Source organism: Excalfactoria chinensis, chromosome 1, assembly GCF_039878825.1.
Source record: "Excalfactoria chinensis isolate bCotChi1 chromosome 1, bCotChi1.hap2, whole genome shotgun sequence".
NCBI lineage: Eukaryota > Metazoa > Chordata > Aves > Galliformes > Phasianidae > Excalfactoria > Excalfactoria chinensis.
This window is the reverse complement of record NC_092825.1, coordinates 18,211,135-18,279,180: the sequence shown is the minus strand read 5'-3', so window position 1 is coordinate 18,279,180 and position 68,046 is coordinate 18,211,135. Positions and strand designations below refer to the sequence as shown.

Below are 68,046 nucleotides of genomic sequence, written 5' to 3'. Positions count from 1 at the left end.
TTCTCCAAAAGAGTGGTCAGGCACTGAAATGGGCTGCCCAGGGAGGTGGTGGAGACCCTGTCCCTGGATCAAGAAACATTTAGATGTGGCACTGAGGGCCATTGTTAGTCAGCATGATGAGGATGGGTTGATGGTTGGACTTGATTATTATAGTGGTCTTTTCCAACATTTATGATTCTGTGATTCTATAAAATGATTGCAATTCGAATTTATTGTCATCACAGCTGCTTATACATCTCTAGACATTTATGTATAACGATTACATTATCATTTCAGTGACATACAGAGAACTGTAAGGGTGAATGCAGATGTATCTGGAAACCGTAGTTAGGATCCTAAATTCCTACTGTAATTCAAATCTCTTCTGAATCAAAAAGGTTGACTGAGTTTAATTGTCTAGTGCATCTATTCCATTCTTTTGCAATCATTGGGTGACTTTCCCGAGGAGTGAAGACAAGTGTTAAGGAAACAATATCCCACTTACCTCCTGCTGGCATGTGCTGGTGTAATACATATTGCTTTATCATGTGATCTAATTGCACAAGTTGCCCTTGGCCTAATTCTGCTCTTTCCTTTTGTGTGGCTTTTATTTTTCTTAAAAGCTTATATAAAAAATGATTTCTATCTAAGCAAAGAATGATTTAGAAAAAACTTAAGGAATTAAGCTTGCTTCCATTGACACATTGGCTCAGATCATTACTGTGAGCTCCATTTCAGTTAGATCAGAGATGATGGCTGGATATTTCAGAGCTGGATAGGTATAGAAACTCAGTGTTTATGTATTTAATCAGTGGTACACAGTATTGGTTTGTGATCCATATTACACATGCTTGGGTACTGTGAAATATACTTTGTATATAATCAGGACATAACTGTGCTGTTCAAGGATTTTTTCAAATCTGCTGGGAAATGTGGATTGGTGGCAAGTAGCTGAGAGAGTATCTGGGGAACAGCAGAAATAAATCAAAAATTCACTCAAGAGAGAAAAACACTGATCCAATAAAGGGCAGAACAAGGCATGTGTATCTAAGGAGGTATTTATCAGGATGGAAGTATGAAAAGGAGAATTTTAAATTGAGTCCTGCCATAATCAGGTGAATCTTCACACAATCAGGGGAGGGTCAGGTTGAATATCAGAAGATCCTTCACAAGAGAGTGATTGGACACTGGTACACCTGCCCAGGGCAGCAGTCATGGCACCATGCAGCTTGTGTTCAAGGAGCGCTTGGACTACACTCTCAGACATATAGTCTGATTTTTGATTGATCCTGCACGGAATCAGGAATTGGAATCAGTGCTCCTTATGGGTCCCTTCCAAATCAGGATATGACTGTACGATATTGAAATCTTCACTGTAGGATTGCCAGGGCAAAGGGCAAAATTGTGTCAGCACTCTCCTAGCACTAGGCAATCCTGTCTTTCAGTGGGTGCTCAGGAAAGGCTTAATGACTGTGAATAATGTCTTAAACCTGCAGACTTAGGAATGAGCACAGAGAATTGTTCATCTAAACGTACTTCACTGGTTCACAAAGAGTGGAATTGATTTCTCACTATTCTCAAATTGTCTTTATATTCTCTTGACATGAAGCTTCAAGATATTCAGTGTGTGAGGAATGGTAAACTTTTGTCTTAAGCTGGTGTCATTGTCCAGGGTGAAGGATAGAAGTAGGAGTGTATTCTAAGGATGTGACTTTTCTCTCAAATTTGATGTTGGTCTGCTTTGTATAAGCAAGTCTCCACATGACTTTCTCTGCATGGACATTATGAACACCACTGAATGTCTTTTTTTCTTTAAAAAACAAACAAACAAACAACACCAAAACAACTCAATTTCTTTTCTACAAAAGAAAGCATCCCAATCTAAGCAAAGGAACTATTCTCCAGCCAAAACCCATTTCCCTCTTCCGTGTCAATACAGCTGTCAGATATATCTTACAGTTACAAAGTCCTTAAGCTGTGGAATGTTTCCTATTGTAATTATATATGTGCTTAGACAAAGTGTTGAGAGATGCCACAAATACCTCTTTTTAATTTATGTTATTTATTTTATTTATTTTTTTTAAGGTTCTGAGTGTTGTAGTCAGATGAAAGTCAAACAGATTCTTGGAACACTAACAGACATTGCTTGCCTCAAGAGTGACACCTACCTTGAGCAGATGGTGCCAACATTTCTGTGCAGCATTTGCCACAATTCTGTGTGCTCAGAAATGCACAAAGAGGCCCTCTGGCAAAATGTTTCCTTTTTTTTTTTCTGTATTGAAGACATTTACAGAGTAGCTGACTGTCCTGCCATACTCAGTGAAAAGGAATGAATTACTTTATCATTACTACTCTATTGTTCAGTACATTTCTGCTACTGCAATTAGCTGCTTTAAATCTCAGCCTAAAAATTAGATTAGGACAATGAATAAGTCTTTACATTGAGAAATTTTAAAAGAAAGGAAAAAGATATGAAGAGATTCAGATTGTTTTTAAAGTATGTTGAAACTGCTGGAATACAAACATATTAAAATTGTATTGCTGCCGTTATTCCCTTTGGATTCACAGGAGATATCTTCTTTCGAAGTATAGTGTCAAGTACAGCATAAAAATGTGTCTTTTTCAGGTAGTTTGCCAGGAAGAAATGAGACAATCTGTTACTACCTAAAATCTTACAGAGGGTTCGTGTGCTTCTTGAGGCTTTCAGAACGACATGCAAGACATGTAGTATTTGCATAGCAAATGTGTTATGTTAGGGGTTTGTGCATGTAGCTGAGGCACACAGAGAAAGAAGTTAAATGAGGAAAGAACCCATTCACAAGGGGTAGATTAAAATAAGAAGCTTATGCTTCTGTTAGAAATATCCCTCTTGGGATATTGTGCTTCTCCAGATAAAAAAATAATTGTAGCATCCGTAACTCAGCCTGCGTTTCAAAGGTTTACATAGATTCAAATTAACAACAGTGTTCCTCAAGAGTCTAAGAAGAAGGGGGTGGTGTTCTGCTAAAAAACCTTGTTTCAGGAACTTGTTTAATGTACTGGTTTGGTCAGGTTCTGTTTAAAAAGTACCCGTGGCTTCTTTACATGTAATGCTGATGTCCGTGTTTTGTGTATAAATCTGGGGATGAGAGCACGCGTCTGAGAGGATGAACCCTTGGGGCCAGAGTGATTCTCAGCTTGGAGGGGTTTTCAAACTGCAGTCTGCAGTCCCTGAACTGTCAGTTCGTAGGTGAATGGCTGAATCATCTTCTAGTGGAATGTTTCATCTTCAGGCATCTTCAAGTGCATGTTTCTAGTCATTATTTTGTTATTATTTGTGTGAATTTGTGTTTATCCAGCCACTATTAATGCAAAATGCTTGTCTCTGTTTTTCTTCTTGATATTTAAGTGTGTGAAGAGGAGATATCATTGCCTTTTAAGAGAAGAACCATGGGAACAAAGTATATCTTTGCAGTTATCAGTCAGCTCTTAAGGAGGCACATGGTTTAAGTGCACTCTCTCAGTGTTTGTTGATAGCCACACACCAGGCAGCTGGCCAAGTTGCTTGCAGTCATGGGCACTCGTCTCAACCTCTGCACACCTCATGTACTACAAAGAGAGACTGATATCTAACTCACCTTCAGATTCCTTTCTGAGGAAGAAGTGCCTAAATTGCAGCTTAAGCAGCTACAATCACTGAAAGTCTAAAAGTGCTTGCTACGTGTAGGCTGCTGTAATCTAAGTATACTACGCATCTCTCTAACAGTTATTTTCAAGCTGTAGGATTCAGCTGAAATTAGGTTTCATGGCTTTTTCCTCTCTGAAAGCACACAGAATAATAAGCAGAAGATGGCATTCTTTGTCTGTGGAAACACTTTCAAGTGGGAGAAAGCATGCAAATGCTGCAGCTCGTTTTGTGCAGCTCTACTACAGAAGCATTCATACCTATTTCTGAACTGCTCCAATCCTGGAAGTTGGACAAAGTGATAACTGATAGCTGTGTTTTATGTCCGTATGTCTGAAGTCATTCAGAGCTTATACCAGCGGCAGTATCCGTGGGAGAATGACTGTGGGTTCCTTTGGATCATGTAGACGAAGTAAGAGGTGATTGGTTTTCAACAGTGAAACAATATCATGTTGAATACAGGATCACTTAGGCAACACCTATGTCACCAACTAGTCTGCGACACTTCAGTGCCCCTGCTTAGTACCTAGGTGTCCAACCTTTTAGCTTTTCTGGGCCGCAGTGAGTGAAGAGAAATTCCCTTGGGCCCCACATACAGTGATGACTCCAAAAGTAATGCCTCTTATTTATTCTCATGGAAACTACAATAGATACAAAGGGCACAATGACACTATTTGATGGAGCAAATTCTCAGCTACAGAACACACTTATTCAACGTAGTCACCACCATTAGCTGTGCATTTTTGCCAGCAATGAACAAGAGCCTGCATGCTGCACTCGTAAAAATCTGCATCAGTGAAGGTGACCCACTGTGGCTGGTGCCACTGCTGAACCACACCATGCACCGCCTCAATGTGCATGGGTGTGTGGGCTCACTCAGCCCAGGAGATGTAGGCAAACTTCTATAAAACTGCAGCTCCTAAGTGGCTCTGAATCATTCTGAATATTTTGTTCTAATGTCTGTAGTACCCCACATGGATCTCCTCCAAAGCTTGCCTAGCATGACAAGAAGCTGTTGAGTTATAAACACTCAGCTGTCTTTTGGTTAATGTGAGAGGCCCTGGAGCAAGATGTCTGCTCCGTGGTACAGGCAGTGTGACAGCACACTGAGTTCAAAGAGAAGGCATGAAGCTGTGCTGGCTATGGCCCTTCATCTCAAGACAGCTGTAATAATAATATGTGTGCCTGTGTTGGTGAGACATGAAAGTATGTAGTGCTGTACCACAGGATACTCTTGCAAAATGTAGTGTGCATATGGCTATTGTGGAACAAAGAAGGCTGGGACTTCTCCGGTCTGAATGTGACAGGGTCATGCCTACCAGCCTAGGCAGTGATGTCGTTATCTCAACAAAGTCGGTATGTGTGTAGCCAGGTTGAAATTTATATAGATTTCTGCACTTAAACTCCTACAAAAGAAGACACAATATCTGACTACTTGGGTATATCTAGCAATATGCTTATCCTAACTTTTGTTTCCAGATAGTACTCCTTGTACATACTTGAGAATGGTGATATCTCTTGAGCTATCAGGATACAAATCATATGAGAGTGGAAATATAAATTGCACTGGTTGAGACATAATTTTACAAGAGTTTGCTGTCAAAAAATGTATAAAACAACAAGGGTATTAGCAACTCACGGAACCTAGTAGCAGCTATTATGGGAACTTTCAGGACTGAAAGAGTGTACTGTTGGAGCAGTGCTGCTGACCAGCACATTTGTCTGGTGACAGAAATGTGCTAAGAAACAACAAAGAGAGTGAGAAAGAAGAAAATGCAATAATAGTGAGTGACACCAGTTACTTTCATGGAAATGGAGGAGTGTTACCCCATGGGTTGATAGAGAAACTTAATCAGTATAAGCACTATAAATGACTTAAGCACATTAAATGACTGTTGCTTAGAGCAAGTCATCATAGACCCCATAGGAAGAAAAGAGCTCTTGGTTCTTTTCCAAGCAGACACTTAAAAATCCACTCTTCAATAGTGGCACAAGTTCAACATCTAAAAACTGTGCAACGCTGAAGTACGTATAAAAAGATAACTAGATAAAATGAACAAGTGTTCAAAAGGCATTTAAAAGAAGCAACTGAAAGGGTGGAACTAGATAAAATGAACAAGTGTCCAAAAGGAAATTAAAAGGAGCAGCTTGAAGCGTAGAAGCTTTCCAGGCTCATAGATTTGTTTTAAAGTAATATAGTGAAAGCTCAGAAGAGAACATACTTAAGATATCTCCCAAAACTTCTCCAGTAAGTCATCATTAGCAGATTTAATTGAATGAGTAGTTTTAAGAAAGGTGAAATACTATCTTTTTTTTTTTTTACCAAAGATGAGAATGAGGACCCATAAGGAGTCTACAGAGCTGGCAAGAAATGGAGATGTGAAAGGACACCTTATGCTTAAAGCATATGATGACACAATAAAGTTCTTGCTTGCAGTAGAGTTCATTACAGGGAAGCATACTAAAGGGTAAGCTGGTGGAAATGTCTCAGAGTCAGTGTTCTACAGGGTCCCATAAATTGCAATTGAAGCTGAAGTTGCAAAACGACTAACAGTGGTGTATGCTGAACTGGCTTTTCTGCAGTAAATATACTGGTAAATGTGATACACCAAGGGAGAGGCACAATGCCTTTTTGTTGGAAGCAAATCATGCCACTGATGATTCGGCCAACATCACTGTACTATTGTATTAATGGTCTTTGGTCTGATTGCTCCTGAACAGTCCTGAGTAGGACCTCCTGTTATAAAAGGGTATCGTGAAAATAAAGAGATATATTCTTAATTTTAAAAATAATATTATTAATAATAATAAGGCAATGCTCAACTTTCTAATGCAAGAACAAGAAAAGAACCCTACTGACTCATTTAGAAGCAGTTTAAACTCAAAACAAAGCAAGTAAACATAGTTCAATAGTGTAACTCATTGCCACAGGGTAGCTAGAAGGATAAATAGATGCCATTTGTACTAATGTTGTTACAGAGGTTATTGTACAAATTCATGTAAGAAAGGTCCAGAAATAGCTATTAAAAATAGTGACATTCACATGGCTTTCAGTTCAAGAAATTCATAAGCTATGGATCACTGGAACTTGGAAGTATTTATGTAAAAAATATCCATAAAAGTAGCACATTATATTTAATTACTTTCTTCTTTTGTCCAAGTATGTGCTATGGATCTTGCTTGCCATGGGAGAGTAGACTGGGTGGATTTCATGTGTGGATCTGATGAAGTGCATTTTTATGTTTACAATGATGACATTTACTTGTTGTTTTTTAGCCAAAATAATCTAATGACAATTTGGGCAGTAATGTGACTGTTACCACTTTTCATCTTAAAAAAAAATAAGAATATAAAAATTGGAAAACTGACAAACTGGACTCGTGACAGTGTCGAAAGTACTGAAATATAAATGCAGTAGATACACTGGCAGATTAGACATCATCTCTAACCAAAAGAAATATTGGTAATGCTTCATCCTATCAGATGGAGTTAAATGTGATTCTCCTACTGTTATTAATGTGAACAATTTAATTAGAGCATGGAAGGTGTGGGTTCTAGCCCTGTCCTGCTGGAAGGTATCCCTAAGTTGTCAGCAAACCCTCTTTGGAGTAATACTTCTCTGTTCCACCTCAGGCATAACATACCACATATCCACCATATGAACCAGAAGCATGTTTTATTGAATACATATTCCCTGTGGTTGATTCTTTGTTAAGATAGCACCAAGAAATGCATTCCTAAGCTATGTATTATTGAGGTGTTGTAGCTCTTTCATACACAGCTTTCAGAGCTGGAGGTGGTCAGCTTCCTCAGCAAAGCCTACTTCCCAAATGCGATGAAAATCCAAAAACTGGAGGTAGGCCAATAGGACAAGAGTCTTCTGAAGATACAAAAGTACAATATGCAAAATAATTCCAAGACACAGATTCCTAGGAAAAAGAAGCTGTTTTTCTTCTTGATGACAAGCAGGAAATCAGTCTTCCAAGACTAATTATCCCAACATAAATGTTCTTTTTTTTTTTTTTTTCCTTTTTTTTTTTCTTTTTTTAAAGATACATTTTTATTTGGTGCCTTAGAAAACCAAGAAAGACAGTAGACATAATAGCAGACAATAATGCATTTTGATTTCAGTGAAGTTGCCTGCTAGAAACAAAATTCCCATAAATATACAAAATTACAGAAAAGAAACACACTAAACTTCATTCAAATCTGACATGGTGAAATCCAGAAGAAAAAGGCTTTTACTGCGATTGTCAGAAATTCAAGTTTCCCATTTTTCAGTAAGGCACACAATAAATGAACTGAGCATGCTTTATATTTCCCACAACCAGCAATTTTCTGTCTTTGGAAACTTTTAGTGGGAGGAGTTGAAAGGTGCTGTGGGAGGGACTAAAATTCATACTGAAGTTTTGGCTCAAGAGAGAGAGAGAACTGTCAGAGTAGAAGATTTCTTCTGACGTTTTTCTTTTTCCTTTTCCCTTTTTCTTTTTTTTTTTTTTTTCTTTTTGTTTTCAGTTTAGGATGATAAGTGTTCATGTTCTGATTCTTCTTATAATTCTATTTTGGAATTATGATTGTCATATTATTCCCAGGATTGAAGAATGTGGACTTTCATGTTCTCAGGTAACCTCTTGTTCTTTGCTACCTCTTAAATTAAGTTGTATGCTGATATAATAATTGTAAACAAAGCAATAAAGGAAAAACCAAAACATATTTCAACTGTCCTGACCATTCACTTTATATTCCTGTCATTCTGCATTAAGTATCTGAAGTGGCAATGATGACTTTTATAAGAAAATAAGGAATTGCTCTCTTTTCAGCTCTTGTTTTTGTTATTACCTTAAAAAAAAAAAAAAAGACTTTTATGTTTGGAGAGCAGTAATGAAACTGATTTAATTTATATTAATTACTTTGGAGATTCGATTTTTACAAGAGCAGTGGTGTCAAAGAGGTGACAGGAGGAGGAATGGGAGGTTGCAGAAATTGCTAATTATGTTAGGCATATAGGAAACATGGATTTTCCTGTGAATAAATGGATTCAACTTGAGGAACAGTAAAACCTGTTTTTCATTTTGTGGAATGAATGTGACTGGATTATTGCATTTAATGACTTATGTATGTACGAAAAATTGGAGTGTGGATTATACCATCACTTCAAAAGCTTTGAATTCTGAATGCTTCCAAATATCCCCACAAAGGGGCAGCATAGGGACATTCTGCTTCTGTTGGCTTTCAGAAAGTTCAAGAATATGGAAAGACATATCAGAAAATAAAAGAATAGAGCATAAATAACAGGCTATCTGATATTTTCGGTCTGAGTATGCAAGGATAGCTGTGTAGTTGCTATGAAGAAGTGGAATTAATTGCATAAAACAATTTGGCTGAATGTGGACTTCTGCTTGAAAATATCACAGTACTTTGCAGTCCCTGAGACAGACAGCTGGGACATACTAAGCACTGTCTAAATGTGATAGTGCTATCTAGGTATTGTCAGTATGTTACAGCAGTTAAGTCTGTATTTTATATGTGTATTCTAGGATATATCTGGAATGAAGATGCTTATAAAACACTGGAGCTGAGAGGAAATAAACTCTAGTTCAAATACTGCTTTATATTCCTGAATTTAAATTCTGTGCAGTCTCACCACATTTAGACATTGTTTTTAAAACAATAAAATGTAGTCATCAGAGATCCATTTCTGGAAGTACCTGAGTACTTTCCAGCAAATTATGTACTTTTGAATGTAAAGGTGCAGGCATTTAAAAGTATCTATTCTCCCTGGTCTACAACAATGAGTATTTAAAAAAAATCTAACTTTCTGATTTATTTCTCCAGAGTGGTTTGCTCTCAGACTCAGAATGTGAAAAACAACAATGATTTTTAATCTGAAGCCCTGGGGAGGCATCCTTCTCTGTCCTATCATAGGTATCTATTTTAGGAAGGCTGGTTTACTAGCTGCCTAAGGTGTTGACGTAAAGAAAGGATCCCTTTCTTTGCCTTCCAGATATTGTATTGCAACTTTCCAGTGCTCAAGGTTGGATAAATGAGAAAGGTCTCTCTATATTTTTTTTTGTTTTCAGCTTACAAGGAAAACACATTCTTTCCAGTGTAACAGAATCAAGTATAAATACCATCTGTGATGTTAAAAGATAGAATTTCAGTTCATGTTCTGTATGTTATGTTTCTGCTAGTTGTATTCAGTAGAATCTTGAATGCATTAATGACTTTTTAAGACAAAAATGTTGCCTTACTGGAAACAATAATGATCTCAACAGGACAAATTACTGCCAGCTTAGCATTTGCAATCCAGTGCAAAGCGTTTTGAGCATTTCGAACTCAAGAGTCTCATGACTAGGTTCTTAGAGAAAACTCCCTCTTCCTTTTCCAATGGAAATAACATCAGTTTTTCAACATAAGCCATTTCAATTCCATGGCTTCAATCTTATTTCTACTTGAGTTACTTTAAGAAGCTGTGCTTTATGTTCTCTGTAATTCAGAACTCGATGGTCTTTGTCAGAGAACTAGCCAGGGGTTACCATTAGTCTTTCAGTGAATGTCCAGTACGTGCCTGTTGTCTTCTGCTGTAGCACACAGGTCTTAAGGTAGGTAATTTGTAGAAGTTAATTGAATTAACTTCACCATCAATTTACTTGAAAATTTAAGTAAATTGAAAATCAATTTACTTAAAATAATGAGAAATTGTGATTTTACAGGTATAAGATGCTTTCTGTTGCTGTTATAAATGTATACTATAGGCATTTTTCGTCCTTCACAGAATCTTCCCATGTCTGTATAGTGATTTTCTCTTCTGCAGAGTCAGCCTTGCGGTCGTATGGTTCCTCATAAAGCAATAGGGAAACAGAAAGCTTTTTCATCTTTCTTCTGCATTTTTCAAGCTGTGGGTATTGTCAGAGGGATTTTGAGCAGGTTCAGGAGCTAAAAATGTTGAGTTTGACCACCAGACTTGACTTTAGTGTCTTCTAAGTATTTGTAAGCAGTTTTTACTTCCTTGGATACTCGTTAGCAAAGCAGGGCTTTGGTTACACTTAGGAGGGAAATAGCAACCTAGCTGTTTTTTAGGTATGTTACCTAATAAAACCTTTATACTCAACTGTTTAGAATTTGGATCCTATTGCAACTTAACAAATCATTCTTAGCTTATCAGGTGTATTTCAGCAAGGCATTTTTGCCTTATACAATATCCAGGTACCATTACTGTAGCACAAATTATCCAGTGTAGGAAAGAGGAAACAAAAGATCACTTCATATTTATGCAAGTATTATGCAAGCATGAAAATATACAATTGTGGTTGAATGATGGCAAAGGAACATACAAGTTTTTATTATGTATTGTGATTTTTTTTTTCTTCTTCCTTATTTTAATGTCTTTAAAGCGAAGGTTAACTACCATGGGTTTGATCTTCCAACCTCACCCAAAAGCAAATACAACTACCAACCAAGATTCCCTGTAAAAGCACAGGGGAATCCCAGCCTGCAATTGATACTGTGTTTGTGCTCTACTTGCTTTATAATCCACATTGTTTGCAGGCTGTACACAAAGAAACAAGCTTACGCCAAGTTTGACTCAACAGCTGGTAAAGATCATGAGCACTACATTTAAAAAAACTTTCCAGAAAACAATGAAATAATATGTGTATTGTCCGCCTTTAAATGTAGCAACATTTCCGAAGTTCACAAATAAAGAAGAAATGAATGAAGAAAAGAAACTGAATGTGGGATTTTCCTGCAACTGTAAAGGCTATTGGCAAAAATTTTTTAATACAGCTGTTGCCTGTTCATGCTACTCATAGTACAAATGTGTAGTGTTTCTTGTCTGCATATTTATTTCATGGATCAGACTGTTCTGACTGAATACTACACACTACAAAGCCAGTGATATAATACAGCTCGCAGGCTACCAACTCAGCTGACATAAGTTGATAGTTTTATGTCAAGGTAAGCAATTTGGATTTTAAAAGTAATCTTAAGACTCTCAACAACGTACATGAATAGCTCGTATCTGGTTTTCTTAGTCTGAGATATATCAGCATGAAGACAAAGAATGGAAGAATTGCCACAGGTGCTTTTGTGTGTGAAGGTATATCAGTGACTGGAGGACACATGTAAAAAATATGAAAAATATCCTCTGCTAACATCTGCTGTTGTGCAGTGCAATCCGTGAGAGCACGCCATTAATGGGAAGCCTGGGTTTTACATCCCTGACTTGTTTGTGTGGGCCTAGTCAAGTAGTTTTGCATCTACAGTTTTCACAAGTACAAAATAGTGCTGACTTTCCTGTGTGATGTGTCTTAATTACATTTTTAAAATTTGCTGCTTTGAATACTATAATTAAATATTAAGTTTTCATTAGTCAAAACAGTCATACTTAAGAAGCTCTTAATTCACTGTATTAGAGTGATATTAACCTATTTTCTTGCCTGCTCTGCTTGTAGTCAGGAGAGCTGCTATTTAGCAAGGTTATGTGTCTGTGTTTTGCAGGATCAAAAATAGCTTGGCAATGACAGGGGACTATTTGCTTTTAAGTTTCCTTCTGTTTTCCATGCTATTGATTGGTTATCATCCCATTTCTTCACCCTAGAAAAGGAGAGAGTCAGATACACATACAAACAGAGACTTAAACTTTCAAATGTTCCTCATAGTTAAAGGATCTGTTACCACTTCTTTCAGGAGAGGTGAAGATGGAGAAAGGTCTGCAGTTCAGAACTTGCAAAAAATGCAGCAGTAGCTCTTATTTTTTTTTTCTCACTTCTCCTTCTTCAAGAACTCTGAGAAGAGATTACAAGGTCGGGAAGGAGATGAGCCACTGGAGTAGCAAAAGCAAAGGCACTACAGACAGTCATGAAAGTTTGGGACACAAAACTAGCTGATTTTGAAAATGGACGTGACAAGGTGTCCTGAACTTCAAATACAAGGCACTGCTATATCTAATTTGGTCTGAATTGTGACTTCTGATCTTAAAATCATGGAATGGTTGAAGTCGGAAGGGACCTCTAGAGGTCATCTTGTCCGACCGATGTGACACTGAAAGGAGATTGCCAGGCTTGTGCCCATTTGACTTTTAAATATTTCCAAGGAAGAAGATAATTTAGGCAGGACAAATATTGCAGAGAGAGGTAGTAACTTATTCTAGACAAGGTGGTGTGACCTAGATGGAATTCTTGAAGTAAAGTCAAGAATTGGCTTAATTTTTAAATTTGCAGGAGCTGGCAGTACAGTACCTATTACTTTGCCATGTTGAGTTATATAGTTTCGTTCTCCTACTCTTGACTGAATGCCTGTGCTGGTGAGAGAATCAGGAGTGATCCAAAATGAGTAGAACTAAGAAGTTTTAAATAATTCCTTTCTTCAGATAGTCTTTGATAGTCTTCTGGCTTTTTGGTGTTTGCCCCAGCATTTAGAAGCTCCCGGATAGGAAGAAAACTTGGACCAAGGGAAGGAAGTAAAAGTTTTCAATCATTGATTGAAAAACATTTGATTTTTGGGAGACACAAATTTTCAGGTGCATTACAATGGGTACCAAACTGTAAAAAGCAGGAACCCACATTTAAAATTGTATGTGTCATGTTACCATCGTCCCCAGAAGAGATGCCTTGTTTTATACATCATTTTTGACACAGGTCAATCATAAAGTTATAAAACAGACCAGTCCAGATCCAACTTATTTGAGCAAGGGAGACTGAATGAGACTCTAGTACCCTGTCTAATTGCATCTTGAAAACCTCCAGTGCTGAGGACTCCACCCTATTCCAGTGTAGGTTGTTGTAGTGATTCGTTGTTCTATGAACATTTTCTTTCTTATATAAAGAATAAACCTTTCCTGGTAAAACGTGTACCTTTTGTTGTTTGGCTTCTCTGTGTGGCTTCTTGTGAGAAAAGAGCCTCTGTCCTCGTTATTGACATCCTTTAAGTACTGGGAAACTATGAAAATGTCTCTCCTGAGACGTCTTTTCTCCAACTAACTCCAGTGTTTCCTTGTAGAACTTCTCCAGTCATTTGATCATCTTCGTAAATAATTTTATAGCAGTTTTCTACTTTCCAGAAAACTTATTTATTTGTAAAAATAAATGTTTTTTTTTTTCCTTCAATTTTGACAACATTTATTGGATGGTTTTTGAAGACCAGTACAATAGTTGACTTCTTAAAAGTTTAGATAAAACAGAAAACAGAAAATTTTCCTAAACAGTAGCGTGTGGCAGAGGAGGTTCCAGAGTAGTTCTGAACTACTTGGCTAGGAATGATCACAGGATAAGTAAATTCATGCATACTCAGTTGGCTCATCATATCCCTGACTCTGCCTTTACAGCTATCTGGGCTTGGATTTTGTGAAGATGTGCATGATCTGGAAAGTCACAGTGGCTAATAATGCTGAGCATGCTAATAGATTGCCTATGGAGCTTGTAGAGATCTTCTCACATGTTAGGCAAATCTCAGATAAAGGTCACTCTTCCTAAGGCAGAAGTGCTGAGTAGATGGCATCTTGATTTCTTTACTAATCATAGTATAATTTTGTCTTTTGGGGGATCTAAAGATGATCATATTCAAGTCATAATTAACTTACTGCTTTGAAACAGTCAGTAGAGCCAAAGGCCTGTTTTCATGTATTGTATGTGTTGCCCTTTCAGTATGCAAAATACAGGACTCACAATTTCGTTCAGGAAGTGTCTGCACAAAAGTAAATGAAATTTAATTTTCATTTAACTAATGATCAGTGGCTGCAGGAAAGTGTTTTGGATTGGTTATGTGTGGCAAGTTTCAATACCTTCTGGAAAACGGATTGTCTTGGAGTTGTCTCTACTTGCCTACATATTTTCAGAAAGTATGAATCATATAAACACCATTGTACAATACTAGATCTGCATTCAATGTCTTTTCTTGGAAAAACATTGAGGAAATAGAATTTATTAAAACTGCCTCCAATTTTGTTTTTCCTTTTCATTCCTTTATATGAAAACTTCCTTGATCTTTTTCCCACTTCCTCATCTCCCTGACCTGCTGTTCTCTCTTCTGTAATGCTAATGACAGATTTCTCCATTTCTTTACAAATATTAATATCTTTGTATTATGATTTTTATTATTTCTACTTTTTATTCCCTTCTTTTTTTAATTTTAGCAATTCTCATTGGAGTATCAAGCTTAATGCTGAATTTTGATCAGCAGCATATGTGCTTTTCATTTTTTCTCTTGATTTTCATATATTATTTTTCTGCAAGATATCATAGAATGGCTTGGATTGGAAGGGACCTCAAGGATCATCAAGCCCCAATGCCCCTGCAGGGCCACCAATCTCCATATCTAATACTAGATCAGGCTAGATAGGATATAGAATATAGTTTTAGTTCTTGGTCACATCTATGTTAGCATCTAGTCTGCTTTTGTAGCTTATTTTTTCATCCACTTTGGAGAAAAAGTAATACGTACACTTTTTATGAAAATGTGTGGCACAGGTCATTTTTAGTGAGTAAGGCTATCATTAAAAATGGGAAGTAAGGTGAAGAAGCATAAGAAGGTACTGAGCACTGGGTTCATTAAGCTGGGGCCATACCCAGGATTCATTGCTACCTCTGAGGACAACTGCATGATCAGGAGAGTCAAGTGAAACAATGCTGCTGTTGTAAAGCTGGTGGAATCCTTCCTCTTTGGAACCACTTCTTTTGGACCTCTGCCACCTCTAATTGGACCTGTGCTAACTTTAGCAACTACTGATTTGCAAGATAAAGTTGAACTAGATGATTAGTCCTTATTTGTTTGTTTTGTTTTTTTTTTAGACCTCTTCCTCTCAAACTGAGTTAACTGCACAAAAATGAAGTAGACTAGAGAATGACTTTTAAAGTGATTATTATTTAAAAAAATATTTTACGTGATTTATTCTTCCTTAGCATTTCCATTTTCATTCCTTTGTCAGTTATCTCAAATTGCAGATCTTTCAACTGAAATGCCCATTATAGGTGTTTTCTTTAGGGTTTTTCAACACAGGGAAGATTGCTTTGGCTTTTGTTACTCATGGCAATACATGCAGGGAATCTGCCATAAATTTTTTGACATGGATTAAGACTTTCAGATGCCATAAAAATATAAATTACTCTTTACAAAATAAGTCATCTCCCTCTGAAATCTTTAAGTGTACAACAGCAAAAAGGTTTTCATCTACATATGCTAAGACAACTTTCCCTTCTCAGCTATGGTTAGAGTGTTTCTGTAACTCAAGCAATCACAATTAACGCTAGTCAGATATCTTTTTCATGAGCTCTATAATGGAAGTGTTTCCTTAACTGATAATATGGTACCAAGGAAGAATGCAGAACTCTCAGGACTGCCATGTGAGACTACTCTACTGCTGCTTCTAGCATGGCCTGAGGGATCATTTGCATGACCTTATCTCCTTACACAACAACATAACAAGCTAAGGCTAGTATAAAAACAAAATCAACATATATATTTTCTTTTCTTACCAGGAAGAACTGTAACTGGAGGTACTCCTAAGTTTATTTCAGTTTCAAATTCTTTTATGTCTAACGATATGTGACATTCTTATGTGGAAGCTGCAACAAACAGAAGCATGTTCCTGTATTTTCTCAATGGCTTTGATGTGTGTCTACGACCTGATATGTGGCTTCCAAAGTCTTGAAACTTTTATAGGAAATTACTGTCAAGTTTTCTTTCTTGTTCTAAGCTTTGGTATGATTTTGTGATCCACGCTGGCAGAGATGGGAAAGGATTACCATGCTCATTTTTTAGAATTTCCTCTTTTCTACACCCAAAAATTTAGGATAGCATCAGTAGATCTTTCACACATTCTGTAATCCAGCTCATTTTCTGTAGTTCTAGGTTATTAAACCTCCAAATGGAGATTGTGAGACAACATTAAATATCTGCTAAGGCAGTATGAGAAACCTGAATGTTGAGTGTCACGATGCCCCATGTAAATTAGAAGTTAAGCACAAGCTTAATCTGAACTCCACTCTCTGGAGCGCACACCTGAGCTTAGGAACCTCCACACTTGAGTTAGTAACCAGAGTTTGGTGTTCTCTTTTCAGAGCAGCTTTTGAGTTCCACTCCTCCAAAATTTCAGGTTTTCTTTCTGTTTTGTTTTCCTGGTGAAAATGGAAATGGCCTTAGAAGTAAGAAACAGATCTTGTATTTGAATGTTAAAAGCACTCTGTTTTACAAATTTCCCTCTCTCTTCCCTGTTCTTCTCTCAAACCATCAATTTTTCGTTTCCATACAGTATCATTGCTTTGATAGGAGGCCTGGGAAACTCTTGTTTAATGGTGAAGCGTTGCAAAAAGAAAGCTTGTGTAAGGCTAGAACTTCAGGCTATGGAAGGTGTTGAACTTGTCTGCCTCTTGAGGTCAGGATTTGAATAGCCACAGTGTAACCTCATTGCATTCTCAACTTCCTGAAGGGAGAATGTGATGAGGAAGGGCTTGGCCTCTTCTCCCAGGAAACAAACAAGACCCGAGGAAATGGCACAAGTTGTATCAGATGAGGTTTAGACTGGACATAAGATGGAACTTTTTCTCTCAGAGAGTGGTCAGGCACTGGAATGGCCTGCCCAGGGAGGTTGTGAAGTGTTCAAGAGGTGTCTGGATAGGGAGCTAGGAGGTATGATTTAGTGTTTTTTCTGTAGGTATGGTAAAGGGAGGACAGTTAGACTAGATGACTTTGTAGGTCCTTTCCAACCTTGTGATTCTATGATTCTGTCACTTCTCAGTGCTGTTTATGCTTCTCTAAACTTTTCTTGTAGCCTTTTTTGGGCTACAGAGATCATTATGCCATCCAAATCTTAAAGTACTTGACACCAGTCGATGTCTAAAGAGGTTGCAGAACCTACATCCTTGAGTTTTTCAAGAAATGAGCAAATTGTTGTCTGCCTTGGTCTGGTATTGGTCATAGTACTGCTTCTAGCAGGAGGCTGGACTTGGTGACCTACAGAGACTCCTTCTGCCCAAAATTTCCTTGATTCCATTTTATCATCCTCTGTATGTGAAATCCAGTTATTCACTGAAATAGCCATTAATGCTGTGTTAGATTGTCCCTGTCTTATTGTTAGACTAGAAGTGCTTATTTGGTAGATTAGTTGTCCTTTCAAGTAGTTGAGTGGTCTGAAATTTTTGACACTCTGTGTATGGGATGTTGCTGATTTACACCAGCTGAGAGTTTGGCATTCAAAGTGCATTGTAATTTTATTTTGCCTATTGTATGCAATTCTGTTTTGTTAACAACTTGTTTTAATGTTTTAGGAAACATGACATCAAAACTCTTGACTTTATTTATTTATGGTTTTTATTTCTAAAAAAAACAAAAAACAAACAACAAACAAACAAAAAACGAGAAACAAAATGAACCCCCCCAAAACAAACAAACAAACAAACAAACAAACAAAACAAAACAAAACAAACAACCCTATGCTAGAGCATGCTGTTGCTCGAAGCAAATTCCATTTCCAGTCCTGGAGTTGAAGCTCACAATAGATCAAGTAGCTTTTATTTCAGACTGTCATAGCTCCCTTTGGTCCAATAATTTTAAAAGCAAGTGTTTTCTGTGTAAGTCCTTTTGTATCATAGGATTATTTTTACATACAGTTCACTTAAGCAAAGTACAAGTTGGGTATATTCCTCCCAGTTGTGAGACCTCAATAAATGGATGTTCTGATTGGACATTCAGTTGTAGAATGAATGCATGCCTCTGCAAAGAGTTCCCAGAGGTACAATTACTGTGCTACTAAATTCTTTCACTTGTTTTGTCCTGCAAAAGGGAAACAACTAAAGGTCAGTGAAAGTTATATGCCAAGTGCCATTCATGTGGCATATATAGGAATGGGATTCCTCTGCATCAGTAAAATGCTTGAGGAAGCATATACTGTCTTGAAGACACAAATTTCTGTTGTACCCGAACAGTAGCAAGTAAACAAAAATCTAAGAGTCCTGAAGAATTTGTTTTAGTCATATACATTATCAAAATACTCCTAGTCTGTAATGGAAACACTGACTTTCAGTTTTGACAAACACCAGGTTGTGAAGGATGGGAGAATGCATTTGTATCAGTGAAGCTTTACTGAGAATTATCCAGTAATCTTCAGTAAACCCAATATTCTTTTTCCTGTTTGTTCACTGTCAAGTCATTGCACAGGGAAACATATCGGTGTGGCATTAACACAGGCAAGAAGTTGTATTTTTTCAACATGGGACAACTCTTACCAAAAAGTGTGTGGCCTCATTATCCCTGGTCCTGAGCTTAACATACTACTTCTCAGCTGTGCTTATCCTCTAAGTTTCTACACTACATGAATGTGATAAGTTTGTTCAGTTTCGAATACATGTAAAGAGAATAATTTTAGCTTTGAGCTGGATATCCTTGACTCAGAAATGCTTTGTTTTCAGCATTCAATAATAAAATCAATCAATTAGATGCTCTTGTAGAAACAGTAGTGCAAAGTAGTCCAAAACAATGTTTTGCTCCAAGTTCTAATGCTTATTTCTTTTCTGCTAGGGCATCAATCCAATTGTTTTCTTCTGTGATTGCATAGCTGCTCCCATTATATGCCGTTCATGTGTATCTGATTACCACACTGTCAGTAAAAGCTGAAGAACAACCTTGTGGTTTGCCTGAAAGATAGTTTTACCTTGACAATGAAAGTAATTACAGATGACATCCAAACAAACACAGATGCTCCTTTTGAGAAAAGGTCTCTCGGGGACAATGCATCAGTAGAACTAACCAAATCCACAGCAGTTCTAAATGTTCATATTATGTGTATTAATTGTTATAATTCCTCTAGATCTCAGTAAATATTATAATTGATTCAATTGCTAAGTGTGTTCTGTGGGGAAATTATTTTTCATTTTCACTCATTAAGTAACATACTCTTTTGCATAAGTATGTGGCCTAGATGTAATTAAGTTTTTTTTTTAGGAATAATTATGTTATGCTTTCTCTTACTATAAGGGATTTTGTTTCCCACTTTTGGTAAGATAAATACAGGGGTGATCTTCATACCTGTCTTAAAATGAAATAAAAAAGTATGAGAAAAATTTCCTGAGGTTTCAAGTTCTCACCGTCATGAAGGATATGTAAAATCTGAAGTTATTATCTCATGCGTGTATGAAAACAGCTCTGGGAAAAGCTACAGTATATGCAGTTGTTTCTATCCACGAAGTTTTCCCTAGATGATTTGGATATGAACATTTTTGTAAGAAATTATTGTAATGTGTTGAAAGTCTAAGATCATGAGGCAGATCTTAATTTTCTCTTTTCATCCAGCAGCTGTCTACCCCTCAAAGACGTTTTTCCTCATGAAAGTGACTGAAATCACATTAGCATTTTCAGGTTTTTCAGTAGAGACCTTGACAAATCACTTAGAACTTTTGAAAGTCCAGTATCCATAGGCTCTTTTGTCCATGAAGTGAATGGGATAAGCTGATGGAGAAGGGAAAGGCTGGCGGTGGATTGCTTACATGGGGAGGGATAAAGAGATCCCTATCTGTGTTACAGGATAGCCACCAATATGACGTGGCTGAGACAAAGAATATTACCACTTTACAAGGCATCAAATAAACCCTTGTGGAAAACTCTTTTCAGAACTGTGCATGGCTCTGCTCACCTCATTAGGAATAAAGTAGAGTAGAGTAGAGTAGAGTAGAATAGAGTAGAGTAGAGCAGAGCAGAGTAGAGTAGAACAGAACAGAACAGAACAGAATAGAATAGAATAGAATAGAATAGAATAGAATAGAATAGAATAGAATAGAATAGAATAGAACAGAACAGAACAGAATAATTCTTCTTCAATGGTCATCTATTCCAACTGTTTGATCTCAGGGAAGATGTGTTAACACATACATGAAAAGAAGGAAAAGCTGTTTTATTTGAGGAGGATAAAAGAGCTTGGCTCTCCTAGCCTTGCAAAATAAAATCTGAGAAAAATTAAATTACTGTCTGCAGATAAATGGAAAGTAAATTCCAGGGTGGAAAGCGTCTATTTAAGTGAAAAGCTGACAAACACAATCAGAAATCAATAGAAACAAACCATTATTGTATTTGCCTTAGAAAAAAAAGTTTTGTTGCTGAGCAGAGCAACCTCTCTTGACTGAAGAACTTGTCTGGATTCATCAACCTCGTGAGCTTTTTGGTTACAAATTGAGCACCCATTTTTGCAAGACCCTGTGCAGTAAAACTGCATAATCACATTTGCTTTTTATGGCAATTAAAAAATAGAAATTACTGGACTAGAGGGAATTTCATAAAATGGTCATGTTCCTTCTCTCTGATAATTTGGCTTTAGGTAGGAGTGCAGGTAATAGTTTTGCCACTGAGAATCTCTCAAAAGATTTACTTTACTTTCCCTGACATTAATGTAGACATCTTGAAAGAATGAATATTGAATGTCTGACAGCCTGGCCCAAATTATGATCAAAATACATTTTAAAGCATTCTCAGGCATTTCACTACTCTTTTTGGAATTGTGGAAGAGCTGCCATGAGGTCTTCTATGAACCAGGTATAGCAGAGTTAGGGAACAGACTAGGAAACAAAATTTACCTCAGACTCTTTCCTGTGTTGACAGAACATTCAGGGAAGAATTTCTACAGTTCTGCTTTTTCTTCAGTGCCTGGAGGTATAAAAGGAAGTGGGAAATAGATCTCATCTTTGTTTCTTTTCCTCAGCAATTCTATTTCATGAAAGAACTCCTTGAGCCCTCAAATCCAAATCTTCCTCTGCCAATCTTACTTTCTGCTCTACAGTCTTTAAGAGCACAATGTGCTATTACAGTTGAATTAGATTGAGAAGTTGCTGTGCTAGCTAAAAAGTTGGCACCACACCTCCTATTCAGAATGATGCATATTGGTGGTGTCTGTTCAGATAACCTCTAGCTACAGTTGAGTAATGCCACAAGTGGGGAAAACCCTAGAGAAATAGGAAAATCCCTAACTGTTTGTGCATTGTGTAAGTGTGTTTTGCTTAGGCTCTTTGCCAAAGCAGATATGAATCAGAGATGTTCTCTGTATTGCACTAAATTGTACCATCATGTTCAAGATTTCATTTTTGCATAAAAGACACCCACAGCATTTGTGAAATGAGAAGAAAATTTCCATTCTGGTTTTACTGTGTTGTGTTTTTTTTTTTTTTTTTTTTTTTTTTTTTTAATTTATTTTTGTTGCATTCATCACTGAAAATTCCTGAAAACAAAAGATATAGAAAATGGGAAGGGAACTTGGTTTATTTATTTGAGTTCTTCTTTGAGACAAATGGTCTCTCTCTTGACTATTTTGCAAAATGATTATAAAAGAGGGGAAAAAAAACACAACAAAACCCTATGGCATTGTGCAATAAAAATAATCACTTATTAAAAAAAAGAATCGAGCTGTGACCAAGTTCTTGGTTTAACTGGCAAGTGTTTGAGCAAATGCTTGATTATTTATGTAAACCTTCCCAACAGCTCCTCATTCAGAACAAATCTAAACACCCATGAACCACAAAATATCTCCTTCCCAGAACAAAGATCACTACTGGATATATTATTTTTTCCCTATGGAGTAGATGAATAAATAGATACAAGATGTTACTAAAAAGTGATTGGAAATCAGGATTCATATAAATAGTGAAAAAAGAGTTAATTGGGATAGAAGATGTATTTCTGCGTCATCCTGCAGCCTCAGAGAAGCTGGCGGTTTGTTTTCTGACTTGTAACTTAATTTATTTACCTACAATTTGCATTTTTCAGGTGTCAGAACAGAAGGTCTTAAATTTTGGGTGTTGAGTATAGACTAGATGCTTTGAGTTTTTTCAGTTTTTTTTCTTTAGTTCAGTGAAAATGGTTTTATATTCAATGAATGTTTGTAGTGCGATTGTAAAGAGAAGATAGTAGACGACTAGTTTCTTCTGAGAATTTTTCACTTGCAGTTGGGATCTCTCTCAAACCACCTGACTAGAACATTTTCAGTAGTTTGGCTGCAAAATGGGAAGTTAAATATACAAAGATAACTTACTAAATTTTCAACCTCACTAGAGATTAATTCCTTTCAGTGAGCAGTAGCTCATCAATTTGCTGATTCAACAGTTAGATTTTCCTACCCAAAAGCTAGCTTGCTAGCTTGCTCACTCATTGAATTTTTTGCAGTTTGTTTATTTGCTTGTTCCATTTCCTAAGGCCATTAAGAACCTCAAGCAAAAGAGGCTGAATTCACGGAATCACAGGATCACCAAGGTTGGAAAAGACCTACAAGATCATTCAGTCCAACCATCCACCTATCACCAATAGTTCTCACTAAACCATGTTCCTCAACACAACATCCAAACATTCCTTGAACACTTCCAGGGTCAGTGACTCTACCACCTCCCTGGGCAGCCCACTCCACTGCCTGACCACTCTTTCAGAGAAGTGGTATTTCCTAATGGCCAACCTGGTGCAGCTTGAAGCCATTCCCTCTAGTCCTACCACCAGTTACACGAAAGAAGAGGCCAGCCTCCAACTCACTACAACCTCCTTTCATGTAGTTACAGAGAGCAATGACGCCTCCCCTGAGCCTCCTCTTTTCCAGACTGGACAATCCCATTCTCCTTCAGCCTCATAAGGCTCCAGACCTCTTACCAGCTTTGTTGCACTTCTTTGAACACACTCCAGGGCCTCAATGTCTTTCTTGCAGTGAGGGGCCCAAAATGGGACACAGTATTCAAGGTGCGGCCTCACCAGAGCTGACCAGGGGGACAATCATTTCTCTGTCCTTCTGTGTACTCCTGCAGGGTCTGATTAGAAATTAATTCAAAATCAGGGCTTTGAAACTGCAGATAAAATTCCAGTGGAGTTTTTTATGAGTTGGCACATTCCACTTCTATTAGATTAGTGTTACACTAAGCGAGAAAGCTGTACTCTTCTTTCTGTTGATGAATCTGCTTTGTGAAAATCAGCAAACTACAAACTAAGTCTTTCTTCAGAAATTGGAAGTGACAAACATATCAGTGAATGCACTGCAGCAGAAATAAGGTTGCATCAGTTACAATTTTACTCCTTTGGGTAATCTGAGGAATTTATGAAATCATTGAAGTGGAAGTTCCCCACTTTTAGAACAGTTAAGTAAAGAATATTGATTTCCTTGGGGGTCCTGATGGATGAAAAGCTGGACATGAGCTCCCTCACTTGGTGTCATCTCTAAACTTATCGAGGGTGCACTCAATTTCTTCATCCAAATCATCAGTAAAGATATAAGACAGGATTGGCCCCAACACTTACCCCCCTGGGGCACAGCACTTGTGATCAGTCACCAGCTGGATTCAACTCCATTCACCACTGCTCTCTAGCCCTGGTCCTCCGGCCAGTTCTTAACTCAGCCAAGACTGTACCTGTTCAAGCCACGGGCTTCCAGCTTCTCCAGGAGAATACTGTGGGAGACAGTGTCAAAGGCTTTGCTGAAGTGTAGGTAGACTACTAAAACAGCCTTTCCCTCATCTGCCAGGAGGGTCACTCAGTTAAGCAGGGAGATCAAGTTGTTTAAGTTGTTTAAGCAGGACCTGCCTTTTCTAAGCCAGGTTCTCTAGACCTGATTCCTTGGTTGTCCTGCACATGCCGTGTAATCTCACTCAAGATGATCTGTTCCATAATCTTCCCTGACATCAAGGTCAGACTGACATTACAGTCCTTCTTTCTTGTAAATGGCAGTCACATTGGCAAGCCTCCAGTCCTTTGGGACCTCTCCAGGTGACCAGGAACTATTATGGATGATGGAAAGTGGCTTGGCAGTCACCTCCGACAGCTTCCTCAGCACCCTCGGGTGGATCCCTTCCAGCCCCATGGACTTGTGATGGCCCAGGAGGAGTAGTAGGTCTATGTTTCCGTCTGAAGTGTGGGGAAGCCTATTCTGCTCCTCATCCAAGGCTTCCAGGCCAGGGGTTAGAGTACTCTGAGGATAACTGCTCTGGCTTTTGAAGACAGACGTAAAGATGGCACTGAGAACCTCAGCCTTTTTCTTATTCCCAGTGGTCATGTTCCCTGATGCATCCAATGAAGGATAGAGATTCTCCTTACCCTCCTTTTAACTGTTAATATATTTATAAAAAAAGTTTTTTGTTCTCTTTTACTACAGTGGCCAAATGTAGCCATGAAGGACAGAAACTCTTCTCAGCTACTCTGGGGTAAGACCATACATGTGTACAACTACCACAGGACTGTCATTTCACACTTTCAGAAATAAGATTTTACAGCTGTGTTTATGAGGTGGACAGAAAAACCTGTGGGTGACAGCCACATAGAAGACCAAGTAATAGTTCTTTTATGATGTGCTAGCACTTTCCCAGGCTACCGACTCTATTTGTGTACAACTTGAGAACTTCCAAATGTCTGCTGAGAGACTTTTTCTGGCTCTAAATCTCACAGATTGTTGGCTTACTGACAGGATCCTGAAATGCTTAAAAGGCATAACAGCTGCCAGTCCATGTAAGGTCAGAGGAGACAAGGTGATGTCTGCTTCTTTTGCAGTTGTGGCAAAAGCAGCTCTGTGAATAATGCACTGATTTTGAAAGGGAATGGAGGGGAATATACTTCACAGCATACACCAGAAAGGAACGCTAGTAGAAGTGTTATATCAGAAGCTTGAATGCCAGAGCAGCAGGAAAACACAGTTTTTGGTTTAGTGATAGCCTGTATTTAGAAAATGATGCATAGTATTCAAAATAATATTTGTTATTTTTATATTCTACAGAATTGTGGTGTGTGGTTGAGTGTTTATTTTACTTGGAAAATGGGTGTAGCCTGTCTGAAAGACAGCTGGAAACCTGCTCAAATCTCAATGTCAGGTTCACTTTGCCTCTTGTACAAAAAACGTACTCACTTGACGTAGTGAGTATTGTGCTTGAATAATTTCAGTTTCAGGATTATGAGCCAGATAGTTCTCAGAAATAAAATGGCAAGTCCTATTCCTCAGCTTCATTTGCAGTTGATTGCAATACATCCTGTTGGCCTGATGTGACCTTCTAAAACTCATCTAATATTCAAGTGTTATAGATACCTTGCATTAAAAAAAATCACTTGGTTTCTTTGCCTGATTTATTTATTTATACCTGAATCAATAAACTATTGGTAATTTATTTTTTATTTTTATTTTTATTTTTTATTTTTTATTGGGCGGTGTCTGATTGAGGTCTTTATTTGTTGGAACCTTAGACTTGTAGCAATTACAATTCAGTAGAAAATACATGAAAATATGGATAACACTGATTCTGTGTCCATAAACTTATCTGGCCATCGTATGAAGTAGTGATGTACATTTTTACTGTATTTGAAAATCTGTTTTGATTTCAAAATTGATTTGTATTACAAGCTGTGAATTTGCTTACTTTGTAAAAGTATGTTTATACTTGTGTATAATGATTAAGTAATATTTTTTATCATCACCTCAGGGAACCTATTTTAATATATATATTTTTTTCTGTTTACAGGGGATTCATTGTAAAAGCAAACCTTCCAGTGAGTATACATCATTTGCTTTTTACTGCATTTATTTTTGGAAAATAAAGATAATTTGTTGCAGATAATAGATGCACTTTCCTGGTCACTTCAGATCATTGTGTCATAGAATCATAGAATCATAGAATCATAGAATCATAGAATCATAGAATGGCTTGGGTTGAAAGGAACTTCAAATACTATATAATTCCAACTCCCCTGTCATGAGCAAGTTTGCCTACCACTGGATCAGTCTGTTCAGTACCCATCAAGCCTGGTCCTGAATGCCTTCAGGAATGGGGCACCTACAACTTCTCTGGGCAGCCTGTTCCACTTTCTACAACCCTGTGAGTAATGAATTTCTTTCAAACATCAAACCTAAATCTGCCCTCTTTCAGTGTGAATCCAAGTTTCTCTGTACAAAACATAGGAAACTGATAGGCTGTAGTAAATAATAGGTTAATTATTGCACATTATTGGTTAACAATTTTCTTAACCATAGATAGTCACTGGGAAAAATTTCTTTGACATTTCACTCACACGTTTACATTGCTTTTGCTTATTATTTTTGGCTACAGTAACAATATAGGCTCTTGAATTTCCTAAATTGTGAAGCCTTCATCAGTCACTTCTCCAGTGTGTATACTTGCTTGACAAGGAAGTACGACACAACTGCCTTGCAGGCTGTCCCCTTTCAGAGGACAGTTGTACCTGAAGGCTCAGCTCTGAGTGCTGTTTGTCTTCAGCAAGCCTTTCCTGGATTCTCATGGCAGAATACCCATGGACAGAGAGAAGCTTTGTTAGTGAACCAAAAGTGTGAGAGGTTCTGGTGCTATGGGGTAGGGCAGTGGGCTGGGTGACAGTTGTCCTGATTCTTGTTCTGAAAGTGTGATGTTTACTGGACACATAATGTTGAGGTGTAGAGAACAAACATGGCTTTGGGGGGGATGCACTTAGAAGTTGCACTTGAAAAAGCCATTAGCCTAGTAAAGATGTTGAACCATCAGTGACTGGATCAGGGCTGTGAATGAGCCTTATTTGAGTTAGACAGCTGACCTGTTAGTTGCATAAACTGCACAGAAGGAGTCATAGAATAAGAGAGAAAATGGGATATTGAACTTTGCCAAGCTGAAGCATGCCTTCATGCCTTTGGGTAGCACAGGCTGAGAAAACCAAACGCTGTAACTCTGGCCTCTAAGGGAAGGACACCTGCAATACTGTTGATTATGAGCTAAAATAATTGCTAGGTATTACACAAATGCAAATCTAGATAGTGGAGACACTACTGGTAACAGAAGGGGGTGATTCATTCTAAGGACAAAATGAATTATATGCTGGGAGGAAGGCAAGAGAGGTTCTTCCTCTCCTTTGCACACCAAAGGTATCATCTAATGATATGTATGAGCTTGAACTAGTTGTATAACTCTGAGCTAGGTATACTCTTTGGGCCTGAAGAGCGTGTAAATTGAAGATGATTATCTTGAATACAGTGTACATCAAGCAGAGCTGGTTGTAGGTTTTCATTGCTGCCTGAAAATGGCTTATCAGCTATCTTTATTATGAGCAACATGTAGGATGACTCAGCCTCTCCAGCATGATGTAAATACATTTTTTCAGTCTTCATCCTAGTTGTCTTGTGCAACACTGGGTGTATACTTATTTCCATACTTCCTTCTCTATAGTCATACTTTGTATTAATTATTTTTTGAGGTAAACTTACCTCAAAAGACCTTTAATGGGTAATACTGTGTAATAGTCATTGCTGCACCAAAAAGATGACTTTATTCTGCAGAATTTACAAATATCACCTCTGTAGTGTTTGGCAGTAGAGCTTTGTTTCTGTCTTCTCCATCCCCTTCCTACAAACTATTAGTAGTACATCAAGGCTACTGCAGGATTTAAAATTAACTGTGCTTTATCATGATTCTTTAATTTTAAAATCACTTCTAAAATATATTTGACATAGTGTAAGATCATGCCATTAATTATTCTTGCAAGTCTGAACATACAACTGTGCAACTCTTCTTAGTTTACTCTGCACTGAAATCTATAATATCTGTATAATGTATCTGTATGATATCTCTATAATATGTCTGTAAAAAGAGTAAACTGAATTGTAATCAATTTTATAACTGGTTCAAGTACTTTTAAGTTGCAGATTTTGATATTTGTTAACATAAATGCATCATCCAGTTATCTTAGGTGAGTGTACCTAGGTTGTTTATGAAGGCTGTTGAATCATTATAATACACAGATGCAGTAGATAATGTGGTAAATCATATGCAAATTGGTTTGAAATGTTACTGCAATTTATAGTTGTGGAATGATGCCCCAGTGAAGCAATTTCAGAGCTCTGTAGATAAGCTAACAGATTTATCCCTGTCAATATCCTAGTTGAGATTCTTACAATTCTTGTAGGGAAGAAATAACAAAACAAACAAACAAACAAAAACCAGTTAGGAGTTTCTTTTGGGAGTTGCCCTGGGCCTATTCTTAATGGGTTTTCTCTGCAGTTTTTTTTCCTGTTCTCCAATTTCATCTTCTTGCCTGGGGCTTCAAATTATCCATCTAATCATTTCTATTGCATATTTAGTGCTCAGCTCTTACTTCTATTATCCAAGGATACATAAGGTGTGTTTTGCTGTTGTGACAGTTCTAGGTTGATTGCTGCATCAACAGATGGATAAAAAAATAATCTGCTGTGGTTAAGCTGATGGCAAAATTACAAGGAAAGTGTCTACGTGCTAAATAAAAAGTCTTGGCTTCTTTATGCCTCAGCTTATCTGTCCATAATTAAGGATTCTTTTATTACAGTAACAATCCTTCTCTCACGTAGGGCTAATTACGGTTATAATTCACAAACATAAAGTTTAGGCAAGATTTACTCAGAATATGGTTTGTGTAGCCAGATGTACCTTTATGTCTTCTGGGGTGTAGATCAAACTACTCATGAGAAAGAGGTGTGTGTCCCAGAGAAAGCTATTTAAGGGGGGAGGAGGATTAAAATATGATAAGGGAAGAGTTTACAGAAGAATTAGTCAGAAGTGAGTCTCCTTTTGTTATTACTGAAATATCTGTGATGATTTATGGCAAGGAATTTCTTTTGTGTAAGATTTTTGCTTGTATCATGCATTCATTGAGATTCAAGCTAATATTTTCATGCATTATATGATCCATTTATATTATTCTTGATGAGTTTTGTGGCATCTTTTGCAATTCCCAAAATTAATGTGAAAAATTCCTAAAATTAATGGAAAAAAATCCAAAGTGAAAGAGTATTTTCACTTTATCCAGTGTATTACTTGGTATTTTTTTTCAGTTTGAATGCAAAAACCATGACCCTGCTTACTGATGCAGTAGTTCTAAAACTGTTTGTACTGATGCAATGTTGGTAATGCACCTAGGTATGACCTGGAATTTTCCTTCAAGAGTCAGAGCCTCTGGCATCTGGTAATTCAATACCTCAAGCAGTAATAACTAAGGATAAAATTCAATTGGCTCAAAACAATCTCCCCTAAAAGTATATAGGATAAAATAATGTGGTCAAGTTCACTCAGATTCACTTTGTCAAGAAGTATGGCATTCCTCTTCCCTTGAATCATTTCTACAGATGTAAAAGTAGGCAAGATAAGGCCTTGATCGAGAAATTTACACTGACAACTGAGAAGCTAAATGAAATAATTTATTGGCCTATTTCATTTTCTTATGAAAATAATATAGACTGGTTATTATAGGGCAGATGTGTGTAACTGCGTGTCATTCAGTATTTTTAATGTAGGTAAATCTGGCAGCCCTGATCTGAAATGGGTAGACCTGGTGGCTGAAGAAGTCCAAGAAAATATGTTTTGAGCAAAGATCTGGAAAAAAACTAGTTATCACATTTTTAGTACATTAGTAATAATAATTATTATCAAGTAGTTCTGCAGTACAATTAACTGGGTGGATTGACTGGGTGTTGTAGAATAACTCTCCATCCTGAGACACCTTCAGGATTATTACACAACCCATTCTTAGAAGATGGAATAGTGTTCACATCTGGCTGCTATGCAGAGTACTTCTTAAATCTGCTTAGTTGAAACACATTTAAAAATACTACAAAAGTCCTTGTACTGTTCTTATGGCCTCATTTTGTGAATTTTGAATGATTGGTGCTTGTTCTTTGTTTTGCTTCTCTCACTTGTTGGTATTACCTTGGATAACTGAGGGTTGGCTCTACTGTCAGTTGAGATAAAATGTCCTTGTTTCCTCACTTTTCCACTTAGTTGAGGTCAGAATAATCTGTTATCTCCACAGTGTGTTCAATGGCAAGAAAACCACAGGCTAACAGAGTGAAGATACAGATGCTTAGTATTTTCTGACTTGTGATATCTCCTGATACCAAGTGTGAGGGCAATTTAAGGCCTGACAGAGTCATGCCAAAGTACAACGTTTATATCAGCCTGTCTTCATGTTCTTCATATATCAGAATTTGATCCCTGACAATAGGCTCCTTCTTGAAATGGGAAGTGAAAGTGCTAGAAAGCGCTCTTGTACAGGTTATTATTCTTTCAGTCTTTACACTTAGAGAACTTTCTTTGCGACTGAAGGAGTAAATAAGAATATGCTTTGTCTTCCATCTTATCTTTCCTCTAGGAGAACAGTGGATGCATCTTCCATGTGAATCAATGAGAATCCATGTCTTAGCAATAATTATTGTCTAGACACTGAAGGTTGCACACTTTTCTGATAATTTAAGGTAGGATTGATAGAATGTAATGAAGTTGTCCCAAGCTGTGGGAGAGGAAGGACTGCGGCAGGTCAAGTTCACGGTTGATCTTGATGATCTCAAAGGTCAACCAAGACAATTCTATGATTCCATGCTATTCTGTATTATTATGGTAAGCAGCGTATCATGCCATTGCACTTACATAGTATACTTTTCTCCTTAATAGCTGGACGCCTTCCAGGAGTATGCTTAGCAGTATGACTAACAAGAGTCAAAAGGTTGAAAAGGAGAATGAGCTGTGAAATACTTTGTTTTACTCGAATGTTTTGAACTTTCATGCTGAAGTTGGGAGGATAATAAATATTTCAAAGAAACTACTAGCATGTAGTTGCAGATAAAATGATGTGTGCTTTTCCCCGCTTTCCCCAGGGAGGTGGTTGAGTTGCTGTCCCTGGATGTGTTTAAGAGCTGTTTGGATGTCGTGCTCTGGAATATGATTTAGCAGAGGGTTGTTAAGAGTTAGGGTACTATAGTTAGGCTATGGTTGGACTTGATGATCTTCAAGGTCTTTTCCAATCTGGGTAATTCTATGATTCTGTGATTCATTGTAAACCACAAAGCCAAGGGACAAAACTCAACTCCCTAGCTATTCATTTTGGAAGTCTCTTAAACTCTGGTTTTTGAGACTACAAACAATGCATTTGAGATAGAGAAGCCTCAGGCAGGCACTGGGAATTACATCCACTGTACCAACATAAACTCATAATTGAATGACCAGCTTCTTTGTTGAGCAGACTGGGAAGTAGAAAGAGATGAAATATGGCCAATGGTGAGACATGGTGCTTTAAGTCTGGTTCTTCCTTTGCGTTAGTTTACAGAAGGCTGATGTGTAAACCCATGACCAAAGGATTTGAGGCAAGACTAAATTAGCGTAAGAAAATGGGATGAGACATAGTAGTTCTATTTAGAGGCTTCTGTTCACACCTTGAAGAAAGCCTCGGTAATGGATTGTTTTGTTTTATTTTTGTTTTTCCTTCCTTAATGGAAAGAAATCTTGTAGGTGTGGGATTTGGTTTTTTTTTTTTTTCATCACTAGGAATGCAATGGTGCCCTCTTGTGTGAAAATTATATTTAACATCAGCTGAAACTATCAGCCAATGACTCCTAAAAGTGAAATAATACCTGTGACAGCACTCACAACATGCAGGCAAAGTTTTTTGAGGAAAAAAAAAGCAAAAAAAAAAAGCTCATATGATTAGTCTAGCCATGATTGGAAAGATGCAATTGCTTAGAGTGCTGTTCGTCTACCTGCACTCTACTAAACTGTTAGAAATACGATTTCCTTTTTGGAATTCATACTTTCCTAAGCCAGGAAATTTATCATCAAACCCCACCTGTAATGGAGTTCTTTCCCACTGCATTGCTGTTGAAATCAATCAGCTATGAGCTTGCTGTGGTCACATGAGTATCTTAGGTACAGTCGTGGTTTTGCTTGTGATTTCCCACTGACTTCTGAAGAGCTGGAGCTTCATCTTTGGTGCTTCTTTCCCCAGAAATAACCTGTGCACACTGTGATTTCTCTTTGTGTTTTATGTTTGCAGGTGGCCTTTTTAACAGCTTCTGCCACAGTGCTCCTGCATCTTTGTCTTCTATGGTACTGAAGAGCATGAAGATCTCAACAGTTATTAAATGTGTCCAAGGAAGCCCATGCTCTCTTCATTTAAACATTAAAGGATCTCTGAGTCTGGATGGTAGGAAGTGGATTTGCTACTGAATCATTTCTGTTTACTTCTTGCTATTTTTCTGCCAGTTTTTGTTCCAAAGCATAATGCTTGTGTCCAAGCTGTTTTCGTATGGTTGTATTAGATTATTTAATGGAACTTTTAAACTACGAACTGGGATAAAGCCCTGGAATTTCTCAAAGGAATGAGACTGAGTTTTTTACTTCCAACATATTACAGTTTCCTCTACCAGTGCCCCTGTAGTATTGCTGTGCTTTCCTTCATGCTCTCTCACGTGAGTATTTACATGCACACGTAAAGATACCGTCTGCCTTGGCAACACGGGCATAAGTGACTGCACCAACAGAACAAACTGTATTTTGTTCTGAACTTACAATTCTAAACCAAAATAAAATGCAAGCACTTAGTTTTTTGGGGCATAGTTTATTTTTACCAACATCCTGCCATTCATGCAGTTAGTGTGTTATTGTTTAGATATTTCCTGGTGCGCTTCATTCATTGTGTGATTTGTGCTTAATCATTTGCATGACATTTTGCATAATTAAATCCTTAGTTTGTAGCAATCTGTATTTAATCCATGGAGGCTTCTCCCTTATACATGTTGTCCCCCTTTTTTAACAGAGATAAAATACATGTACTTTTCACTTGGAAAGCTTAGAATTTGGTATGTCTTATTTTTCTGTTAAAGATGTTCAAATCACATTTTTGAAATGTATTCCTAACTTATTTCAGAAAATATTCGTGGACTGGAAATATGTTCTTTTTCACTGGACACACAGCAATCTCAGTGCACAAACGTGAGATTTGCCAGGAAAAAAAGCAAGATGCTTAACGGAAAGAAGGTAGATTCATTTTTATGGCGTTGTTTTTCATTTAAATGTTTAAAAACCTTTGGAAACACAAAGTTTTTGTATTTCTCTTTACTATCTTAATGATTTTGTGGAAAACAGCGATGAAATGTGTGCTTCAGCAGTGTCAAATGAGACTTTGAAACAAATGTCTTCTGTATGTGATTCTTCACCATTTTTATACTTCTTTCACTTTTATCAAGAGAAGATGCCTCTATAAATTCTGCTTTTCAAATTGATCTTCTTTCCTTTCTTATTGTACCCACCAAATTATGGAGAAGCTTGTGTTACTCCAATTGCTAGGAAGCACAATGTCACAGGGACCATTAAGTGCATATGCTCCCATCCCACCCACATTTATTTAGATCCTGCCATGTCAATAGAATTACACATCTAGAAGACAGCCAAGTGCCTAAACACTTGTACACATCTGTTCTAAACTCATCATAATAATTGCAACAGCAGAGTATGATTTTCTATTAAACTAAACTCAGAAGTATTTGTTATTAAAATCTGCAGCTGGAAAAAAAGAAAGAAGAAAGAAAGAAAGAAAGCAGTCTTTGACCCACTGTTTGAAAGAGGAATTTTTGCTTTCAGCTAGTGGTGAATAACTCTTTTTAATTCCATACAAAACATGTTACTTCATGTGCTGTGTTATATTGATTGCATGTGTGAAAGCAATTCCTAATCCGAGACTGCAATTTCAGTCTACACTCAGTATCATCAGTTGATGATCAAAAGTCCCTGCAGGCAATGCAGGGATGGCGTTCAACAATTATTGGCTTTCAGAGAAAGGTGAGTTTTATAGGTGTGACTCAGCAAGTGAATTTAGGAAGGTTTTCTTACTTTCAGTTTAATGAATAGAAACATGACAAATCTTTTACACTCCAAAGGCATTTGTGTCAAATGGAAGTTATATACATTTGGAAGTCTATATGGAATATAATAGTTACATATAACTGGACCTCAACTTTTGCCTCCTAAAGTACTTTCCCAGAACCTTACTGGAATGAATAAATTTGACAAAGTTGATGCTAAATGTTTTAACAGACATATTTTTCTATTCTGCAATTGTTTGTGCTTGCAAAATGCTTACAGTGCAGGATTTTTGGTAGTAGATTTTCTTATCCTTTTTTTTTTTTTTTTTTTTTTTTTTTTTTTTCATTTCTGTGAGTTCTGTGCTTTTACTATTATTTGATAGCTCACAGACCTTTCTTTTTCTGGAAGTAAAGTTGACGGCAAGCTCCTAGATTAGGAGTAATGACGCTCTTTGAAATCCTTTAATTAAATGGCATCTGCTTCCTTTATATTTTTAAAGCTACAGTATACTAACATGCTTAATGCTCCTTTCAAATATAAATCAATTTAAACCAAAATATTGCTTGCTTAACTCTCATAACCAGTGGTTTTTATGCATTCTGGAAGTCACACACAAACTTTATTTTGTAAATTTTTAAACAGGTGCAGGTTCAATTCAATTGCTTTGAAGTCAACGTAGCACAACACATCTATGTGACCATGAAAACAGTACCAAATTACTGTGAAGTTAAGATGAGTCAGGAATACTATGTTGAAGGTAGGAATACATCTTCAAACAAACATTTTCTCTAAAGACGTCTTTTCAAAGAGAAAAGCAAGACAAGACCAAACAAAACAAAGTCAAAAATTCCAAACAAAACCAAAAACCGAATGCAAAGGCAATTTATATTTTGGGATACACTGATCGAAATGATACTATTTTATGTGTGAAATAATCAGTATTATTCTACATTTTGGTGATTTACTTAGTGCATGTAAACGTCCTACTTGCCGAAAACAAAACAAAACAAGATCGAACAACACCAGATACCAGAGCTTGTATTTCAAAATATTTGGAAAACTACATTATGCATTTATCCCAGATTGCATTCCTGTGACTGGAATGTGATCGATCTCTGCCAGCAGGCTCAGTCCTACATGTTCTCTGTGCATAAGATGGAAATTATGCTGTTTTCTGTTAGGCCCCTGTTGGTTTCAGAGTTTTTGGAAAGTTTAATAAGAAAGCATAAAGAAATATCTCCTTTTCACTAGCTATCTGTTCTGTCACCTGATTCTATGAGTGAGATAAGATACCATTTGTCCTTGTTTTGGGTGTAAATTGCCCATCATACGCATACTGAAATAGATTCAGTACAAGTTGTCCAACCAGTGTGGCTGATGCAGGCAAGTGGTGGTGGAAAAAATGAACTGAGACCCCTTATTCAGCCCACTGCCTGTGCTTGTCCTGCCTTCCCATTGCCAGAGTCTGTGGGCTGCTGCTCTCACCTGTGGCCATTGGTGCGGTACCATCCCTTGCATACTGTATCAGACATGTCGTGGCTGCTCAGGTAAAGCTTTGTTCTACTTAAAAAGCACCTCATTTTCTTGCTAAAACCTCCCCTCCAATTTGCTACTGAAGGAGAAATGTACTTTGTGAATGAAGAGGGGAAAATGTAAGGCTTTATAGAGCCTAGTTTTAAGCCACTTCAGAGAAAAGAGCAAACAAACAAATGAAAACAAAGGAAAGTGTTTTCCTGTGGAAAATTGCAGTGTGAAGGCAATTAAAGCAAATACTGCTCTAATGCACATTTAAGCAAAATATTTTAAAATCAAGATTTATATTGTGAAGATACAAGTATTAGATATTAGTTCTGAAGATGCTGGTTGGCCTCTAGTTCTGGCAGGCTCCCTGGGAACTAAATGAAGGTAATTCTTTGCAAGTCTAGAGGAAAACCAAAATTGAAATAATGCAGTTGTTTACAGCAGAGGAATGAGTCTAGTAAACAAATGGAGTGAGTTTCAAGTAAAGGACAACTGAAATTGATATTACTTATATTATTATTAGCTACTGGGTGAAGAAGTGCACTGTTGTATCTTAGTTTGCCACCTTAAATGGCTGAAGAGGTTTAACAGTAGAAACCCCACACTGGTGAGATAGCTCCTTAATGCAAGTTAAGACACAGCCATTGTGTGTGGTACTTCCTCCACTTCCTTCACTATCTAGAAGTGGATCTAAACCTACCTTTAAAAGGGATGAATGAGATTGTTTTACTGTTGGGAAACTATTGGATAATTTGGAAGTCTTAGCTACATGCCTGTATAAATAAAGAAATACTGAAGAAAATTCTGGTCTCTATTTTGCAGACTGTAGAAACAGTGACGTGGGAAAGCATATTCCAGCTTGTTTGGGTGAGCTCATTTTCTGTATAACTAACTTGAAGTTGTGGGATATTCCTTGTGACCTCTACAGTGATATGTTTTCATAGCTGAATAAGCAGAAAAAAATTATTTACAACTGCTACATAAAATCATACATTGGGTATGTTGGAAAAATTCAGCATTTCTCCATATTGACTTGTAAATGCTAGATAGCAGATAAAGATATTGACAACCTATTCAATACTTCAACATTTGGAAGCAGGTTTGTGTCTTTTTCATGAACTTCAGATTACGAGTTTCATATTTTGTCTATAAACAGATCTCATGATTAGATTAAAGCGAATTGGCCAAACTGCTGTCCTGATCTTGAGATACCTGTGAATAAGAGTAATAAAGAAAAAGCTCTCGTATGTCATATTTGTCTAACATAGTTGCACATATTCTCAAAGAAATAAGATTTCAGCCTTAGGTTGATCAATTTTTGACGTAGCATTAGCGTGTATATTTCAGGTATTTGTGCGTGAACCACATAAGATTTCAAGTAATGAAGTAGAGGTTCAGTCTGTAGGTGTCTCGGCCTCTCATTATTGATATTGTTAATTAAAAATTAGTAATACTGAAATTCATTCTTTTGAAAGTTATTATACTTCATAAAATAAGATAACCTATAAGAATATCAGGATATGAAAAGAATGATTTCAAATATCCTAGGTAAGAAATCTTATTTTATCTCTATCAAGTTTTTAAATACATTCTGTATTTTTATAAAGCAACAATGAAATCAGAAATATACAAAGTAATAAAGAACTAGATATAATAACTCAATGTCTGAGTTTTCTTTTTCAGCTGGAAAGTTAGACTATAATGTAGACAGGACAAGAAAAATCATATCAGTGAATGTATCCAACTTTCTTCGAGATCAAGATTATTACATTCGTTTGTGTCACAAATGGTTTACCTGTGAAGATGTAGGACAATTTGCTGTGGTGAGTTAAGGCTTGAGGCATTGCTTTCTTGAGGTGTCTGGGAGAGAAATGCCAATTGAGATCATATTTATATGAAATTGTCTTCTTTGTCTTTAGTAACTTTATGAAATTGGCCTGGATTTGTGATCATCTTTTTTATTTCAGATAAAAGGGAAGGATTCTTTAAAATCAGTTTCTCTGAAGTACTCTCAGCTACTTCCTTGTCTTTGTATTGAGGTAACAGTTTGGATTTTATACATGCTTGTGTTTTTGATTAAATAAATTTTACTTGGGCATGTGCTAAAAAAGGTGGGAAAATCTGTAGGAAAAGGCTCTATGCATATTTTTATGATTAAAGCATGCTTGACCTTATGGTTATGAAAAAGTTGAAGAGATTTTTCTGAAAACACTAAAGGTGGAGATAAAAGGAAATTAATTTATAGCAGGCATTTGAGGTAGTTTCACATTCAGAGCTAAGAGGTGATTTGAGGAAGCTGGGGTAGATTTTGCTTTTTCTTGGAGGACTAAGTCAGCTGCTCCTGTTGAATGGTGCAGTGATAATAGGAAGGTTATTTGAGGATCACTCTTGGGTCTTATATAAATGTTTTCATCAGCCACAAGGGCACAAAAGGAAGGAACGTGCTAATGACATTTGCTAGTAATACAGTTGAGTAGTATAATCAAAATAGAAGAGAATCAGAATAATTTGAAGAGAATAGAGATCTTCATATATGAAATAACTAAATGAGGATAAAGTGTAATGGTGTGAAGTACAAGTTCATGCATTTGCCCTAATAAAAACACTTTTTATTGTAAAATACAAGTCCTTATTTGGAAATAACATGGGATAAAAAAGATCAGGGTATATTACTTCATCATAGAACAATTAAAGAAACATACTTACATGATGTAAATGTGAAAAAAGATCTAGGTGGCTAGATTATCACAAGTGAGCAGGGAAATATAGGTAAGACCTTCTATGAAATAATGTGGGCAATTGTTGCATTCATATTTAATAAACATTAATAAAATGAAAGATGTACATAAAAAATCTAGAATGGCTGGGGAGTAGAATGTCTGTTTTAGAAAGGAGATTCAAAGAACATGTTTTCTTTAGCCTGGTAAAACACGTGTAAAAAGAAACTATGTTTTTTAATTAAATACTCCTCAGAACAGTTTTTAATATGAACAGATTTTTTTAAGCTAAAGCCATTTTTGACATAGACATGAAGGATGATAAGCTCCATTCTTGTAATCACATTATCTACACTTTTAACTGATAATCTGACAAGCAAGAAGTAAAAAGTCACCAAACTAATTTAAAATGAACTTGATAAAATACAAAAGTACTAGTTTCACACTGAATACTGAGTAGTATTTTCCTTGTGGCTTAACATAATAAATGTAGATGTCCATATGTAAATACCTACCTTTTAATTAGATGTCCAAACCCTTTAGTCATTGATAATCTAATTAAAGTGGTTAGTGAAGCCTGTAAAGATACTCAGTGGACCAAATGTAATTGCTTATTTTTGAATGAACTACTAGCACTGCAAAAACTCCACTGCCTGCATTGACTGGACCTTCATGTGGCTACTGTAATATGAATTTGGGCAGTCTAGTTACATTCAGATGTGTACACTGTAGACACCTCATATCATATACCTTAATATATGATTAGACCAGGAGATCTCTTCCAAATCTAGTAATTTTTATTTATTTTTTTCTTTTAGTTTCACTCTGAAAGCTGGGAGGTCACTGGAAAATATTCCACTTAGCATATATACAGAGAAACCCACAATGTGATTGCTGAGCAAACAAATAAGAACTGTGAGCAATAAAAAAATATTTGCACATTAGTCTAAACAATTAGGTCATGCAAACATTTATGCATAGATTCCTGCAAGATTTGGTTTAATGTTATTCCTCAGACTTCAAGGCTGCATCCTTAGCCATAACAAAGATAATGAGATCTGCCATTATGGTTCTTAAATGTCTTTGTTACCCCTAGAATATAATGGCACTGTACACAATGAATATCAAGTTAGAAGTCTTTTTAAATAAAATATGGTCCAAATAGATGACACAGAAACAGTAGACATAGACATATAGGACTGGCTGGAAGGGATCACATCTTCAGCTCCAGGTTATGAGCTTCTAGCTAGGCTAGTTCATCATCCCCAGTCCTAAGAATGTTGAATAGATACCAGTGCAAAGCAACCTTTTACAGAAATGCTTCCCTAAATACCATAACATGTGCAGCTAGTGGGGAAGCTGGTGTTTCACATCCTTTCTGAAATGTTAAAAATTGTTGTATCTGAAGATCTCTAGTTAAACGGTAATTTTTCGGTTGTAGGGTTGGCTGGCAATTCCAGATGCCAGGAGGTTACAACTTTGTCCCTTTGAAAATGGCAAGTATTTTTTTATTACTCTTTTTCTGAGTGTTTTTTGTCTCAATTTGAAATTCATCTAAGGTGAAAACCATACATTGCAAAATTGCAAGAGAATTTTCATACTGGCTTGTTACATTGTGGTAGATTAAATAACTTCGGGTCTTAAGTATCTTTCCCTGACTAGATTTTTTTTGACATTTTTAATAATATTTCCACTTTTTTTGGTGCACAGATACAAAGACATTATGGGATAATATTGTTTATAACCCAGTGACGCAAACCCTAGCTTGGGAACCAGCCTGCCCTGTGCTTGTTGTTGTTAACCTGTGCAGATTAATGAACTCTAACGACCACTGTGAAGATATACAAGATTCTTTCAAACGTTTTCCTGAGAAGGTAAGATCCATACAGCTCTTCATTCAAGTAGTGAGATTGGCCATGACCAGAACAATACATAACGCGACGCTAGACTTTGGAATAAGAGCAGTTGCAAATTCCTCTTTTCTTCTCTGATACTTTAAACTATTCATAACCACAGTCTGTTCTTGTACACTAACCACATAATTTATTCTGAAAGTTCAATACTGGTTGACTCACTATTAAGAAATAAAACATGGACATGACTGTGAGGCTAGTAATGTTCACTAAATTCTTTGGGGTCGATAGATTCTGCTTTTCATTTATAGTAAAGGCATGATTCATATGTTCTGACTTTGCTGTCTAAAAATTATGTGTTTGAGCCTAAACTATTCATCTCAGATCCCTTCAAAGTAAGGAAATGAAGCAGACACATTCAGAGGACAACTCTTTTCATCTGACAATAGGTATTTAAGAAAGGTTGGAGGGATATGTCTCTGATGTTTCTCTTCACTATGACAAGAGCATATTATGACTGGATGTCATAATATCATAATCTGTATATTTAATGTTAGATATCTAAAATGGAAGTTAGATAAATCAAAATCTCTTTAGATCTTACTAGAGATGCAAAAGTACCTTGATGGTAGTTTTATACTCCATAATGTTCTCTTTGAAGTGCTGCCTCAAGCTGGATTCAATGCCTTGAAGTTGTGGGTGTTGAAATACTGTGTTCCTCAGTTCTTTCAGCACTTATATTCCTAATCTGAAAAGGATTTTTAATTCATGTGTCTTGAACTGCTACATATTTCAGTCTGAAGTATCACAGGACTGAATGCATTGGATTTATGAAATTGCATGGAATTTGAGCTTATGTTTTGAAAAGTAAATTTCAGACTTTATTGTGGAGAGAAGCCAGTAAAATCCATGTAATGTCTCAAAAGGTAAATAAAATCATATACAGATTCTTTGTTTTTGAAACATGATCAGACTGATTCTGATTACATGATGGCCAGGGGATTTAGGGTTAGAATGTCTTTTTTTTTTGTTAAGAAACTCCTGGCCAAGTGTTCAGTGATTGTTCAGATTCACGATTTTATGTGCTTCAACAAAGATTTGATGTTGCAAAAACACATAAGCTTAATTTTACATATGTGAGTGGGCCAGCTGGGATTCATCATCTGCTGACAACAAGCACAACTCAATGCTTGCAGGAAAGAAAAAAAAAAAACAAAGAAAAAAGAAAGGAATCTTAAAATGAGGAGTATCTAGTAATGGTCATATCTATTGCCCAAAACATTGTTCAAGGATGTTTTATTACAGACAATGAGTGTTTCCCTGTACTTACTCATTGCTTGTAATTGCTGAATTCATGGACGATTTTTTTTCTTATTATTTTTTCTTTTTTTCTTTTTTTCTTTTTAATTTTGCCAATTTAATTGTGAAAGGTATTGAATTTTGACCATTTCTCAAAGAACATCTTTATAGTATGATGGAGAGATTACTCAGATAATGCCAGCTTTTCCAGTAAGCACACATGGTGCCACACACTCTAATACGATGTACACGTACTGACTTAGACAATTCAACCCTTCCCTTTAATTAGGCTGTGTCTTTCTTTATCGAAGACAGTGATCTCTCCATCTCTGAACAGATAGTTTCCATGGCACTATTTTCTGCAACCTTACTGTAGATATGCTTAAGGATAATCACTGTGAGGTTATCAAAATGATACAAGAACGAGGTGTTACTTTGGTCATGATCGTATGTTTTGTGCACTGGATCCACTGTGCTCAGCTGCTTGAGCAATGATGTTTGTCTTAGTAAGCACACTTCCATGGGTAGCTGCTGTTTATATGAGATGAGGCTTTTTATAATGAACTTCGTAGGAAGGTGAACTCCTGTTAATCAAGAAAGAAACATTTGGTAGATCACTTAAGTGGGTTTCTCAAGTTCATACTATGTTTAAGTCTTTTCTTGAATAGGGATACTGAAAACAGAGAATTAACTGAAGGTAAAAGTGTTAATCCAACAACACTCTGGAGTGAATGTTTAAACAATCTGCAACAGTATTGATGAATAAGGGACTGGAAGAAGACTACTGTGTAATCAGAATTTTGTACACAAGTCACAACAAAATCAATTAATTAAACTCTAATGGGTTAGACTGACTGTAGAAATGCTACATGTCACAGATAAATATAAGCAAATTATTCAGGAATCCAAAATAGCAGTTGTTTCTATTTTTAATATTTCATGCCAGTAAGTAAACCAGTTCCTTTCTTTGTTATCAAACCAAGAACATCTGGGGTAATTAATTTTCTGAAACTAGTCAATGAACCAAGCTAATGCTCAGTACTCTCTTTCAAGCAGGTTAAGTATTCTCGTGTGGACACTCACCCAAGACTTTGCATGAAGGTAGTTTCTTTGTAAAAAACCTCTTTCCTGTCCTCTTTCTGAACTGCTATTATTATTCAGGATTTACATATGTGTATATATATTTATAGCTCTGATGAATGGGAAATAGAAATGAAGGAAATGTGAAAGATTAGATTAAAAGGAGGTTCTTTGAAAGTGCAGCAGCAATGATCTGACAAATTTCAGTTTGTGCCCAGATTTGTCCACTTAAGAAAAGCAGTGAAAGTGCTTTCAGTCATACATGCAAACACTAAAGCATATATTAAAATTAGTGTGGAAATTTTTCATACTAAATATTTGATAATAAAAGTGATTGATTGAAATGCTACATTTACTGGAGCACTGTTTATTATTGGTGAGGAAAAAATGCCACGTAAGATTAATGTTGGCACGTTATTATTTCATTGTAGACTACTTTTAAATCTACAGAACTACATGTTTCTGTAAAATTGAGCACGTGGGGATGTAATTTAAATCAAATGTTAGAAGATACCATAGAGCAGAAAAGTTGTGAATTCATCTTCCTTTTCTGGAATGCAGTGATTCTGTGTACTTGAATCTGTACCCACAGACTGAAACAAACAAACAAACAAACAAACAAAAAACAAAACAGTTTTCCTAACTGGAAATTAATTTCTAAATTCTCTGGTTTCAGTTTACAACCAAGCAAGGCTCTTGGGTTAAGTGTCCATTTGCTCATGGAGAATTTCCAGGTAAATGTATATTTTTAAAATTACGTAATATTAATTTGTGAATTGCTTTCTTCAGTAAGCAAGTTTTCTCTTTTCTTATGTATTCACATCATCGTAGCCTGTAAATTATAGCAAAGAGTTTTGACAGTTCGTTACTTCTATGTATAAACTTCCCAGTAGGTCCAGTGTTGATCAGTATGAAAAAGTAATTATTTTTCCCTATTGTTAGCTTGGAAGATGAGAACATCTGCAGCTGCAGATCGAATACAAGTTTTCTTCACATCCCAAACCAAAGCACACTTCTCAGTGCTGGTGTGTAACAGGACACAGCTGGCCTCATGTGAATCTGTTGGGTTGCGCCATTCAGTCTCTGTGGTTTGTATATCTTCAAATTCTGTAATACTTTTCACCAAATCTAACTGCTTTTGTTTATTATTTCATTTATTGCTATGCAGCTTGAAAGTGTTAATAAGCACATGCATGTACTTATTGGAACAATTGCTGGAACATTTTTAAAGCATGAAGTTCTAATTCTGATCTCACACTGATGGAAGATATAAATAAGGAGTCTGAGGTCAAATGAGTCATGTAGAAGGAAGTAACTAGTATTGAGCAGAACCTTAATATTTTTTTTTTTAACATCATTTTTGTGGCACAATATTTGTATTATGAGTATAGCAAATGTAACTGTTAGCTTTTCATACATGGGTCACTGATGTAACTGACCTCACAAGACTCACATCATTAAATTTAAGACTTTAGGCACAATTCCACAAAGGTCTTGAGCTACTCTTAATCTCGTGGTTGCCAAAAGAAATCCACTTCAGCACACACAAAAAGGAAAGTTTTCAGACTCTTCAGCTTTTTCAGACAGCTGACTGGGACTGCACAACAACTTCTGACTGTAAGCAACTTTCAGATACTTGAAGAGAGCAATAAGGTCTCCCCCCTCAGCCTCCTTTTCTCCAGACTAAACAGCCCCAGCTCCCTCAGCCTCTCCTCATAGGGCTGATTTTCCAAGCCCTTCACAAGCCTCATTGCCCTTCTCTGGACCTGCTCTCTATGTCCTTTTTGTACTGAGGTGCCCAAAACTGAACACAGTACTTGAGGTGAGACCTCACCAAGGAAGGAGACCCTACAACCTCTCTGGGCAGCCTGTTCCAGTGTTCTTTTATCCTCACTGTGAAGATTTTTCTCATATTTATGTGGTACCTCCTATGTTCCAGTTTGCACCCGTTGCCTCTTGTCCTGTTGTTGGATATCACTGAGAAGAGTAGAATTCTGTCCTTATGGAGCAAGATATGCAGGGAAATGCGTATTACTGGCAGAGATGGAGACTAGTGTAGAAGCAGTTGACAAGCAATATGTTCTGTGAGCACTTATTGGTGTAATTTCCCTTCAATTGGCTTATTTCAAATAAAATCTGCGGAATTTAGACTTTTGGTTTTAAATGCTCACTGTGTGAATTGCAAAGTGAGAAGGCTAATGGTACAGCACTGATAAGGCAGAGCAAAGTGTTGTGCAGGGTCTTTCATGAAGGGCACTGATATGTTTAGAAATGCTTTTTTTCTTCCTTCTGGTGAAAAGCTGTGATTTCCTTTGTGTACTGTGACACAGTGGGAGCCCTCATAAGTTACATGCAGTTCCCGTCTCACCACTGTGAGCAATATACACAAAATTTTCATAATGACTTAGCTCTGTGTTCCCAGAAACTGATGTTCTTTCTAGTAATCCCAGTTTGGTTGTGCTTGAGTAAGAACACATTCACCTAATTTACCCGAAATTATTTTAGGAGTTTGCCACACTAAAGAAAACAGTGTGGGATGCAAAGCTATTAGTGAACTAACTAAAATTATTTTGAGGACAAACTATAAACAATCAAATGTTAAGTGTCAGAACAGTTATTTAGGACAATTTTACCCTAAGGCTGAGCTCGTTCTTGGCATACAATATGATGGGAAACCCACAAGAACTGTGAAGAAAGGGTCATTCCTTCAACTCACGTACACCAGGGAAATGAAGTGAAGATACTTGGTACTAACATGGTGTCAGCAGCCTTGGTGGAGGGTGTCCTCCCTCATGGTACTTCACAAAGTACAGGAAGGAACACTGTCCTTTCTGTGCTGTCCAGACTGTGCTTGGCAAAACTACCCTGGCTGCTTATGGTCATTGAGAGCCAGAGATATCTCTGAACATATATAACCTTCCATGAGGAATGTGTACTTTTATATTTTTTTACTTTATATATTAATTTTCCAAAACAGTAAAACGGGAAAGAAAAAAGGTTAAAAAAAATAGGTGGTAAAACAGGAAAGAAAAAAGGTTAAAAAAAATAGGTGGAAAGACAATATTTTTTCATTGTTTCAGGATATGGAAAATAATAGTGTTTTCTTTCTTTCTTTCTTTCTTTCTTTCTTTCTTTCTTTCTTTCTTTCTTTCTTTCTTTCTTTCTTTCTTTCTTTCTTTCTTTCTTTCTTTCTTTCTTTCTTTCTTTCTTTCTTTCTTTCTTTCTTTCTCTCTCTCTCTTTCTCTCTTTCTCTCTTTCTCTCTTTCTCTCTTTCTTTCTCTCTTTCTTTTTTCTTTAAGGGAGATTCTGTGTCAATCACAATGTCACAGGAAATGTGCGGGTCAACAATTTGCATTCAGGTACGTATATTGATTTTGCCAGGTGTACAATAATACAGTCATAATAAAGAAAAAAAAGAACAAAAGAAAAAAACAAAAAACAAAAAAAAGGAAAAGAAGGAAACCATCAGGCCCCTCCCAACTTCCTCTTCCTAGCCAGATCTGATTGCTGTGCAAATGGAGCTGGCAGAGAGCATTATTTATAGCTTGAAGTGCTGCCACCGCCTCTTGTTGAGATGATATTAATTAACAGAGAAGTTGCTGTCAGCGATCCTGCTGCTTTGTAAGTGGCAGATAAAGGGATATCGACAGGAAACTGTTAATCCTGTCTCTGTATGTTCCTTTGTTTCTAATACAAGGTTAGTTAAGAGATCCAAGTAAATCATAGATGAATCTTTGAAATTTTGACAGCAGCTGAAAAAGGTTAGGCATATAGCTAACACCATAGTAAGTACATAGTATGCTAGAATTAGCGCTCCTGAAAGCACAGCAGAACCAAATCACTGACTGTTTTGCACGCTAATTCTGTAGCTGAACTTCATTAAGTCATCATTTATAGAAAATGAATATGAATCTGATTGTTTTTCTCCTGTCTGGAATTAAGAGTTCTCAACTTGGTTTTCCTTGAGTCTCTTGAGTTCTTGAGTTGATGTTTTCCTGCATAAATTGTCTGTTGTGTAAATAAGATAACATCTGTCAGAACATAACTCTTCAAACAAGAAAAAACTGATTGATTTGAACATTTAGAAGCCTAAAAATGATAGTGACTCACTGGACTGAAGTCTCCATGCACATTTTCTTTAAGAATAGAATAAAAATGTACTCAGTTGAGTAGACTAACAAAGCAGCATTTTATTATTGATGTCAACAGAATTGTTTAGTAACAGTACTGCTGAAAGGGGAATAAGACTCAGTTCTTTCTTTTACAAGGGCTGGAGGACAGACGTAGATTATTCAGTTCCACTGCAGATCTGTGATATCCACTGTGGTAAGTACTTACGGTGACAAAAGAAAAACCAGGTCTTGACTGAATGGAAAAGAGCATCTCAGGTGAAGGATGCCTTCATTGGGAAATGAAGATGGGGTTCATCTGACCGAATGTAGATGTCTACATGTGAGCTAAAGATGCTCAACTTCCTTTATAGACAATGGACTCCTACGTAAACCAGCTTTTAATTAGCTACTGTAAGGGCAACTTGTGTAGCTGTCTGTCTTCTCTGCTCCCTGGGTGAATTTACCAGCCTGTGCCAAGTGCTGCATGCCACACCTACATTTGCCTTGCTCTCGGTAGATGAAGTAACTAGTTTAAAAACAATCCTTGGCAAGTGGGCATGCACTTCTTCCATTGCAGTGATTGCAGCATAGCCCTACTGTTAATTCTCCACCTCTGCAAATGGAACAGCAGGAGTTTTCTCCACTGAAGAAGTACTGCAAGGATAGTATTATGAGTTCAAGTGCACTCACATTCACTCAAGAAGTCATAATATTCTGAAATCTCCAACCCCTGATGGTAAGGCACCGTAAAATCCAATGAATCTGAAGTAATTAAGCCTCCAGGGTTCATGGTGAAGAACACAGCCTTAGGTTTTGCACAAATCTAAAAAGGAGTTGAGCTGAGAGAAAGCTCAATCTGAGCATTGCAAGAAAAAGAACCACCCCAAATCCACACAAAGACTGTCCCTCCCAGTTCATTGTAAACATAGCAATTCCTACAAAAGATTTGCTCTGTGTGTAGTTAACTGTAGTTTCAGATTCAGAAGCCTGATAATTGACACTTGAATTTGCAATCCAGCTGCTGTTCTCTGTGCTGTAAACTGCTTGTTCAGTTTTCTTCTGTACTCACGATAAGTCCACTCAAGATGAATCAGTTAATTTTTTAATGTTGTGATTCATGTAATTGGGATGCATTCTCCTTATTCATAGTTTCCATTTAACAAATGTGAAGGATATGAAAAAAAAACATCAAAAATAATAGGTTTCAGGGATGACAGTCAGGGAATTCCTCCCTGCCTTCTAATAGGAGAAAATGGATCTATGTATTAAATGAAAATGGTGGAATACTGAAAACTGAATAAAGAGTTTTCTGGTCATGTTTGATTAAAATGTGGAATTTGTTGTCATAATTTCTGTTCTGATCAAGAATTTGTGGGGATTAATAATAATAAATAAATAAATAAATAGAGATAAATTGTGCATTTCCAGGACTTCCAAGCTTTAATATGTGAATGCTCCATTTGTTCTATGAAGCATAAATACAATATGATTCATAGCTTCTGCCAATTTTTGTATTTTGGGATAATGCTGTCCACATTTGCAAGTGGGTGATTCCACCTTTGCTGTCTTGCCATTAGGAGACTGCTGAAACTTCCCTCTGAGATAGCTGGTGCAAACTTTCTCAGTGGTGAGACTCTGAACTGCGTGGGTCCAACTCATTGATATAATCTTTGTGCTCTTACTGGCTCATCAGGAATCATCAACTGCCTGTTTTGTCATGTGTCAGATATTGAATGCAACAGCATTACTACTAAGAATTTTGAATTCTCAAGTGCTTATCAAAAGTTAAGACATCTTCTCAAGTAAGAGCTTTCCAAAATCAAGAGATAAAGAAAGTTCCTTAAAGACAGCCTCATCTAGGGTGGTAGTTCTTACAGTGGGGTGCCATTTGTCCTTGAACCCAGTATGTTAAGAGAAAGAAAGGCATATTAAATGTAGAATTTGTCCATAATTTGTGGCAACTGAATTCTACTAAGTATCAGATGATTGAGAAAAAATCTTACAAAAGTACAGTGAAAATATCTACTGTATACATCTTTGTGAAATAGGAACTTATATCATCACCACATTTTAGTAAAGATTCCATGCAGTGTCAGTGTGCCAAAAGAGCAGTGATAGTGTTGACATGCATTTTATTTCTCAAACACAAAACCCAAAGGCAAAACTTTCTTCCCTTTCCAGTTTTATTATTCCTTTGCCCACTTCCTTGGATTGCATTGGAAGCAAAGTATTCTAAAACATTATTTTGCCTATTTAAGACGAAACATATCTATTCCAAATGAAAAAATAACTGGAGGCAGTTAATGAGAAAGAAAAGTATGAGCTGTAATGAAATCAAATTGACACTTCACATTTTGACTTGCTTCTTCAGGTTTTCGTGGACAGACATATGGTAATGAAAACCCCGCAAAGGCCATGACACACAGGTATTCAACCATTCTCTTCAATGCATAGTTAACAAAATTTAAGAGTTGGCACAGTTAATTCTGAAAACGTCATTTTACTGTCTCTAAGGAATGGAAGAAGTATAAGAGTGCATTTTTTTTACTTGCTGACAGGAATAACAGGTTCCTATCTCTCCCCTTTCCTTGTCCCTGCTGTTGGCACCTCTTACTCCTTTGTTCTTGCTCTCATGCAGTCTGGCCTGAGAGATAGGTGCTAGAGGGACAAAAAGACAAAATGTGATAGATAACCAATGGAAGTGAGAAATTTGTGAAACAGCCATTCAACCTTCAAGAGCCCTGGAAAAAATCAGATTTACTGAGCATGGCTTTCACATTATTAGCACTTGTCTCCTGCTTATCCCCTGATACTTGCAGGGGGATCACAGCACCCTGTTCTCTGCTGTACTTGCTCAGCTGTTCCAGTCTTTTTTTTTTTTTTTTTTTTTTTCTTTCCCACATCCATTGCAAAATACTTATTCCTAGGCTGTAAAGAACTCAGTAATTAATGGAGTCAATGGATGTATGATTTGGTAAGACCCTGAGCTTCTCAAAAAGCTTTCTTTGAGGATGCCCTTTTGGAGGCAACCTGGAAAAATGGGAGCAACCTAGAACACAAGAAAGAGTAGAGATGTTACGAAAAGTTGTCATTCAAAGATGTTTAAAATACAGAGCCTTGCCAAAGTTAGCCAAATCATGTGGTTGAAAAGCTGCTGCCATCTTTGATTTGGGGTTGTCTTTGCTTTTTGCCTTGCTAGATGGCACCACTAAGAACAAAGTATCTTGTCTTTGTGCATTTGTTGAAAATCACTGTGTGGTTTGGGCAGTCAAGTCCTCAAGCTATAGGTAAATCATTACAGTTATTGCTAACTCCAACTATGTAAGAATGCAACCAACTCTTTCTCAATGCAAAGAAAAAAATTATCTTTCCTTTTCTCTTTCTCCCCTAGAATGAAGAGTGTGCATTCCTTGCATTGAATTTAACAACACATTTTCAATCTCCTTAGCAGCTTATCAACATCAAGTTGCATTTTGGTATAACTTGCAAAGTGGCATTTCACATCATAATAAATTCTTCTAATTCTGTGGGATTATTCTTATGGGTGGAGAATTTAGCAAGTTAGACCTACATTAATGTCCAAAAGAGGCTGAATTATGATTCCTCATTTCACAGTATTTCAAAACAAAGCACATCTTACATCATGTAGTTAGAGAATCAGGTTCACATTTTCCTTCTAAAGTAATATTTTATATATAATGTGCTTTAAATGAATAATTTCACAGTACCTATAGAACAAGAATTTCAGATGTGCTTATTTGTAACTCTTCTTTTTAAACCATAAGAAAAAGTTTTTGGGAAATGAAGAAAGGAGGTTTTCTCATCTTTTTACAATATCCTTCTTTGTTTTCTGATGCCATTCTGATGACCTCATTGTGACAGATCATATTCCTTAAATATAACTAGTAACTGATTTCTGTGTTTACATTTGCATTTGACTGGGAGATAACTCCTATTTATCAAAGGAGGTCTTTGGTTTGATAGTTACTTAAAACCGTCACATGAAAATCCAGCCTGGAAAGAAACAGTTAGGTGGAAATAACTGAAGTTTTTTGTTTGTTTGTTTATTTGTTTTCATTATATCAGTATTTATACAAAACATTTGAGAACAATACTACACTTTGTACTGATTATAAAACATTTGGCCTATGTTTCGAGGAACACTCCTGTCAAACATCCTTACTTCCTGTTGTGTAAAAAGGAAATAAAGTCACTTAAAAGATTATTAATAACAAATCCTAAAACCATGTAGAATTGCTCATGTGAGATCAAAAAGATGGGAGGGGAGTGAGGGTGTGGAACAAGAAGTTGATCAATAAAAAATATTTTCTGTCTGAATGTGTTTGGTTTTTTTTTTTTTTTTTGTTTTTGTTTTTCTCACGATGCTCAGAGAATTTACAGAGTACAAATAAGGTATAAGAGTCATATCTGCTATGCTGAAACAAGGTTTTTGATGGGCTCTCAAGAGGACAAACACTACCTGGCTCCTTTGATATTAAAACTCTACTGCGTAGAGCAAACATCTACTAGATAGATTCCTATTCTGTGCAATGCTACAGCTCCAAAAGCAGACGTGGGAAGGCAGCCTTTGAGCAGCGTTTATTTACTTGTTTTGACTGTGAAATAGAAGCGCTGATCTATTCAAACATCTGCTTTTCCTTTAATGCCCTACAGACTGCAGCCAGAAACAATGTGTTCAACTGAGGGAGCATTAATATTACTCTTTAGAGGAAAAGCCTTTTCCAAAAAGCAAAGGGTTGATTTGTACAGTATACTGCTTTTTATTGCAGCTAAGTCTTAAGAGGAACTTTTTGCCTCTGTTCTCAGACTGAAAATGAATTCAGATTATTATGGCATGGTAGGATCTGAAAACCAAAGTGTAGCTAAGACAAAACACCACCTCCAGTGACAAGTCGCGTAAGGTCCTGAAGCAACAGTATCTGCACTGGAGGTTGCTGGATACTTTCAATTGCAAAATCTTATTTTGGCTGCGCAAGTGCTAAAATTGTTGGGGAAATCTTTTCTTGTTGAAGGTAGCAGACACCGCTTCAATGAAATGTCTGAAGTTTAACTGTTCATTCAAAGGTAGCAATCTAGATTCCACTGTAGACACTGCAGTGACATGTACTTCTCAAGCATATTCTGTTCTGACTAGACGCTTATGTTAGAGATAGTTGGACAGCTCAGCCTAAATGCTTACCATTAACACATTCTTGACTGTAGCGATGTTTTGTCCCTTCCTTCATGAAGCACAACATGATGGTGAACAGCAGATGATCAGTCCCAGAACATCCGTATCTGGAAGAATTTCCTTCAGTGTTCCTGGGGACTTATCTGCAGGGCTTCAGAATTTGTCAGATCCTCAGCAAGTCACATTACACCTCAGCTCCTAAATGCAGAGCTTAATTTAATAGAGGTGGCATTGAAATAGTCTGTCATTTTTTTCTTATTCGATAATAACAGTTTGTAATATGGGGAGAGAAAGCAAGGGTGTAATTCAAAGTAGTGGAGAAACAGTTACACAGTAGCTATAGGTTTTTTATAGACTTTTGGAAACCTTTTGAAAATTCTAAGATGGCTGCATACTACAGTCCTGGAAGTCATTTAAACACATTTGTGTGGCAGTGTGCTGTGCCTAAACTAATAAAACTTACTGAAAGGCAGGAGAGAACAGTTTGACCGCAGCACTGCTGATTCAAGATGAACCATCCTTCATTTAAGTTTGTATGAGTTAACAATGAGCAGAAAACTGGCTTAAGCATGTAATCTGAGTCAGTTCCTTGGACTAGTCTTCAGGCTGCTTGTTTCTGTGGTGCTTCAAGACACTCATGTATCTTTCTAGAGGCACATTTCAAGCTCTTTAAAAGTCTGTTACAAATTACCTTTCTTTCAAAGTCTCACAGTGATCAGACTTAATCTTCTGTGTCTACTGCCAGGAGAATATTCAACAGTTAGAAGCTCCGTAGGCTTCCTTCCACAAGGAAAAGCTGCAACGTGGCTTCCCAGTCTGCCCATATCTACTTCAGTCAAATCCAACCAATGTTTTCCTTCTACTTAGCTTTATGTCCTTCAGCTGTTACTGCAAAACCTTCTTATTACATTACCTTTCAATTTTGTTTGCTAGTTCTCATTCCTGGTTCCATTGCATGCTCCATCTGGCCTCCGTATGAAAATCAGCTCACAAGTTCTCCCATTGGATACTTTGGGATTTAGTCCTCTGTGGAGTGCCCAAAGTCTGACGAAGACCAGGTGCAAATCAAGAATGCCTGCTTTCACACCTAAAGCCTCTATTTGTTCCTCACCAATGTGGAAAGTTAAGAATTGTCTAACTTCCTGTGAGCACAGTTGCTGGAGCTCAGAGTGAGAGCTTTATTCCTCTGCTTTTCTTCTGTCCAGCCATGAGAGTGGAGATCTATGAATTAAGTTATTTATCAGTCTTCCTCTTCCTCTCTTGTCCTTCTGTTTTATCCATCTGCAGAGCTAGAAACACTTGTCTTTTCTCTCTATGAAAAATTTTACAGATATTTTCCCGTGTCCTGTGAAATGGAATGTCGCTGAGGAGGCAGTACTTTCAATTGCAGCCAGCTGGATCCAACTTAAAGAAATACTTTGCAGAGACAAACACCAGTAGGACACTGAAGTAAATGTGTTTCAGTTGCAACAAAGTTCTTATCAGGAACTTAGAAAAGACAGAAGGATAACTATCTGGAAACTGGCTTTTAAGGGAAATTATGAAAGAACCCACAATTTTGGGGGAATGCAACATCTTTGATTTTTTTTTATTTTTTATTTTTTATTTTTGAACTTATCTAAGAAAAGAATTATAGTCTCTATGGTGAGCCTTTGATGTTACAGTTTACTTCAGGGTTCTGATTATCTGCATTACATTCCTTACAGTTTTCTCCAAGGCTTTCATTTGTAGCAAACCAACTTTTCCCATCTGAGAGAAAGCTTGAGTATACCTTTGGCTCTAGGATGTTTTCACCTCCTTCAAGAGATGTAGACATAGCTATTCTGCTCTTGAAAGAGCCCTGGAATGCTCTATATACCACCTAGTCTGAACAAATTATATTTCAGACTAAGATTTACTCCACTGCAATGAAAAAGATAGTGTACATGTATTTGTGAGAGCTGTTTATCACTCATCATGATCTCCTTGGTACAGAGACACTGGCTATTATGGGAAACAGCTGCCACTGCAGCTGCCACTGCTTAAGATGAGAGAGGAAACTGAGCAGAATGGGTGCTGTACTCCAATGAAGCACTTCTCTGTCATCATTAGAAGGGAAATGCAGTCACTGTGTTTGAGGAACATTAGCTTCCATCTATATTTATTTATAAAACTTATTTATAAAACTCAGATGCTACAGATTTGTTTGATATAGATCCTTACTAGACTTAATTGTCTTTAACTGTTAAATGACCCAAAACTAGATGATCTTGTAGGTCCTTTCCAAGGTTGTGATTTTATGATTCTATGATACAGCTCTCAGAAAAGGAGAACTTTTGCACCAGGTTTTTTCTGGACATAGATAAGATGTGTAAGACACTTACAAGGTGGTAGTGTCCCTTTATCTATACCTTAAGGTTTATATAGAAACTTTTTAAAAATTTAATAGCCCATTTTAAGGAATTCATTCAGAAGTCCAACAAAATGAGAAGGACCCTTAGACAATGTGCATTGTAATATAGTTCACAAGCACAATTCTCATCCCTGATCTGTCAGTTGTAAATTCTTGCGAAGCTTGTGTTTGTACATGTATGTGCATGTGTGAGAGTGTGAGACAAAGGGAGAGAATTGTACTCACTGGGAGAAACTTTCTCTTGACTTAACTGCTCTGTGAGCCACTGCTTGACAGCAGCAGTTGCTGAGCCTGCCAGAAACAACAGCGTTCACTACTCACTTAGCATTGGCATGAAGAAAACAGCCTTGGTCCAGCCCACAAAAGTATGCCTCTGATCTGTAAGTCATCTGTAATAATTACTAGTAAACACCAGTGAAGTATGGATTCCATCTGTCTTTTGTGGCATTTTTTCTTTTGCTTGGCAATACATGCACAATACTGTGTTTTGTTTCCCAGAAGAACAAAAAATATTTAATTCTACAAAGTTGTGCAGTGCTTCACTCCCAGGTAAGTGGAAAGCAGAGCATTTTGAAACTATGGGACATACAGAATAGCTTCTCAAATATGAGAAATTGTAGGTTTTGTCCAGGAGGTAAAAAAGATATGTATATAGTAAATAAGGGCATTAGAGTCCACTGTGCAGTAAATGAGCTTTGATGGGCACTGTATTTGGACTTTATGAACTTCCATGCTTTTTCTGGCATCCTTTCTGGGCTTATCTAAAGGCTCAACTTTAGTTCCCCATTGATTTAAGTCAGGGCTGTGTGCATACTGATTTTCTGTGGGGGTCACTTACTTTGTTGCAGTTGCCAAAACTGTGATTAATCTCCTCCTCCTTCAACCATATTGTGTCATATGATGAGACTAATACTTCCTTTTTGCCATCTCCAAATCAAATCAACTAATCCATATGCCTCAGTACAGCATCTAAATTTTTCTTGAACACTTCTAGGGACAGTGACTACACCGCTTCCCTGGGCAGCCCGTTCCACTGCCTGACCACTCTTTTGGATAAGTATTTCCTAACATCCAGCCTGAATCTCCTCTGGTGCAACTTGAGGCCATTCCCTCTCTTCCTATCCTCTTCACCCATCACACATTTCTTCCAAAACTGCCTAGCAAATATTTCCAGATCATCTAATTATTCAGTTGTTCCTCTCTTCCTTCTTCATCATCCTTCTTTTCCATCCTCCCTTCATTGCCATCCTTCCTTTCTTCTATGTCTTCTTTCAGTTTCTTTGATTTTTGAGACATGTAGAAAACTTTCTACACACCATTTATCTCTGTGTTTTCAAGGCCTACTGGGACTCCTCAGCAGCAATTTAACCTGTTGTTCCTCTTAAAAAAGTGCTCCCTCAGTGCACTTGTGTATTGAAGGTTCTATAACCTTCTGTAACAGGAGATATCTTGTTTTGTAGAATTCATGCAGCTAGGTGATAATTGCTAGTGCTGTGTCTGTTTGAGCTGTGGTATCTGACCTCAATCACAACTTGACTTTTTGCATTGTCCTATCTCCAGACTGAGAATTACACAAAATACCCATTTTGTTCTGGAAGAAAATAAGAGGAAGAAGAACTCCTATCCGACTATGCAATAATGAATATAAAGTAGGAACTTGAGGTACAGTGAGGAGAACAAGAAAGTCTGAAATTTCCCCCTGGGAAAATGATAAGACTTACTTAATCTCAGTTCAAATTTTTTTATGGTCAGTACCACAACATTGATGTGTCTCATGTCTTGCATCTCAGTAACTCATGGAAAGTAACAGAACCTTTCAGTCAGGGCTGAAAAGCTCTCTCCTAAATAGATGGTTATGCTGTGGTACCTCTGCAAAACTGCAGCTTTGGTGGGAGTGACCCTTGGGCAGGTGAGGAGTACAATGTTTTTGCTGTGTATGCTGAAAACAGACTGTAAGACCTGGGGCCTGGGCCAGCCTACAGACTGGGAGAACCTACTGTGTGCCAAGAATTCATCTCTGAAGCATTTATTCGGAAAAGGAGATAGATAATCAGTACACAAAATGTTCTTCCAGTTTTAATATGCATTTCATAAAAAGCAAACACATATGCGTGTGATGTCATTTGACACAAGACACAGAAGGCAAGCCCAGGTGAGGCACTCTGGGCTGTTGCTCCTAGAGGAGAGCTTGTTGATCACAAAGTGGAGGGATTACTTTGGAGGTGACTTCCCTGCTGTTTACAGATTAAACAGTTATACTGTGATGGGTCATGATATTATATTCTAGTGGTGGCTTTGCTGTGATGGCTGCAGAAAATGGATGCATTTTCCATACATGTAGCTTCTCTGTTTCCCCAGTTACTCCACATATAGCTTTCAGAAGGAAAAATTCAGCCTGGAGAAGAGGAGGCTCAGGGGAGACCTTATAGCTCTCTATAACTTCCTGAAGGGAGGTTGTGGTGAGCTGGGGGTTGGCCTCTTCTCTCGTGTAATTAGTGATAGAAGTAGAGGGTATGGTTTCAAGCTGTGACAGGGGAGGTTCAGGCTGGACATTAGGATGTATTTCTTCTTGGAAAGGGTAGTCAGGCATTGGAATGCACTGCCCAGGGAGGTGGTAGAGTCACCGACCATGGGAGTGTTCAAGAAACGTTTGGATGTTGCGCTGAGGAATATGGTTTAGCTGGGAAGTATTGGTAATGGTTGGACTAGATGATCTTCTAGGTCTTTTCCAACCTGAAAATTCTGTGATTCTGTGAATGAGCACGTGGCGTTGAATCATCATAAAAGTTTTGGCATAGCTTTAAATCCACAGTTCTCTGATATTTTTCTCCCCCCAAATCTCTCTTTTCTTTTTTCTTTTCTCTCTCTTTTTTTTTTTTTTTTTTTTTTTTTTTTTTTTTTTTTTTCATCTCTTTTCAAACATCGACTTCCCATCCACTTCTATCTACTGTAGATCATCCCCAGCAGTTCTCTTTTCATGACGTTTCAGTTTCAGTTCTAGGATTCCCAAAGCATTCTCCCAGTCTGAACATGAAACCACATTCAGAATAGCAAGTACTGTTGTTCACTTCAGAGCTTTGTGGTATAGCAATGACAGATGCCCTGAGGCGGTTCCTCCAGTTTGCAGAGACAAGAATGGGGAATTGAATACAAGTTTGCAAACACCTTTTTAATATATTTTTTATTATTATTATTTTCCTATAAAAATCTAATTTCCTCTTAGGTGCGAGAGGAACAAAAGAAAAATGTTAAAGTGATATAAAAGAGAGGAATACGCAACCTATGACTACTTCAGTATCTTTGGAAACAAAATACAAAGGATCTATCTGCTGTCAGATTATCCCCTCCTATGAGGTAATGACTGAGGTATGAATTGCAGAGACAAGCCTTCAGGGTCAACACGTGCACACATTAAGGAATAATTACATACTAAGGAATGGGAATAGCTTGACTGTGAATATTGACTTCAAACATCAGCTGGCTCTGCTCCCTCAGTTTTCCTCATTATAGAAGAACTAGTTTATATTAATACTTCTCCCAGTACTACTCAAATGATTTTCTCCCGGTCTGTTCATAACCCAAAGATTTGCTCCCATCTCTGCACACTTCCTGGCTTTTCTCTTTTAGCTTCCACTGGGGAAAAATGAGCCATCAGTCATCATACTGTTTTATTACATTGTGATGACTCTTTTGTTTAACTTTTATTCCTAACCTCCTTTACTTTGCCAGATAATTCCAAATGTTTCTTTTATTCTATAAATGCCTTGCAGTGAGAAACTGGTTTCAGGGTAGTTTCTACATGTTCTTCTTACCAATTATCTGTTTTATTTTAATCATTTGTGTCCTTCAACTGTTTATGCAGAAGGGCATAAGCCATTGATAATGAAGGGGCACAGTATCTGTGTTTGTCTTTCAGGTGAATTTTTATTTGTTAAAAATGTCTTTTAGAATTACTTCATTATCAAGCAGAAAGTTAAAACATGAAACCTTTTATCTTTCTTTTATCTCTTTCCTCATTTGCTTTCTTCTAGGCTGTTTGAAAATTGTTCCAGTCCTTAAACTGCTAGCTCCATGCTGAATTCATGGATTGATTCACCACCCATAACATCCATCCCAGAGTAAAATCTTGATCTGGAATTTGATTTTTAGCTTCTGTAGGCAGTATAAGACGATTCTGGAGATAATTCCAGGCGCTCTTTCAAGAGAGCATGTGAACAGGAATACTGCCAAATTTCAGGGATGTATACCATAATCTGTGCCATGTTGTTTGTATCTCTGCAGGGAACAGCCTATTGCTGTTTCTAGGTAATAATGTTACCTGTAATAACATTATCAGTAATGACAACATCACATATGACCTTCCAGTTAACAATTTCTCTGAGCCTGAACTCAGAAAGTGCACACGCTAAGGTTATGATCTGTCACACAACCCACTACAGAGCTGCTTATTCTTGTCCACTCTCCACTTACAATAGAGCTTCTCTTTTACTTATTTTTTGATCAGAGGAGGTAGTTCAAAGAAAGTAACCAGCTGATTCTGAATCCACAATATGCACTCAGTGTCCTGCATGGAAAACTATGCAAATGTATTGTAGACTGTAAACCATGTAAGTTTGTTCAAAGCTGAGAATTTCCCCTCAGCAAACATTTCTGAAAACTGGTGCAATAATCATGAATGGTGAATTCTGTCAAGAGCGATAACAACAGGAGTGATAGCTTCCAGTAAAACTTCAGTGATACAAACAAGTTAGCTTGTGCTGGGAACTGCTAACAGAACTCAAGAACAACAACACTCTGTGACAAAAGGAGAAATTACTGCAGGACAGTAAATACCATTAGTGTCAATGACTTTTCATGTGGGACTGTGAGGAAGTGTAACTTCCTCTTCTCTACTGATTGTGGGTTATTTTGCATGAGAAAAACCCCTTGGCATTTACATAGATAACACTGAGCAAACCAGGGCCTTTGAAGGCTGGGATCCTCCAGCACATCCTGGGGCAATGCCCTTGCCCAGGCTGTGCTCAGTTGAATGGAAACTAGAAAAAATCACTGCACCTAATGAGAGCACAGATCAACCTGAGATGTCTAAATCACTGTTATTTGCCATGCTAATGAATCTTGTTCTCATTAAATGCTAGTAATTAACAGCTACTCAAATTACAAGGTAATGAAAAGGAATTAAAGAAAATTAAGACTCTCTACAGAAGTTTTCTTAACATTGTCCTGTTAAATGTGCAAGATAAGGAACTTCCAGAGGAGGTCAAGGATATGGCATCCCAACTTCTTGGGTGTTTGGGACATCTGGAAGAAGAGGAAGCCCTAAGTGTAGTACTGTCTTGCTGCTGGAGACTACCCTTCCAAAAAAGGCTGTTTTCTATGTGGGGTAGGTAGAAGGGAGGACTGGGAGTAGTGATGCTTGTGAGCAGCTTGGCAGAGAAGGACCTGGGGGTACTGATGGACGATAAATGACATGACGAATTAACATGAGCCAGCAGTGTGCTCTTGCATCTCGGAAGGCAAACGGTATCCTGGGCTCCATCAGGAGAGGGGTGGCCAGCAAGGACAGGGAAGTGATTCTCCCTCTTTGCTCTTGTGAGACCCCATCTGGAGTACTGTGTCCAGGTATGGAGCCCTCAGTACAAGAAAGACGTGGAGCTGTTGGAAAGGGTCCAGAGGAGAGTGACAAAGATGATCAGGGGACTGGAAGACCTCCCCTATGAGGACAGGCTGAGGGAACTGGGCTTGTTCAGACTGGAGAAAAGAAGGCTGAGTGGTGACCTCATTGCAGCTTTTCAGTACCTGAAGGGAACCTACACCCAGGAGGGGAGTAAACTCTTTGAAAGGGCTGATAATAGCAGGAAAAGGGGAAATGGATTTAAGTTGAAAGAGGACAGATTTAGGTTGGATGCTGGGGGAAGTTCTTTACTAGGACAGTGGTGAAGTACTGGAACAGGCTGCCCAGGGAGGTTGTGGATGCCCCGTCCTCGGAGGTGTTCAAGGCCAGGTTGGATGGGGCCCTGGGCAACCTGATCTTGGTGGCCCTGCTAGGAAGGGGGGTTGGAACTTCATGATTCTTGAGGTCCCTTCCAACCCAGGTCATTCTGTGATTCTGTGATTCTGTGAAGGCTGCTTAACCTAGTGATAGTTGCCTGCTCACATTTAACCCTGCTGGTATTTTGAACTAGAAATCTGGAGTTTGCCAGTAGCTCAGTAATCTGGAATTGTTGCTCCTAAGCTGCAGTCAAGAGATACCATAAGTTTTATTTTCCATGGATCCCCAGGGACCTCAGAGATCTGGGCTACCAAGGACAGTCATGTGGAACGCACTCCAAGCTGTGTGATTTATGATTGCTCCTCTCCACATGGATGTGAAAGGAATGAACAAGTATTTTTACTTGTAATGAAGCATATTATCTGTGTAAGTTAAGAAAGGGATAATGATCATAGTCTGAATACACTCTGCTTGCTATACATCTTTTCTCTTTTTGGGTTAGCTTATGCTAGGTTGTTGGATAGTAACACACTGATCACAACTATGGAAACATTAACAGGAATTTCTTGCTGGTACGTAGTAAGCTAGATGACTGTAAGCAAATCGATGTGATAAGAAATGACCACTTCCTCTTCTGAGTAAACTTCTCAACTTTCATTTGTTTGCTGAAATACTTTTGCAATCCTAAGCTTTACAACATGTTCTTCTTTGACAAATATACATCTAATTACTTGTTTGGAAAAGAATGACCTATGACTATGTCAGACTGATGAGACCTATCTGAAATATCCATGACAAATTTGTGCTAAACAGGAAAGGAAAGAAATTTTTTTTTTCTCTGGAGTTTGAATCATGACAGACTTGATCACATACACAATACACATTTCAAAGTTGGTGTGAAAAGAAAACAGCAGTGTTTTTCCCAATTGAATGTCCATTTGAAATGCACTTTTAGATCAGCTGTAGTGGTCAGGAGTTCTCCCTGAGCCAAAAGGATTTATAGGAGCCCTTTCATAACTGCAACTTGTTATGTAGAATCAAATAAAGGAGTAAATTTCTAGTAAAAGTCTTTCTCAGTCAGGAGGAGCCTTATCTCAGGAGCACCAGAAACTCAACAACTTTAATTCTAATACAAACAGTGAAAAGTCCTCTGGAGACAGGGAAATAAAACTAGAGAATAAGGTCACACTTATATCATTCACCAGGCTCCTTAACAGCCAAGTACAGTGTGCTGTTTTTATGGTATAGATAGCAGTGCCTGTGAAACGAGGAAACGTGCCTGTGAAATGGCCTTACAGAGTAGGAATAGATGGGTACAAGCTTGGCATTTGGAGGGTAAATTACACTGTGCTGTCATGCCAGGGAACAATTCCTTCTGGCAACAGCAGTCCCTCCTACTGTCCAAAGGTTTCATATGGATGGCCTTGGGCCATCAGTCATTTGGTGTTTTATATCTGCTCTGTGCTCATCTCTCTTCCTGTACATGCTGTTTCCAGAAAGGAACTGTCTCCTGCAGGAGGCATTTTCTCACCAAATGACAAGGTTATTTACAGAAATTCTTCCCTCTCCTCTCTCAGGAGCATAATATCTCCACTTCCTTGGCCTTTTCTTCTTTTACCTTCTGTGGAGTCTAAAGAAAGATGTTCAATTTTTGCCTCTTGTCAAAACAGGAAAACTAATATTTTTAAAATAGGAGATGTGGTTTGGGAAAAAAAAAAGACAAATTTTCATTCTGAAAGCTGAACTGCAGGAAAACTTGAGACATTTTAAGATGTGGTAGCTAATAACTTTGATTTAATTTGAATAATGATTTAAAAACTGAATTATAGAGACAGAATCTTGTGGGATTGGTAAAAAAAGAAGTGTGAGTGGGGATTTTGGGGATAAGGAAGCGGTAAAGACAAGTTATTTGACAGGCTGTTTATTTACAATATAATATGGTAAAAAGTATTACATGCCATGTGCTTCCAATGTTTGGTTTCATGCAGCTCATGGTTGCTCCCATGCCAGCAGAGCTGCACCCTAGTCAGTCACTTCCCTCCCTTATTAGCATGTTAAAGTGCCTGGATTCAACTCCTTTTCAGTAGTGCAGGGATGATCTAGCCCATAAGCTCATCTGGGAGACTTCTAGTTTTTATTTTTTAGTTCCCAATATAGTTTTAGTTCCCAGTATTTTCATAATATCATTTCTTCCTAGAAACAGAACTATTTATGTGTTACTTAATTCCTAGCATCAGCTTTCCCAAACTTTTTTTTGGTTATTATCACCAAATCAGTGAAACTCTTGAAACTCCTTTTATTGTATATTTCTGACGGTCATCCTCTTTACCATGACATGCTGTCTGAAAAAAGAACGTTGAGGTCAAAACACACAGGTGGTTGATGCATGGCAGTGAGTGCAAGGTACTCAATACACAGATCCTTGTTGGCTCTACCACCCTGTGACTCTGCAGTTTGTAATCATATATCTTCACTAATAATTGTGGCAGATCTGGTAGCAGACAAGGGACTGACAATGAGGGATTATGTGTGGGACTGGGAACTGAATCAGTTTATGAAGGGTTGGAGACTGTACGTGTGCTGCTAAGAGGAGTTGGTTTTAGGTATGCTGAAGATTAATGGACATTTTGAATGATATTTAAGAGAGGGTGATGTGGTGGCATGTGGGGATTTCAGACATAGACGGTAGGTGCAGCCGTGGGGTACCTGAAGTCGTCTGGAGAAATGGGGTGAGGGCTTAGTAAATGTCTATGAGTGCCTGGCCTGGCAATAAGAACCCCTACACACCCACCTCCCAGGCCAGGTACAGGGAAAGGCCCTGGGCTCGGATGAAAAAAGAATTTGTCTTCATTATTTTGACAACAGATGCTATTGCACAGATCCAAAAAGATTTCAGGTTTATTACACTGTTTATTGCCATTGCTTTGAAATATGGTTTCAAAGCATATGAGATATGGTGAGCAGTCACCAGTCAGCTAGGAGATGATTCAAACATAAAAGTCAGTGTGTAAAAAGAGTGACTCCTCAGGGTGTTTCCCAGTAGATTACAAACCTGTATCCACAAGCTTTAGCGTAGAGTCTCGGTAACTGTAATTAGTGCTTTTACAAAGACAGTGAAAATACCATGCTGGAATTTGGCTGTGAAATACCAGTCCACCTCACAGATTTATTGGTCCACAAAAGTTAAAGGCAGAAACCAAGCCTGCTTTTGGGGTTTTCTGAAATATTTAAAAGAAAAAAAGAATCGAACACTATAGAAACGTGATATGATTTGTGACCACCCTGAAGTTATCAAAAATACAAAAAAGACTGAATCAGGGCAAACCAACTCAAATTTAAAAATGCTGTCTATGCTACTGCCAAAAGATATAAAATCATGCTTGAGTGCACAGCCTTATTTTATAGCACATGCCTGAAGATAAATTTTATGGTTCAGATAAGGCCTTCTGAAAATAGACATACATGAATCTTTTATTATAGGGAACTCTTCGCTGGGCACTACCCTAATAAAATCACATCTCTGTAAAACAGCTAATAACTTCATATTGTTTCCATGCAGCAGAGTATTATTTCAAAGCCTGGGCACAAAAATATGCAGAATTGTTCTAGTTCAGGTCAGCACATATTTAAGTTATCCTTTGAGCAGAAATTGTGGGTTCTCTTCAACTCCGGTTTTTGTAAATTTGAAGGTGAATTTTGACTTGATATTGGTTGATATTGATTTTGACTTGATATTGATATACGTTTTGGCTTTAGGGAAACTGAGAGTTAACCATGACTTCACTCTTGGGTTCAACTCTCTAGACCATGGGGATTTCCCGAAGATGATGACTGACAACTGTTAATTGTTTTATGAGAACCTGAAGGTACTGCTGCTGAATGCACAAGGGCAAAGGAGACAGATTTTCACCATCCACTCTGCTTAGCTGTAGTTTTACTTATTGGCTCCATTATGGGCTTCCCCAACCTGCTGTAGTTAGGATGAAGACCTAACATAGTTCTGGGGACCACTCTAGGCTCTTTTCTCAAAAAGGAGTACATAAGCGACTATCCTGCCTCTCACTCTCTTCTACAGAGCAATCTTTCCACAAAATGTCAGCATCTTTTGCCCTCTAACACATCTTTACACACTCTTGTGACATATCCCTCATCATGCAATGTACATTCTACATCACTCTATGAAAATATCTTGGAGACACCACCTGGTGTACTGTGTCCAGTTCTGGGTCCCCCAACACATGAAGGACATGGAGTTGTTGGATTGGGTCCAGAGGAAGGCCACAAAAATGATCAGAGGGCTGGAGCACCTCCCCTACGAGGACGGGCTGAGAGAGCTGGGGCTTTTCAGCCTGAGGAAATGAAGGTTCTGAGGAGACCTTATAGTGACCTTCCAGTACCAGAAGGGGCCTACAGGAAAGCTAAGGAGGGACTTTTTATAAAGGCACATAGTTGACAGGATGAGGGGAAATGGCTTTAAGCTGTAAGAGGGTAGATTTAGATTAGATGTTAGGAAGAAATTATTTACTGTGAGGGTGGTGAGACTCTGGAGCAGGTTGCCCAGTGGGATTGTGGATGCCCCCTCCCTGGAAGAATTCAAGGCCAGGCTGGATGGGGCTTTGAGCAACCTGGTCTAGAGGAAGGTGTCCCTGCCTACAGCAGGGGGGTTGGAACTAGATGATCTTAAAGGTCCCTTCCAACCCAGTTAGGCTCCTTGACCTAAAAACAGCAGACAAAAAATAGCAGTATCTTAGAACCATCAGAAGACCACATGTTGGGGTTCATCTGTCAGAGAAGGGAAAAAACATCTTTGTCTACAGGCTTGCCAGCTGGTGAAGAGAGGTTTATACTAAAGTTTCTGGGGAAGGGGAACCTCAGTCCACCCAACACTTACCAGTTCAAAGCCAGTGCCAAAGTCTATTTGGAGATCAATAAACAGTGGAATATCCCAAGAGTCAGTACTGGCTCCAGTCCTGTTTAGCACCTTCATTATCAGTCTGGACAATGGAGTAGAGTGCACCTTCAGTAAATCTGTGCCTGACATGAAACTGAGGGTAGAGGCTGACTCATGAAGGACCGTGCAGCCCTCCAGAGGGATCTTGACAGTATAGGAAGAGGCAGTGGCCACAAACTAGAATACAGGAAGTTCTATCAGGAGGCATTTCATTACTGTGATCTTCAAAAGCTGCTTGGACTTAGTCCTGGGCAACCTTACTCTGGATGGCCGTATTTGAGCAGGGGGGTTGGATCACATGATCCCCAGATTTTCCTTCTAACCTTAACCATTCTGTGATTCTGAGAGGCACAACAGTTACTTGAATTCCTTAGTGATGGTAAACTAAAAGCAAGGCAGAAACTAACTCACAAGCAACAAGGCATTGACTTCAGAAGGAGCATTAATCATCCACACTGATGTTTAACTCCCCTCTCCACGATCCAGATTTGACTTCCAGCTTTTAACAAATGCTTCCTTAGATGATGGCCAGGGTTGGCTTAAATAATTCAAGTCTGGAGACCGTGGTAAGTGGTACAGATAAGGCTACACTGTTCTGGAGAAAGAAAAGGTCTATCAAGGTCGAAGCAAAGAAGCCCAGCTGTCCCATTCATTTGCATAGTCAGAAAACATACTCCAACTCTCCAGCTTAATACAGATGTGGTCATTGTCTTTCATGGCAATCAGCATTATGCTACCTGACATAAAAGGGAAAACACTACAGACCTCTTTAAATATGTTAAGTTCTTCTCCACCGTAATGCCCATCTGAAACTTCGTGATTGAACTGGCTGAACATGGTAGGTTTTTTGCATAGTTAAAGAGAATCCAGTTTTGATCCAAAGCAAAATTCCAACATTTCAACATTTGTTCTTGTTACTTGTGAAGAAAAAAATGCATTTCTTCACAGAACAGATGTTCCCACAGAAGTTTAATTAAAATTCTAAATGTTTTTCTGCTGTTTTTAAAATCTGAATGAAATATTATCATAGTCCACAATCAAAAGAATTCACTTTTGCTTATTGAAGTAAGCCCAAGTGATTCATTTTCAGGTTTTCACCTCCCATTGCACACCCAAAATAATTAAGTAATATGACTATGAAGAGTGATCAAAAGAAAACAAACATTCACCATGGAAATTGTAAGGATTGAGAACCTTCTACTCAAGTAGTCAGGGCAATGATTTGGCTGACAATCAGATGCAGCTGATCAGGTGTAGACATCTACCACTGAGCTGGCCGCCTACTCTTTTATAATCACATTTTGGAATGTATGTCAGCAATACAAAGACTGAGCTAATAATCTAATTCTGTGTAATTTTAATGAATAGAAGCAGACCTTTTGAAGTTAAATCTATAGTCAGTGTTTGCTTTGGAGTGACAGAAAAGGACCTGCAGACACGCATGAAACACTGAACTTGCCATTTGTATTTTATCATGTTTGAATTCATTTCTGTCAGCTATTTTACTGTCTATACAGTCTGGAAAAGCCATGAATGATCTCTATAGCATATTTCAGTACAATCAGTACAAGTAATAATAGACAACAACAATGAAGAGAGAAGCAGTAAAATCTTTTCTCAGTGCCAGGAGGTAATCAAGCTTTTGATCTCACACATCTGGCACGACATAAGTCTGTGCTGCAGTTATTAGAATGGTCTGGTGGATAACTTCTAACTTCATCAGACATGTCTTTAAACATCAGAAGTGAACAGCCATAGATTCTGAACAGCAAGACATTATTTTTTTCCACCAACTTACTGCAGATTTGACTTCTTTACATGGCTAACCAAAAGAAAATGTAAATGTTTCCATTTCTTAAGAGTCTTGAGTTAGGAATGACTTTGCAGTGTCTCATGGACAATGGAGGAACTTCTGTATGTTTGCTCCTTGCTCTTGATTGCTTCAGCTTTTTCCAAAATCAGATGGGTATCCCATGACTTGTCTAGCCAACCCAAACCTCTGGTACCACATAGAATGGAGGACTGAAGAAAAACATTCCTCGGCCTAAAGCAAATTTGTTGCAGTGAAACTGTCAATCTCTTCCCTGTTAATCTTAGCCACCTCAACTGTCACCAGTAAAACCTTGATAGGCAGGATCACCAGGCTTTCTGATAATGATAATGATGACTGAGAATTTCTAATACTCTATTTGATGCTGGAAATCTATGCTTCAAAGTATTTTCTGAGGGTGTTAGAAGCACTGAGGAAACCTTTTCTTAAATGTGCTCATGCTACACAGTTCCTACCTGAACAAAGTATTTTTTTTAGACTGCAAGGCTGGATATCAAGTGCCATGCAGATGCCAAGAGCTGTCACGTAGTTCCACGTGCAGCTAAAATGACTTCTCATTTCTAAAATGGATTTTCTTCCTGTAATCTTGTCCATGACTGGCAGCTCATTGTGATGGTAGCCCTGCTAGCTTCGCTCACGTAAATTTTCTACCAGATTGACTGGCAGAAATGAAGGCCCAGTTCAGCCTATTGGCTGAGCGCAGTCCCTAGGGAGCCCTAATAAATGAGCTCAGGCATACACTGTTTTGCACTCCCATGCAGGACTGTAAGGAAATCAAATTAAATTGAAGAAATTAAATCAAGCTCTCAAAGCTTTGGAGAAAAGGTTTCCCCCCAGTCATAAGCAATGTATTGAACAAATGGATCTAAACAAAGAGAAAATGGTGGGAGGAGAGAAA

General features: G+C 37.6%; 1 protein-coding gene across 1 annotated transcript; it reads left to right on the top strand.

The window, feature by feature from the left end:
- Positions 1-8,046: 8,046 nt before the first annotated feature.
- Positions 8,047-51,127, top strand: IL17REL (interleukin 17 receptor E like). Its single transcript, XM_072359889.1, has 17 exons — positions 8,047-8,266; positions 26,089-26,116; positions 32,402-32,551; positions 33,275-33,384; positions 34,852-34,966; positions 36,553-36,597; positions 37,414-37,553; positions 37,698-37,769; positions 39,889-39,943; positions 40,158-40,321; positions 42,653-42,700; positions 43,356-43,413; positions 43,622-43,767; positions 45,979-46,038; positions 46,948-47,005; positions 49,163-49,217; positions 50,183-51,127. The coding sequence occupies exons 1-17, from the start codon at positions 8,165-8,167 to the stop codon at positions 50,208-50,210; spliced, it is 1,434 nt and encodes a 477-aa protein (XP_072215990.1). The 5' UTR covers positions 8,047-8,164; the 3' UTR covers positions 50,211-51,127.
- The last annotated feature ends 16,919 nt before the right edge of the window (positions 51,128-68,046 follow it).

Coding starts and splice junctions, on each gene's coding strand:
- IL17REL (XM_072359889.1), top strand. CDS start 8,165: ATGATAAGTGTTCATGTTCTGATTCTTCTTATAATTCTATTTTGGAAT. Junction 36,598..37,413: donor GCATATTCCAGCTTGTTTGG/GTGAGCTCATTT, acceptor TTTCTTTTTCAG/CTGGAAAGTTAGACTATAAT. Junction 42,701..43,355: donor ACCCAAGACTTTGCATGAAG/GTAGTTTCTTTG, acceptor CTCTGGTTTCAG/TTTACAACCAAGCAAGGCTC.